General features: G+C 50.1%; 1 long non-coding RNA gene across 1 annotated transcript; it reads left to right on the forward strand.

Annotated features, from left to right (window-relative positions):
- The first annotated feature begins 2876 nt into the window (after positions 1-2876).
- LOC112407569 (uncharacterized) lies at positions 2877-52543 on the forward strand. The gene is made up of 3 exons (XR_003004797.1): positions 2877-2968; positions 40498-40579; positions 52482-52543. It is a non-coding gene; the product is annotated as an uncharacterized LOC112407569 (long non-coding RNA).
- Positions 52544-71741: the final 19198 nt, after the last annotated feature.

The following is a 71741-nucleotide window of genomic DNA, read 5'->3' on the forward strand; positions in this document are numbered from 1 at the left end:
GTGAATGGCTACACTTTCTTGTTTCTTTGCAAAAATTTCATAGTTTTTTTGTTGTTGAAAACTGGACATTTAATATACTATAGTGTGGCAACTTTGGAAATTACCCCCACCCCCCCAGCCAGGGTTTATTGTTGCTCTTGTTTGGATTGTTTGATTTAGTGACTTTTCCTAAGTATTTTTTGTGAAGACTATATTCTTTGTCATGTGTGGTCACTGAAGTCTCTGTTCCATTATGTTAGTGGTCTGTGAGTGATTTGGCAGAGATTTTCTTAAATGCCTGCAGCCACAAACAAACAAACAAAACAAACCTCTCCTGGTCTTTGCAGACTGGCTGTGCGTCGGAATACTCCTTCAATGCTTAGTGAGGCCGTTTACAGCTCTGCCATAACTGTCACTTCCTCTTCTTATGGAGCCTAAACATCAGGCAGAGGTGGAAGTGTAGGGTCATCTCAGGTTTTTATGAGCATGTGTCCAGCCCTGCATGTGTTTGTGGACTTCGAGGTTCCCTGAGATATGCAGGAGCTTTTCAGATCCCTCATTCCCCCAAATGTCTCCTTCCCCAGTCTCTTCCTTCCAAGAGTTTTTGGTGTGTCTATTGATTTCCATGACGTGCATCCCTTGCTCCAGATGGCTGCAGATACCACATGTGCCTTTAAATACTTTGGACAAATAACACCTGGGAGTTGGGTCATCCCTGGGAGAGGCCCAAGGCAGTGGAACAAAGGGAAGCCCTTGAGCCAGTCCTTCAGGGAGCCCCTAGGAAAGTGAAATATAGCCACAGGTCCTTGAAAATGAGGTCCATGTTGCTCTCTGGGGGCTTCCACCTTCACAGCCCTCACTGAGCTGGGGAGTGGGAGATGGGAGCAGGTCAGTTAAAATATCACAATGCTCTTTTACTGAAATTCAGCAAAATTACCGAAATTCTTTCTTTATTAAGAAAGAAGTTTCACGTGGGTGTTGTAAGTTTTTGATTAGATTCCAGAGTTTCCCAAAAAGTCAACCTGACTGTTTTTGCCAATTTAATCATTGCGTTAGTGGTGAGATGGGGTTTGGGATTTCCCTACTCTGCTGTTTTTGGTGGCATCTGAATTTTGACAAAGGTGCAAAAGCAATTCAATGCAGAAAAGAAAGCCTTTTTAACAAATGGTACTGGAGTAATTGAACATCTTTATGTTTGAAAAAAAGAAATCTGATCAAAACCTCATACATTACAAAAATTAACTCAAAATGGATCACTGACTTAAATGTAAAATGCACAACTCTACAATTTTTAGACAAAACCAGAAAATTTTAGGACCTAAGACTAGGCCGAGAGTGTTTAAAGTTGACACCAAAAGAATGAACCACAAAGAAAAATGGATAAATTGGACTTCATCAAAATTTAAAGTTTCCTGTTAGGAGAACAAAAATGACAGACTGAGAGAAAATATTTGCAAACCATATATCTGAAAAAGGACTTGCATCTAGAATATATAAACATCAGTTTAAAAAACAACTGCTACGACCAATCCACCTAGAAAATGGGCAAAAGACAGGAATAGTCATTTCACTAAGAGGCTAAACAGATGGCAAACAAGTTCATGAAAAGATGCCCAACATCATTAGCCATCGAGGAATGCAGATGAGACCACAGTGAGATTTCACTGCGCCCCTATCACAATGTGTAAAATAAAAAGCCGACAACACCCACTGCTGCAAGGATGCAGCGAAACAAGATCCCCCATACTGGTGGGAATGTAAAAGGTGCAGCTGCTCTGGGAAACAGTTAAAAAACTGAACATGCAACTCAGTATCCTGTGAGCCAACAATTGCACTCCTGGGCATTTATCCCAGAGAGACAAAAACTGCTATTCACGCCAGAATCTGTACACGAATGTTCACAGCCACCTCATTTATAATAACCGAGGAATGGAAACGCCTAACTGTCCTTCAGTGGGTGAAAGGTTATTCACAGTGGTGTACCATGGCATGTACCATGCCATGGAGTCGGCAACAAGAAGGGACGGACTCTGCTTTCCTGCAACAGCCTGGTTGGATCACAAAGGAACTAGGCCGAGTGAAAAAAAAGACAGCACACTCCCCCCGACAGCGTACGTAGAACTGGGGACACTGACTAGCTCTGTGGAGCTACTGATAACAGCTTCCTGGTGGTGACACTGCACTGTCGTTATGCAAGGTGTTACCTTTGGGGAAAACCCGGTGACTGGTGCGTGGGAACTCTCTGTACGTTTCCCGCCAACTGTCTGTAAATCTACAATTACTTCAAAATTAAAAAGTTAAAAAGAAGAGGTACATTTCCTCTGGCCTGGATCTTTTGTCTGGACAGCATTATGATCAGAAACCTATTGTGCCCTGAATCCGCCTCATGTCACCCCCACCTCCCAGTTCCTGGGTCATGGTCAGCCCCCCGGAATGCTCCTCCTTTGGTCCATCTTTCCAGATCGTCCTCATTCTTCAACCTCACTCAGCCCTGACCCCTCCTTTCCATGAAGCCTTCACTCACTTGCTGGAATGTGTTTCGTTTTCAAGCTTCCTCTTCTGATTAAATTGATAATTGTAGACTTTTCTAAACATTTGTTTTTTATCTTAAATATTGATGGTGTCGCAGAAGAGAACAAAAGAAATCACTAAATAGCCCCGCTTGGGCATCCCTCATTGATATTTTCTTTAAAAATTAAAATATTTGTCCAGGAACAATATTTTGAAATATCTTCGTTTACCAGCTCTCTCTTAGGGGAGCTGGCTGCTCTCACTTTTCCCCGTCCTCCATCTCTGCTACACCACGAAGCCCGCGCACCCCTGGGAGGGAGGGGGTACCCCATCCGGAAGCTGGCACCCGACAGGAAGAGGAAGCGTAAGAGCTTCCGCTGGGCAATTTGGGAGAAAAGGGAAGGTGGAGGTAGTGAGACAGCAGGGTCCATGCTTCCACACGCTGAACCACAGGAGGTCAAGGTGCACAGCCTTCCGGGTAAGTGCTGGGGTCCCGAGAAGTGGGCTTAGAGGTCCTCGGAGGAAACCGAGGTCTGGACCGGAAGCCCCGTGTGACTCTGCACCGCGTCCAACCACAGAACGTGTCAGTTTTCTTCCCAATACACAGGTGTAAAGGGAGAAAATTCACCTAGTTCAGGATAACACAGAATAAAAAGTAAAACCCCCTTCCCCCCAGTCCATCTCACCAAAGGCACCTACTGAGTTCCTGTGATTCTTTCCCAAAGAAACCTTTTACTTATTTTAAAAATATCTAAATGGAAAAAGGTAATCTACAGCACTGTCGGTGCCTCACTTGCCTTTCTTCCTAGTTAAAACATCCTGGGATTTTCCCACATTGACCCTCCCAACTCCTTTACTTCTCTCTCTCTCTCTTTTTTTTTATTTTCACGTGGGCCATTTTTAAAGTCTTCTACAGTATTGCTTCTGTTTTATGTTCTGGGTTTTTGGCGGAGAGGCATGTGGGATCTTAGCTCCCCGACCAGGGATCGAACCTTCACCCCCTGAACTGAAAGGCGAAGTCTTAACCATTGGACCACCAGGGAAGTCCCTCACCTCCTTTATCTCTAATGACTGTAGATATCCACCTCTGTCCTCTATTTATGGACACTTTGGTGGTTTTAGTGTTTTGCTGTTTCAAAAAACGTTGCAATGAATATCTTTCTTTTCTTCATGTACATTTTGGCAGTGATTTCTGAGGATATGCATAGTATAACATGGACAGTTGGATCAAAAGGCATGAAAATTAAATTATTTTAATTTTCCTTTTTTTTTTCAAAGAAAAGGTAAGTTATGTTCAAAACTAAAAAAGTCAATTTGATAGTCAAAGAGTAAAAAGTAAACCCCTTCCTGTATAGATCCTGGTCCCTCTGTCCCCTCAAAGAAGTCATTATTATTTCTCTTTCCACAACTTAAGTTTCCTTAAAACGTGGTCACGTGCTTAACACATTGTACTTGCTAAATAATTCTCAGTTGCTCAGAGACGTAGATTTTATGAAAGTAAAAAAATGAGCAAGAAAGGCACCCCTAAGGAGGGTTTTTGTCCCTAAATCTGGACCACGCGGAATACCCAGGGGCAGGTGAGGAAAGTGAGGCGAAATAACCAGCCCTGCTTCTCATAGCTGAACTGCCTGCCTCCCAGCCTCAGGGGTCCTTGGAGGCCTGCGCCCAAATAAGCTATAGATTGAGTCCTTATGCTTAAATTTCACAGGCCAGAGCACCCGAGGCCGGCCCGATCTCGGCTCTGGTTAAGAATTCCGGCCACCTAGCGGCTTGGACAGGAGCCTGGAGAATGCGCTGAAGCGTTGTGTGGGTGCCGGCGCGAGGGACGCTTTACTGCAGCAAGAAAGGACTTCTGACAGCCTGGTGTAGGGGGAATCTGGGGGGCTATCCAGAGCGCATCGACTTGAGATCACTTATCTTAGGACAGACGCCCTGCCTTGCTTTCAGCTCCTCCGTCCGTCCGTGTGTGTGTGTGTGTGTGTGTGTGTGTGTGTGTGTGAGAGAGAGAGAGAGAGAGAGAGAGAGAGTCAGTCTCTGGGGACTAGGGGGCCGGCAGGCCGGGAGAAAGAGAGATGGGGGACCCGGAATTTGTTTAGCGCATGCGTGCTGGGTGCCTCACACCCACATTTCACTTGGTTTTATTTTTATTTATTTATTTTTAATATTTACTTATTTATTTATTTGGCTGCGCCAGGTCTTAGTTGCAGCATGCTTGTCAGATCTAGTTCCCTGACCGAGGATCAAACCCGGGCCCCCTGCAGTGGGAGCACGGAGCCTTAACCACTGGACCACCAGGGAAGTCCCTCCCATTTGGTTTTTATTTGTGACCACCTCTCTGTGGGGCAGACGGGACCTCTGCGTTTAGGAACGGGAGGAGGGAGGCCCCCAGGGCAGGGATGCTGGTCAGCTTTAGCTCATCAGAGATCACCTGAGAGGTATCACTGTGCTCTGTTTAAGAAGGTGGGTAAAGGCAACCGATGTGGAGAGGTTTCCAGAAAAGCAGCTCTACCAAAGGTTTGGGTCCCGCGAGAGGGCATCTCCTGCATCCCCACGCCATCCCCACGAAGGAGTCGCTGTTTCCTCGGTACCGTCAGCTTCTCCCCGAGGGCCTGGCGCTCCCTGAACAGTCAGACTCTGGGCTACATTCTGATGCCTGTGGAGAGAGGGGCTTCTCCTAGTTTGGGGGACCCGCTGTGGGAGGTCTGGGGATGCTGAGAGCACACAGAGGTTGGGTGGTTAACCGAGGGCGTCCGGGCGGCCTGCGTTTGCTCCCTCCCTGGACGTGGGGATCCCCGGGATGAGCGGGCCCCCTCCATCAGCCCTGGCTGGGGAGGGCAGCCTGTGCCCGGAGCTGAAACAACTTCTTATTTGGAAATAAGCATGTGGTACTTTTAGAAGAGTGGAAAGACGAAAGCTCCAGGCTGGAGGGTGGCAGCCCCCAGGGGGCCGTGAGACCACGCAGGGGTTACAGTCCTGCTGCTTTTCCTTCTCTCCCCACATTGTCTGGCTCTGGGTAAAGCTGGGCTCCCTGGAGCGCGCCAGCCCGGGAAAGGGCCCGGCCTACACCACGAGGAGGGGTCCCGAGAGCGGGAGGCCGGGAGGGACTGAAGGCCGGAGGACGGCGCAAAGGTCACGGCAGATGGTGGCGGCCAGCCCTCCCTGCCCGGGTCGGCGTGCTGGTCGTCTCCTCTGCAAGCCTCTCTCGCCAAGGGCAACTACTGGTATTTATTCTGCGGGCTCTGGGAAACGGCCTTTGTTCCTCCTGGCTCTGGAAATGTGGCCTTAATCCAAAGTGATTACTCTGCTGCCCGCTCAGATTTATTCTTTGGTGATAGGCCGTCCTCGTGGCCTGGATCTCGGGCTCACGTTACCCAGCCTGTCGCAGAGGCCATCTGTCTTTCCTTTCCCGGGCAGACAATGACACGGAGGGCTCTTTGTCCTCTGCAGCTTTTGTGTGTGCGCGTGTGACACTGACCTCCGTGCTTCATTTCCACCGCAGTTAAGAGGAGCCGTAAAGAGCACAGGGGTTTTAAAAGCAGCCAGGGCAGAAGGAAATTGCCGTCCCAGGGAGGGCCCGCGGCGTCCCCGAGTCTGTCTTGCCCTTCTTGCCATTTGCAGCGGTTCTGGCCGCGGGAGTGGCCCATGCGCACGAGTCACACCTGCGCGTCGTCTGGACCAGGACGCGCCTGGCCGGCCTCCCAGGCTCTCTGCTCCGGAATCCATTGTTTCTCCTGGCAGGCTTACTGAGGATGTGTAAGGGCCTTCTCTGTTGCTGGGGCACTGAACTGGCTGGACGAGGGGTCCTCCCCTCCCGAGAGCCTCTTCCTGGCACAGGGCAGGGGTACAGGATTTGGGGGGATTGCCCTCTCCCCTCCAGCATCTCCTTTGTCTGGAAGGGACGGTGCAGCTGCTGAGAAGCTCGTCTGCGATGCTTTAAATCTTACTTCTCTGTCGGCCACGTTGCCTCCCCCTTGCTTCCGACTGCCCGCCGCCCTCCCCCGCCATCATTTCCCCTCTGCTGGCATTTATTTCAGGCAGGAGACAGGAAACGAAATGGCTCCATTCCACCGAGACGAGGCATTGATGGGCAGGCGTGCACAGCCGTGTCCCATCCATTTGGAGCAATGCGGAGAGCTCCTTGGTCTTTGTATCTCTGTCCGACACGAGGCTTTTACTGTTTAGCACTGTATGAAGAATAAAACCTCCAGCGCGCTGCGATTTAGCTGTGACTCCATTTCTAATTGCTTACAATTAGCACTTGATTTGCCAATTATCTGTGACTTTGGGGTAGTCTGTGCTAAAACGAGGGACCACTCCTGATTATGTCAGTAATGGAAAAAAGCAGGACTGCCCACGATCTCCTGATGGAAAAATCCCCAAACCGCGGCAGGTGCACCTTGCGCTGCCTTTCATCCTCCTGTTTAAGTGCAAACACGCTGCCCGTTCTAGAAATTCGCTTCCCAGAAGGAGCGGCATTGTGGAGACTTGACCCAGGAGAGGCTGGGAGCTGCCTGAGCCCCCGTCACGGCCGGCGCCCCCTCCCCACCAGCCCCAGGTTGGCCACAAGCTTGCCCCGCCCTGCTCCGTGGCCTCGTTTGCACCTTCTCTGGGGGCAAGAGGAGATCGGTTGTTTACATCTTACAGAGCGTGGAGTCGGGGTGCTGGTCTTCTCATCCATGCTCTTCCTAACGTTCCTCGTTTATAAAATGAGGGAAGGAACTGAGTTCCAGGCACCGGGGGAGTGGAGACTCAAGGGTGTGAGTGATTTGTACGCGCCCTACGCTGGCACCGCGGGGCAGGGGCCAGGTCCACATCCGTCTGGCTCCTGGTCAGTAATTCCCAACGACAATGACCTGCAGTCTCCCCAGTTACGTCGACTGAAGGGCTGCTCCCAGAAATCAAGTACATGCCTTACTTACACTCGTCCTACTGCTTAGAAGCCATGGCTGTGAACCCCTTGGAGCGGAAGGTGATTCCCCACAGCAGTAGCATCCTGTCTTGTACGTGTTGCACGAAGGAGTTGATGAATTAATTTAAGTGTGGATTGTTTTCATGGCTGGTGGTGCTGGGCTACCGACTGTGCTGGGAGAGCAGGCACACAGCCCTGGATGGTGCCCCAGGGGTTGCTGGACCGCACTGGTGGCAGCCGCCCTGGGAATGTGCAGTCCACAGGCACAGAGAGAAACCTTTTTCTGGAAGGCTATGAGTATTATCACGTGAGTGTGGTTTCTTCTCCTGCGTTGCTGGTTCCTCTGTGCTTTGATGAAAGATCGCCTTTCCCTGTGACTTGTGGTGTGGGTAAGATCTGATGTCAAGGAGAAGAAATTAAAGGGACAGAGCACTTCGGTTTGTGGAGGGTTTGCTTTCTGCCTCTGCAGAGTTGACGCCATCCGTATGGTCCGGGGAGGAAGTAGTTCTCTTGTGGTTTGACAGTAGTCACGGCTGGACGTGCCCGGCCCACAGGCACTGATCCATCTGAGGGGACGTCCCCGAGAGGATGGAGGGCCTTTCCATGCGCTGAGATGCTCTGTGAGGGAGGTGATATTTCAGACCTCTTTCTATATAATTACCTGTTATTTTCATGGATTAGATTTTGCTTTTCTTTGAGAAAACATTCATAGTAATCTAGGTCCCCCTCTGAGTTCAGCAATCATTAAAAGCACAAAATAAAGGCAGCTCCCTTCGGCAGTGTTTCCTTGGTCCTCAGGATTCAGGATTGATTCTGCGGTGGCCTGGCTCCGCTGTGGATGGCAGACAGTCTGGAGTTCATCGAAACGTCTTCAGTCAACGCCCGGCATTGCAGCTCAGTGCCCTGTGGTGCAGCACACAAGCCAGCTAGGGAAGCGTGAAAGGCGTGGGGGTTTCACCAGCCCCAGAGCCTCCCTGTAGGACGAAAATTCTGTTACACTTGAGCTGTAGTTACCATCATCAAATAATAGTGCCTTCTATCAACTTTTATGCTTTGGTGTTTCAAAACCTTCAGTTTCAAGAAGGTCATAGAATTTCTTAATAGACAAAGACCCGAGGACCTATGTGAGTGGAACCCTCAGTTTACCAGCAATATTTGAAAAGCTGTAATTTTTAGGGAAAGAATAAAAATCATCAGGCCTTCATATCCCAACTTCCTCCCTCTCTCTTTATTTCTAAATACTTTCAGGGAATGTCTTGCATTCAGTATGAATCTATTATTTATTTATGTTTGTTCGACTCCAGAAAGGATTCAAGGTGGCTTACGACGTTAGATCATATATGAAATAATGAAAATAGTAATAAGTAAATAATAGTAAATAACAAATTAATAATCACAAGAAGGAAGAATAAAAATACCTTTTAGGATTTGAGAAAGTTGCTAAAAGTGGCTGCTGAATTTTGCTCTCAACTTTTCAACAGCCAGATGAGAAGGAACAAAGAGAGAAAGAATGAGAGGCTGAGTGACAAGGAGGAAGAATGTGCGTGCGAGGAAGAGAGGACGGAAGCGCTGTCCTCGAGATGCAGGATTCTCACTGCCTGACTCGTGATTACCTGGATGGAAAAGCTGGTCTGGGATCTTTCATTGCAGGAGCGTGGCTTTTAAATGATGGACACTGGTGGGCTTCCCTGGTGGAGCAGTGGTTGAAAATCCGCCTGCCGATGCAGGGGACACAGGTTCGAGCCCTGGTCTGGGAAGATCCCACGTGCCGCGGAGCAACTGAGCCCGTGCGCCACAACTACTGAGCCTGTGCTCTGGAGCACGCGGGCCACAACTACTGAGCCCACGTGCCACAACTACTGAGCCCACGAGCCACAACTACTGAAGCCCGCGAGCCTAGAGCCCATGCTCCGCAACAAGAGGAGCCACCACAATGAGAAGCCTACGCACCGCGACAAAGAGTAGCCCCCACTCGCCGCAACTATGGAAAAGCCTGCGCGCAGCAACGAAGACCCAATGCAGCCAAAATAAATAAATAAAATAATAAAATAAGTCAATTTATTTAAAGCGTGTATTTAAATGATGGATGGACACTGGTTAATGTAAGCGAGAACGTTATCAACTGGGGTTGAAATCAGCAGGATTTGGTGAACGGACTGGACACAGGGCAAGAGAGACAGAAGCCAAATTCATCTTTCGATTGGTTTTTACGGAGGTGGGGTCCTCGCGCCCTCCGTCTGCCCTGTGGCCCTGGACACCCGCATGGCTGACGTGAGCCTGGCGCGGGGCTTCCCCCGAGCCCCTCCCTCCCTGTTCTGTCCTTGCCTCCTCTCCTGTTTCTTTCCCGAGTTGCTTCTCACTGTGTGTTCAGATGATGGTCCAGCTGGCCTACACTTTGGTTCGATATTTGCAGGAAGAGCCTCAGCTCAGCCCTCCGTGCCCGGCACAGTGCCACGGGCTTTACGCACGTCACTGCATTTCATCCTCACGATAGAGGTTTGTGCCTGTGCACAAACCGTGCAAGGCAGGGGGTGACTGGGTTCCTGTTTCCGAAGATAGTTCTAGAAACGGTGTGAATTAGGGTTTGGGGAAGGAAGAGCTGGTCCCTGTGGTTTGAAATCTGCTGAAGGAGTTCCAGCAGCATAAGGTAATGACCTAGAGCACAGATCCTGGACCATGTGCCTCAGGTTCAGTCCTGGATCTGGTGCTGCCTAGGTTTCCAAACCTCTGTGCCTCAGTGCCCTCCTCTGTGAAATGGGATAAAACAGCATCTGTACCCCAGGGTTATGTGGGAGCTCAGAGGGCCAGCTTGTGTAAGGCTGCCGGAACAGGGCCTGGCACCACCAAGCACTAGGAATGGAGAAGCTGGTGGTGGTGTCACTATTTTTCTTATTAGCTTGGTAAATCCTCCAGGACTGGCTGGAGTCGGAACCTGGAGAATGTTATCTGGAATAACACGGGTCACAGTATTTATTTATTTACTATCACTGCCAGGTGTTTTCATGCTTCCTCTGTGTTTTAGCTTTTGTGGCCCTTTGCAGCCACTTGGGGCAAAATAAGGACCTCCTTGGTCGGAATAGTCTCAGGAGATTTTGTAGTTTCTCTGGCATTTTCGTGGTTCTCAAAATTTCAGGTGCTTCAGAATCCCCTTGAGGTCTTGTTGAGCTAGAGATCGCCGGGCCTTACCCTAGAGGTTCCGAAGCAGTAGTCAGGGGTGCTGCTTGAGAACTTGCATTTCCAGTGTGGTCCTGGTAGGCTGGCCAAGGCCCCCACTTTGAGAACCCCCAGCGTGGCTCACTTCACAGGACTCGCCTGATGCCCTGGACCAAATCTAACTCAAAGAGAACTCTTCCAACGTATCAACAAAAATGTTAAAATATCTTAATAGTGCCTCTGCTGATTCTGCTTCTCTCTGTCATCTGCAAAAGCCAGAGCCAGTAGGCTCAGGTGAAGAGGTTTTCATTTTTCTCTTTTTTTTGTTTTGATTTTAAGTTTTTCTTGTCCAGAGGCTTTGTCCTGCCCATTGATATTCACAATTTAATCCAATAAATTAACCATTGTGCTTTAAAGATCCCTAGTTACTAAATATTGTACCTCACAGGTGTTTCCTCTCCAAGCTTTAGAGGCACAGAGCAAAAGTATTGAGAGCAGTGGATTGGGGTGCAACGGGACAACAGGGAGGATCCTGGGGGACGCGGCCACTCAAAACAAGGTGGCGTGCCCACGAACGGGGAAAAGAAAGACACAACAGCTTCCTGCCCCCAGAACATCACTTCCAACCCTGTTTCTTATTTTATTTTATTTTTAATTAGGACAAAATGCGTGTAACATAAAATTTACCGTATTAGGTATTTTTAAGTCTACAGTTCAGTAGTGTTAAGTATATTCACGTTGCTGTACGGCCATCTCCAGAGCTCTTTTCATCTTTAAAAGTGAAAACTCTGTACCCGTTATGTAGCAGCTCCCCACGGGCCCCTCCAGCCCCTGGAAGCCACCGTTCTACTTTCTGTTTTTGTGCATGTGGCTCCTCTAGAAGCCTCGCATGATGGAATCCTATAGTATTTGTCCTTTCGTGTCTGACTTATTTCACTGAGCCTAATGTCCTCAGGGTCCATCCATGTTGTAGCTGGTGTCAGAATCTCTTACGCTTTTAAGGCTGAATAACGTTCCACTGTGTGTACATACCACATTTGTTTACGCCTTCATCCGTCCGTAGACACTTAGATTACTTCTACTTTTTGGCTTTTGTGAAGAATGCTGCTATAAACAAGGGTGTATAGATATCTCCTTGAGACCCTACTTTTAATTCTTTGGGGTAAATACCCAGGAGTGGAATTGCTGGATCATATGGTAATTCTATGTTTAATTTTTTCAGGAGCCTCCATACTGTTTTCCACAGTGGCTGCACAAACTTACATTCCCACCAACAGTGCACAAAAGTCCCAACTTCTCCACATCCTCTCCAACGCATGTTATCTTCTGTCCTTTGATGGCAGCCATCCTGGTGGGTGTGAGGTGGTGTCTTCCTGTGTTTTTTTTTTTGCGGTACGCGGGCCTCTCACTGCTGCGGCCTCTCCCGTTGCGGAGCACAGGCTCCGGACGCGCAGGCCCAGCGGCCATGGCTCACGGGCCCAGCCGCTCCGCGGCATGTGGGATCTTCCCGGACCGGGGCACGAACCCGCGTCCCCTGCATCGGCAGGCGGACTCCCAACCACTGCGCCCCCAGGGAAGCCCTCCCTGTGGTTTGGATTTGCGTTTCCCTGGTGATCACTGACGCCGAGCATCTTTGCATGTGGCTTTTGTCCGCTTATGTACCTTCTTCGGAGGAAGGCCTAGTCAGGTCCTCTGCCTGTTCTCAAGTTAGCTTTGTTGTTGCTGTCGTCATTGTTGCTGAGTTGTAGCGACCCTTATATGGACTATAGATCAGCCCTGCCTTGAGTACTAACACCAGCCTGGTGCCTGGCAGACCTGCTTTCTGGTCTTGCCTCTATTGGTAAACAGTTCTGTTGCCTCAACTCTGGCTTCTCAACTGCCCCCAGGAATGTGACAACGTCTGAAGCCGTCTTGGTTGTCATGGCCGGGGAGTGCCCTTTGAATCCAGGGGTAGAGGTCAGGGATGCTGTCAAGCCACCTGCAGTGCACAAGGCAGCCCCTCACAACGGAGTTACCCGGCCCGGCGTGGCAAAAGTGTGGAGGTTGAGAAGCCCCTCAAGGACTCAGTTTCCTCACCTGTACAGTGGGAGGGTTGGACCATGCGCTCTGGAAGGCACGTTGCTGTTTCGATCCCTCATGTATTCGCTTCCATCCTCTGCATCAACGAGTAAAACATATCCTTACAGGTCCTCCTAAGCCAGGTCCTCCTAAGGCTCCAGTGGGTGTTTACGGTCTCAGTTTTCACTCAGCTCACACCAGCTTCTCGGCTCGGGGAGCTCTGGCTCACTTTGCAAACAGCTGGTGTGAGAACAAGAGCCACGTCCCCTTGGAGGGGCCCGAGGACCACATGGTGGGAACAGCAGAGGGCTGGGGCCACGGGGCCGGGTTCAGACTCTCACAGGCCGAGCAACTCGGGACAAGTTTGCCTCCTTCTCCCTTGTGCATTTCCAGCTGACACCCGTTGCCTTGTGGGGACTGAGACACGCGTGTGGCCGGGCCCTCAAAGTCTTCAGCAATCCCTGGACCCTCTGACTGCAGCGTCCGGTCTCCAGATGGAGATGAAACGACAGGACGTGCAGAGGGAAGGTGCTCGCTCATGTTTGCCCAGTGACTGAATGAATGAAGGCGCCTGCTCTGAGTCTTCTTGGGGCAAAAGAATCCAGTTATTCCATGGCTTCTGGAAACCTGGTAACAGTGACCACAATACACAGAAATTCTGTTCTGTTCTTCATTCCCATGCTCCCCTGCTGCCCCATACACGGAAAACAGGCCCTAAAATTTGTCACTTCCTTCGCACAGCTTTCAGCCGTCAGGGGCAGCTATCGGGCCAGGGGAGCCCAGAAGGTCTTCGTCTGCGTCGTGACCTGGCACCAACCCTCCACTGTCCTTAATAGCGGCGCTGCCCGGGGCTGTCCACATGCACAGAGCTAGGTGGTCGGGGAAAAGCTCCTTTTCGTTTAGACAGAATTCCTCAAAGATTTTCTTAAATGGTTTCTTTCCCGAGAGCGGCTGGAATGTGGTCATTCACTTAAATATTTACCACGGGGAAAATTTCCTACCAACGCAGAATCCCATTTGCTGAGGGGTCTGAGCCTCGAGGTGGCCAGCCATCTCCTTTACAGTTTGGAGTTGCCCTTAAAGCCCCTCTCAGAATAGGGAGCTCATGGGGCGTCTGTCTTAGGCAAATTGGGAGGACAAAGCCAGGTGTTGTGGAAGGAAGCCCACTACCACTTGGGCCCTCCTGCACCGTCTCCCTGGGTTCCAGCCAGTCTGCAAGGCAGGGCTCACCCTGCCCTTGACAGGTGTGAGGACTGGGGTGCCGAGGGGTGAAGTCGGCTGTCCCTGGGGCAGTGGGAGGGGGGTGAAGTCAGCTGCTCTGCTTCTGAACCTGAAGGCTGTGCTGCTGCGTGGTTCCTGTAGGACATGGCACGCTTTGCCGTACCGGCCGGACCAGGACCCGGGAGCAGCCCAGTGACCCCCCAGGCCTGCCGGGGGGCCTAGAGTCCCATCTCCCGACTCCTTAGCTGGGTGTCCTGCCACCTCCTTTCAGTTATGGGACGTTTGGGGTACCCTATGGTCAGGGAAGCTCCCTGACTGGCGAGAGCCCCGTTTTTGCCCTGGATTTATGGGGAGAGGGCCCGATCAGGGTGTTTTTCTAGTGAGATACCTAAAATTCGCTGTTGGCACCCACAGTTTCTTTTGAAATGTCAGGAGTCCCTAATAATAAAGCCCTGGGGGGGCGGGCTGGAGTCATGCCTCACCCTGCTGGCTGGGAGTTCAGCCGGATCGACCTGAATGGGACCCTGGTTTTTGGGTGAGTTCAGGTCTCGGCTCTCTTTGCTCACTGACCACCTGGGACCTCAGGCAGGTCACTCAGCAGAGTCTCAGGTTTTCCACCTGTCAAATGGGGGCAGTAATGCTTACCACCCCGCACCACCCCGCCCCAGGTTAGGAGCAGTCAGACGATGTCGCGGATAGAAAGTACTTGCCCGGAGCCTCAGACCTTCCCGATGGCTCTTCCCCCATCAGCTGGTTCTCAGGGCTGATTCCCTGGACCCCAGCGCCTGCCCCGGCTCTCGGCGTCACCTGCCCCTCCAACTCTCGGCTGCCGTCCCCGCTCTCCACTGGGGCCGACTCTGGCCAGGCCTGACCCCGTCCCTGAGATCCGCGTGGCCTTCCGGGCCCGACCTCTGGGGACTCAGTACCGCACATTTGCACGTTTAACCTGTGTGAGTCCTGGTGGGTTACGGTCGGCTGTTGAGGAGGGGCCGTGCTAGGGTTTAGGGCTGGAGGGTGGCAGCGGCATCTCTGCAGCGCGTGTGGGGCGTTTGTGGGGCTGAGCCCAGAGCTCCCTGCAAGCTGACTTCGGTTCCTTGCACGCAGATGGCTGTGTTATGGGGCCTCGCCTGCCTGTTTGTTCTCCTGTTCTCTGAACATGGGTGCTATGTGGACCTAACAGTGCGGGTCTGGGGGACACCCCCATGAGCGTGCTGTGGGGAAGGACCGGGTCTTCCAGGCAGTGGGTGGCCTGTCTTCCCACGGAAGCACCGGAGTTGAAGGATGGGGCCGTTGCCTCCAAGCCTCTCCCGACTGATGGCACAGAGATAGAGCTGTTGGTATCAGAAGGGTGTGTAGAGATCAGGTCCTTTGCACCCGAAGTACAAAACAGAAATGTCGACAAACAAGTGGTTTTTTTTTTTTTTTTTTGCGGTACGCGGGCCTCTCACTGTTGTGGCCTCTCCCGTTGAGGAGCACAGGCTCCGGACGCGCAGGCTCAGCGGCCATGGCTCACGGGCCCAGCCGCTCCGCAGCATGTGGGATCTTCCCGGACCGGGGCACGAACCCGTGTCCCCTGCATCGGCAGGCGGACTCTCAACCACTGCGCCACCAGGGAAGCCCCAAGCAAGTGGTTTTTATGAGGGTTCGCTTAGCACTGTAAGGTAGAACAGTAGAGATACAAAACATGTCTTAAAAAGTCTAATTTCTGACCTGACGGTTCCCCTTTAAATACATCATTACTTTAAAAAATTGCTTTCAGTGTTCTCAAGAAAAATTATTCCTACAGTGACAAGTGGCTTGTTTGTCTTCGGACCTAATTGTGCTTAGAGTTAAGTGATAAAAGGGTTTGGGTTAATATCAGAAAGTCTTGGGAAAATGTGCTTTTCTCTAAAGCAATTATTCTTTCCTTTTCCATCTTGCATCACCAGACGTGACCATCATAGCCTCCTTTGCTCTCTCTTCATCCCTCCTCTCTTGTGGGATGTGAATATTGCCGCCCCTTTGCCCACATGGAGCACACACACACACCCCATGAAGCCGGCGGGTGGAACCCAGGGGCGCAGGAAAGCTTTGGAGTAACGATCACCTCCCTGGAGGGCTCTTTAGGAAAAGAGAAAAGCCACCTCGCAGATGATTTCCACCCTTCTTTGCGCTGACGTGGCCCGCAGCTGGTTTGTCCTCCTGGACATGGGCCCCGTGGCCTCACACACGCCGGACTCCTATCCCTCTTCCTCCCCTGCCTCCCACTTAACCTGGGCAGTGTTTATACGTGATTTTCTTCCCTAAAAGGAAAAGTGAGAAGAATTTCCCCCAAGACATGTGGTGAGAAAGAACGCAGGACTCAGAGCCCAGGGGCAGCCGTGCCCTTCAGCTGCCGGCTCTCCTGGCCCGCTTAGGTATTTCAGCACATAAACATCCAGTGGAGGTCCTGGGAGAGGAGGCTTGTGGGTATTTGTGGAAAACAATCAAACTATCTGATATTCCTTGTCATTTCCCTCTGTGATACCACCACCACACCCCCACACACAAAAAAAACCCACTGTAACCAAAGAACAGGGAGGGTTGCTGAGCACCCAGCTCTGCAAGGACTGAGCCATCAGCCACTGCGGTCGCTGGCAGCGGGGCACCTGGAGAGGGATTCAGGGTGAAATCAGGACGAGGCCCTCTGTGCTTTGGACAACAGGCCCCTTAGGTAGCTACATGTCTATCTCAGGAAGATTTTAATTCTTGCCTCTTCCCCTACGTAGAAAAGCACTAAATCATTAACTTGAGTTATCTTCTCTCTGCGACTAGCAGTGATCTTTTACCAAGATGTGTGCTTGACTACACATTTTTTCCAGGCCGACAATCATATATAGACTGGCCTCTCCCTCTTCTTCTCGGGAGCAGTTCCCTCAGAGCTACTGAGAGGCTGTCTCCCGGGCTGTAGTCTGCAGTAGGACCCTGAATAGAACTTAAAGTCTCAGTTCTCAGGTTGTGTGTTTTCCTTTAAGCCGACAACACCCATCCACACACACGTGCGCACGTCGGGGGAGCGCCCCGGACCACCCGCCTGCGATAGGCAAGGAAGTTACAGGCCCTTGGAGCCGGTCGGGTCTGGGGAGCGATGGGTGGAGCTCCGTCCATCGTCTCCACGCTCCCGCCAGTGGCGGCGGAGGCTGGACGGGGGTGGGTTGTGGAGCTGGGGTCGCCTGGCTGTCGCCATCACCCCCGACCACAGGGCTCCTCGAGGCCGAGAAATCACCTGCCACCACTGTTCGTGCCTTCACTACCAACCCTTGTACTGGTGAGTAGTAGAGGCTCGAAAATCTTGAGAATTCATAGTTTGTTCACTGGTGGGGTGTGCATTTCCCCGCTGCCCTGCTGTGTGTCCCCCCGGCTCTGCCCTGAGCCGGGGGCAGCCTGGAAGGACTGCACCGTCTGGCCCATCCTTGATGTCCAGTGACGGAGCGCCCAGCGAGGAGAGAGGGGTGGGTGGGTGTCCTTCCAGCTCCTTCCCGGCCAGGCCGTGATGGAGGGCACGGCCCCCACCAGGCAGCGTCTCCCTGGCAACGGCCCCTCCCCTGGCCCCCAGGGCCGAGGGACCACTGTCACTAGCCCCTGGGTGCCTCCTCAGTCTTTTGTTCCCTTTTAACCTGTCCACACGTTCTAACAGTGCCTTTGGTAATCTCCTTTTAATCACCCCTTTGGAATGTGCTGGTCACTTCGTGCTGGGATCCTGACCAGCACGATTAACAGCGCTCTGGCTATGGTTTGCTTTCTTCAGAAGATGCCTGTTTCTACTCCTTTGAGAAATAGACTTAGGAGGTTAGTGAGGAAACAGTGTCCCCGCCAGGTAATGTAGCCATTTCCTTCTGGGCTTGAAGCACAGAATCTTCCGGTCCTGGGAGCCGCCCTGTCTTGTGCTGAGAAGGTGCCAGGACGGTTGGTGATATAAGTCAGGTAGCATTGCTTCCTTGCAGGGGCTGACGGTCCGGGGTGGAGTGAAGTCTGAACACGCGTGCTTCCATGGGCTGTCTGCATGCACCGCCTTCTGTGACTGTGTGCTGTGATGAGCTAACCCTGCCGTCCTCTCTCTATCGCGCACCTCTGGTAGGCAGGGTTGGGTGTTATTCATCTGTGCCCTCCAACGACTACTGAGGACCCGGCTCCCAGATTTGCACCCAGGAAATGTTTGCTGAATGAATGCTGAGTCCAGGAGATGCTGGCACTCAATTCCACTTCTTTCGGAGCTGGGGCAGACCCCACAAAGAAACGTTCGGGTGCCACTGCTGCCACGCGGTTTCCATTGTTAGATCTCTAAAACCCAGGTTTTAACGGACTGGGTATAGTCTGCCTGTTCAGCAACAGCACTGTGTAATTTCCCTCTCTGAAGCCAGTTTTCCAATATAACCTGCAATTCATAGGAGTAACAGTAAAATACTTGTCACTGCTTTTAAACGTTCCGTAGAACCTAAACCCTTAACAATAGAAGGTTGCCAAGAATGTGAAGCTTTTCCGAGTGTGTCATATTTGTCAAGCGGGGTGTTGTGATATGAAAAGACTGCCTGCTATATAAAAGGAAAACAGCTGTGTAAAATGAGCATCAAATTTCTCCTGTTGTTTCTGATCATGGGTAATATGATTTATGTTTTCATTTTAGAGACTACAAATCCATATGCGATTATCACTAACAGTAATTCACCATGTTCAAAATCAAAAAAGCCTGCCATTTCCTATCTGGCAAGCCCCGTATCTTTAATTTGGGGTTGCTGAGTGAACTGCTCTGCTGAATTGATGGTTTAACTCTAAATATCTTTGTCACTGGATGAAATGATGAGCATTTTTTAATCCGTTGCCCATTAATTAGTGGTATTTCACTCCTGTTGAGAAAAGGTGTGCCTATACATTTTCATTTAGAAAACTCATGCCAACATTATAAGAACTGAAGTTAGAATAAACAGAATTTAGAAAAGTAGAGGGAAGAGGTAAGGGAGTTGGGGTGGGGGAACCACCTTATAGCATCTTCATCATTGATACTGTCACCGTCATTGCCCTTTTCTTCATCACCACCACCATCATCACCACCACCACCACCACCACCACCACCACCGTCACGATAAAAATAATGATAAGCTAACGTTTACTGATCACTTACTCTGTGGGAGGTGCCGTGAAATGTGTTGCTTGTAATAGATTTGTTTTGCTCTAACCTTTTAAGGTAGGTAGATTCTTATCCCTATTTTATAGATGAGGGATGTGAAGTATAAATGGGGAAGATTAAGTAAATTGGCCAAAGTCTGTCACCTAGCCAGTGGTGGACCTCGGATTCAAACACAGCAGCGTGACCTCAGAGTTTGTACCCTTTGTGGTATGTGGTGCAGGTGTGCACGTGCTGGCATCTCATCTGTATCACACCTTACAATGAGGCACCTTGGCCAGGTGTGAATAGCCCCTCTGCTGCAATCACCCAGGCGCTTAGGGACATCTACTGTTTGTTTTCTTCTCTCTGTGTAACTTCCCTTCTGTGAACGATCTAGTTCTGCTCCAGCGCTGGCTTGGCCACCCCCTTCTTTCCTTTGCAGTGGGACAGAGCATCATCTTGATGTCCACAGATGCACAGATGTGGTGAGTTTTTGCCAGCCTGGACCTTTCCTCTGGCCCCTGGCCACTGCTATACGAGCATGCCGGGTTAGCCGGCTGGAGGGATGTGAGGGATGTGTGGAGGAGAGCTGAGTCCTCCGGGCTGGGCCGTCCCAGACCAGACAGGGGCAGGCGGAGGTCTCAGGAGCACAGGCAAGTCCAGCCGAGATCAGCAGAACTGCCCAGCAGACGTGTAGACAGCGAGCAGTATTAGATGGAGGTTGTTTAGAGCACTGAGTTTGGGTGGTTTGTTACACGGCACTGTCGTGGCAGTAGATAACAAATAAAACATATAACTGGAATCTTACAACACAGGAAGGGAGGTGCCTCATGAAACAGCAGGGCTGGGGGGTTGTAGGGACTGAGTGAGCGCAGCAGGGAGGGCCTCTGAGCCTCTGCTGGGCTCGCTTTGCCCTGAGCTGCCCTCCCCACCCTGGTAAAGACCCTCTTCCCCTTTCTCCCCATCATGCTTCCTCTTCAACCTGATACCCTACGTTTATTTTCTGCTCAGACAATTGTTAGAAGGGTTGAGAAAGATGCTGTGGTGGGAAAGGCGGCCCTGCCAGAGGATGGCCCGCCTCCTCCTCACCTGCACGGAGGCTGATGTTAGCACAACCAGTGATTCCCTGGGACGTGGTGGTGCTGCTGTGTAGAGGGATACCCAACAGGAGTCACGTCACTGACACACCTCCACTCGGGTTCTGAAGAGCTGGGGGAGCGCCTCGGGATTTACTTGTCTGTGCGGAGCTGTCCCTGGAGCTGGGACTCCTCCCATCACCTGCACTCCCCAAGATGTCCTCCTGCCTGGATTCTCTGTGCCCCAATCGCAGCCCGGTCTCAGCTTTACGACGGCAGGGGCCCAATGGAAAAGGGGATGCAGAGGGTTCTGATGACCAGAACGAGGGCAGAGCTAGTGAGGGACAAGCCAGAGGCAGGAGCCCAGGACCTCGCTCCCAACTGGGGCTGAATTGTCTGCACGGACCGTGGTCCTGGCAGAGTTTCCGGGGACTCCGCTTCCCTTTGCCCTCTCTGACCCTGGTTCTGTCCACCTCCATTTTTGTGGTCGTAAATTCCTAGCACGGGAGACCCTATCAGTTACAGAATCAATTACACTGGGGGTCGCAGAGGTGAAGGCAGAACAATTCCTGCTGAGAGGACCTCTGTGTGAATACTTAAAGTTTATCTTGAAAAATAGAGGCTATTCTGAAATCCTCTTTTAAACTCTGTCAGAAAGCTACCTAAGGATACCCTCACTATTTTACTCCCCGGAAACAGTCACCCTGTTGACACTTGCTGGTTTACGGGACCTACTGGAGGATGGTGTTGGTACCAGCTGTTCGTCTTCCAGCTGCTGGCTTCCTGCGGGACACGCATCTCACGGAAAATCTCAGGTGTGTGGTTTATTTGCAGCACCTAAGCTTAAGAAAAACCTGGGGTGTCAGGGTGCCCGGCTTCAGGCTGTCCTCCCATCTCCCCTCCCCCCATCTCCTAGCTCTGCTCACCTCTGCTGGGCTTCAGTCTGAAATGGGCCTCTCTAAGGGTCAGTGAAGTGGCTACTGGCTGCCAGGTACCACTCAGAGGCGAGAAGCGACGTTTCACGTTCGTCCTGCCAAAGTCCGAAGGCGGCTCTGCTTGGCCTGAGTTGGGTCACATGCCTGCAGGAAGCAAGCAGCGTCGGGTGGGCGGGGGTGGAGGTGAGGGGCAGGTCCAGCGTGGGCTGCACCTGGACAAAAAGGATGGGGCAGGGTTATCTGTGGGAGGGGCTTTCCCCATAGGAAAGAATTCTGGCTGGGCAACCACACGTGTTATTTCAAAAGGGACCATCTTTTTAAAATAAGGAATTTAGAAGGAGAAGCAGTCTGAGAAGTGGGCCCCAAATACTCGTTTTGGGTATCCACGAGAGATTGAAGTATTTTGCAAGCAGAAGGAAAGGACTCTGATTTGATTTAGAGTAAAGGATTTTCACAGTAACGAATCTTCAGAAGGTTTCGTGATAATAATCGACCATCAGTGGGTATCCGTTGAGTCCCTGGCCCTGTGTGAGCTTCCTGGTCCATCAGAGCGAGATGTGATTCCATCCCTAAAAGTTGTGTAAATAACTGTAACACAAATGAGACAACTGTGAAGAATATGATTGAGGCTGTGATTGTTGGCCAACGTCTCTGCCGTATTCTGTTGGTGCCGTGGAGTTGAGGGTGATGGGGGATGCAGGCCCGGCAGCTCCGACGATGGGCCTAGGAGAAGGTGAGCTCTGAGCCAGACATCGGAGGCACAGGGCTGGTCCGGGAAAGGTGAGCCCCTTCTGCAGGGCTGTGCTTGGCCTCTGCATCCTGTCCCTACCTGGACGGTGGTTTTCTTCCGGCGTGGTGCATGCCGTGCACTGACTAGGATTTTGTTCCGCTCGGTTTCGGCTTTGTCATAGAACGCCATGCTCCAGCATGATGCCATGCTTAGCGTGGTCTCTGGTTTTGCATCGCATACTGTCCTCACTGCCAAAGTTGCCTCTGTGAGCGCCTCTTACCGAGAGGGTCCTTGTCCAGCGACAGGGTCCTGTCTGGTGGGTAGGGGCGGAATGGGGTCCTGTCTTATGGGTCAGGCTTGGGGAAACGAGTCCTTTGTTTTCAGCATCTCGAGGTGAAGTAGCGTGACTCTTCTTCGTTGGTTGTGCTGGATCAGTCCCCTAAGCAGTGTCTTCGGCCAGTTCCATTTTGCCGGGAAACTAGACCTGATAGCCCAGAACTGTGTGTAAAGAAGGAGCTTGTCCCAGCCAGGCCTGGATTCTTGCAGACGTAGGTTACGGATAGTTGCCGGAGGGTGATGACCTCTGACAGACCTCTGACAGGTAAAGGTGACTTGCAGACATTCTGTCAGCGTTTTGAAGTAACCGAGTCTCCCTTTGACCCTCTTCCCGGAGGAAGGGAAGCGTGTGTAGGAGCAGAGACCCGGGTAACAGAAGGCGCTGAGGGGCCGGCAGGTGGGGATCAGGGGGTCTGGGCGCCGGGTTCGGCTCTGACGCTATGTGCTGGGGGCTGATTCATAAAACGATCTGGGCCTTGAAATTGCTCATCTCAAAAGTGAGGGATTCTACCGGGCCCTTTTCCCCTGAAATTCAATGTTTTCATGACATGAGCCCCACCTAAGTAGTTCAGTTCCATGTAACTACCCGCATGGCTTATTTTCTTCAGTGTTAGAATACAAGTCACTGTCGGAAGTTCTCTGAGTAAAACATATCATAACACGTATTATCTGCATTCTCTTCGTACTGTTAGTGACGTGACCACAGGCAGTCGGTGACCCTGAGGGAGGGGCCTCTGGGCAGTGGGCACTGGGCTCTCCTTACGCAGCTGTGTGGCCCAAGCTCACACCTGCCCGCTCCAGGACCCGGTTTCCTCCTCTGTACCCCGGGGTGGGGGGCCAGGCCCATGACCCTCCAAGTGCTGTCCCACTGCCCCCCCCAAGCCTCTTGTCCCCTTTGTCCTCACATGTCCAGCCAGTCCTCCTTCACTGGGGTTTGTGATCCCTCCCTGTTATCCTAAAGGAAGCACAAAATTCATGTATGTTTCTTTTTAAAAAGAAAGTGAATCAAGATTATGTTTTATTTGGATGTACATATGTGTTATGGAAATACATTCCCACTTAATTGAGGGGAAAAAAAGGAGGTAATAAATTGTATGTGTACCGTGAGCCCATCTTTGTAGAAATATACCGACTTGAATATATTTGCAGGGGAAAGTCTGGAAGGAGAGATACCGGGGCAGTGAGAGTTGGGGTTGCCTACTTGACTTTTGTGTTGGTTGTCTGTGTTTTCTACTTTTTCTATGACGATAATGGCTTATTTGGGGAAAATTGGGGGAACTGCAGCGTGTTTTGTTCATTTTGCAGCTTCCTCCTCCAGGATTATTGAGGCATAGTGAGGGGTCATAAACCAGGTTAGTAGCAATCAGTATGGAAGGGTGAGTTCCTCGTCACCCACGGATCTCCACTGGGAGTGACAATTTCTTCGAGAACCTTCCCGAGCCGAACTCATCCTCCCTGGCCTTCTCCCCTTCCCCCCGCGGGTTCTCCTCCATCGAAGAGTCTGCAGAGCGAGGTCCCCACCGCCCCGCTTCCAGCAGTGAGCAGCGCGGAGCATCTCCTCTGGGGTGGGCTCCCCTCCCCCCCTAAGGCTTTCTTCCCTACAGAAGGCTCCTCCTTTCTACGTTCTGACCAAAGCAATGAAATGGAAGGCAGTAGCTGAGTTGGCAGGCCCCCACAGTTCATCAGATGTTCTATTTGATAGAAAAATACTCCTGTCCAGGCCACTGGGACCCTCACCACTGTGAGAGATGTGAAGTCATGGACCCTCATACCCATCTGGGTTCCCCAGCACTGGCACGAAGCCTGCACACAGTAGATGCTCAGTAAACTCAGAAATACTGTTGGAACAACCCCGGAGGGGCTCTATTTTACGTGCCGTCTTCCTCTTTCTAACCTTACGTTGTGGAAAATTTCATATAGACTCAAAACAGAGAGCCCCTCTGTCACCTCCATCACCTACCTTCAACCAGTACCAGCATTCCGGGAACCTTATTCCATCCACCTCCCACTTGTTTTTCTTTTGCAAGAATATTTTCAAGGCAATCCTAGATACACCCTTTCACCTGTAAATATCAATACTTCAATATGTAACTTTAAAAGATACGGATGTTTTCAAACATGACCACATGATGGCACCTGCCCTGGCTGCCCCTTGGAGATAATTTGCTGTAATTTTGTATCTGTAGAGACAAGGGCAAGTGGGAGAGGAGGGGCCCGTTGTGAGGAAGTTGAGTTTGGGTCAGTACGTGGTCCTCACCCTGCTGCTCCGTCCCTGGGTGGTTTTGGTTGAACTCTTGAGTTCCTGGGCTCGCTACTTGATTGTTAGTGAGAGAAGAGTGACCTTGCAGGTGTCTGAGGGCTGAGGAACGGGGCAGGTGTCTGAGGGCTGAGGAATGGGGCAGGTGTCTGAGGGCTGAGGAACGGGGCAGGTGTTTTAAACCACTTTTGGGGCTTAGGTCAATGATTCTTTGATGTTCAAGGGTCGCCAGCAGGAGTGGGCGTGGGTGTGGGTTCCGGGGGAATTTCGGTTCTGTTGGATCGAAGTGCACTTGTGACAACACAGGCCGGTGTCCAGAGCAGAACCAGGGCGGGGTTTGAATCACAGGCCTCAGTTGTCCCGCAGGGAAAGGGGCTCTTGCAGTTCTGGGAGCCCCTCAGAGGAAGGGATCACAGCCTTCTTCTGTGATTTATCTTGTGTCTGCCAGCCCTGACTGAGGCATCACTATGGCAACAGGATGGGGAGCAAACAGGTTCACAGGCAAGGTGAGGCGCACCTGAGCAGCCGTGGAGGCATCTTTGGTGTTTCCAGGTCATGGAGCATCTATTGTTGAAGCAATGTTAATGCACCTTGTTCTTTCCCCTTAAGGAGTGTTACCCGCATAAAACACGATGAAATAGGGCCCCAGAGGGATGGTTCAGACTAGAAGGTGCTGTCCTGAAGCTGCAGAGCCTGTTCTGGTGCTTCTGGGAGCCTAGCAACCGTGCTGCCCAGCTGAGGCCTGCTCCATCATCAGAGGGTGGTACCCCAGACCACACACACACAGACACACAGAGACACAGAGCGCCCCACATACACACACACACACAGAGACCACACCACACACACACACACACAGACCACACAGACACACAGAGCACACCACATACACACACACAGACCACACACACACAGGCCACACCACATACACACACATAAACCACACACACACACACACACACACACCACACACACACACACCACACAGACACACAGAGACCACACACACACACACAGAGACCATACCACATACACACACACAGAGACCCAACACATGTACACACACAGACAGGCGACACCACATACACACACACACACACACAGAGAGACCACACACACACAGAGACCACACACACACAGGCCATACCACATACATACACACACACAGACCACACACACACACACACACACACACACAGGCCACACAGGCCACACCACATACACACACACAGAGGCCACACACACACACAGGCCACACCACATACACACACACAGACCACACACACACACACACAGACCACACACACACACACACCACACAGACCACACAGAGACACAGAGCACACCACATACACACACATACAGAGACCACACACACACACACACACAGAGACCATACCACATACACACACACAGAGACCCAACACATGTACACACACAGACAGGCGACACCACATACACACACACACACACACAGAGAGACCACACACACACAGAGATACATACACACAGACCATACACACACAGGCCACACCACGTACACACACACCACACCTATTTAATTCACATAATCATTTATTCAACAGATTTATTGAGCACCTGCTGTGTGGTACTGTTCTAAGCCCTGGGGATGCAGCAGTGGGAAGACATTAAAAACCCTTGCCCCATGGAACTTCCATGCTAGTTTATAGCCCGTGTCCTCATCCTGCTGGGCAGCCTGACTTTGCGGGGTGCTGGGACCCTCACACCAGAGTGGGCATGCATGCGGACAGCCCCAGGGCTGTGTCTCCAGAGCTTCGGGAGCAGCCGTTGGAGGGGAGCCAGGGTGTCCGCCTGTCCATGTCCTTCCCGCCTTGGTGGCCAGCAGGTCTGGGGACGGCTGTGTCCTGTCACCCGGGGGCTTTCCCACATGCCAGCGATGATCTTATACCTCGGGGCGCACATCTCATCATTCCCACTCGACCAGCAGCAGCTGGGCCTCCAAGAAGCTTCAGTACATCTCACTCAAGGTCACAGTGCTACCCAGAGGGTGGAGGGGACCCACGCTGATCCAGATCATCCTCTCACCCATGGGTTCCGCACCCTTGACCGCGGCAGGTCCTGTCCATCATTCGGGGGAGGAGAGGCTGCCTATCCCCTGCTGTCCCCCCAGTCAGAGCCATCTGACACCAGAGCTGGTTAGATCCACCTGCTACCCTCAGGGCAGACACACAACCGCCCTCCAAGGGTGGGTGGGGTCTGGCGGCCAGGCTCGGGAGACATAGAGGGAGGTTGGTAAAAGGTACAAACCTTCAGTTACGAGTTGAGTAACATCTGAGGATCTAACCTAGAGTGTTGTGACTATGGTGGGTAACAGTGTATAGTATAAATGAAATTTGCTAAGAGAGTGGAACCTGAATGTTCACCCCCCCCAAAGTAAAGGTAAATATGTGAGGCAGTGGAGGTATTAATGAACTCGGTGGTGGGAATCCTTTCACAAAGTATATGCACATCAAATCGTCACCCTGTACAATTTAAATAATTTGTCAGTTACACCTCAGTAAAGCTGGACAGAAACCCCACCAAAATAGTCCCTTCAGTTTCTCAAGTCCTGTTTTATGATCTGGCAGTGAATATACCTATGAAAAGAAAGTCAACAAAGAAGAGATTCTGTCTTTGCTTCTAAATCACTAATAACGGAAGATCCAGGCCTTTAACCTAGAGCCCCGGTAAGATCTGTCCCTCTTGCTGCACCCTTGACTGTGTTAGCGGCTTCGGTGCAGACAGGAGAGCGCGCGCTGTGTGTCTGGCCTGTTACCTAGAAACAGAAACAGCAAGAATCTTTACGTTCTTCTCCTGAGTAACGCTGATGCGCCCCAGACAATCACTCTTGCAGAGGCTATATCACACCGACCTTCTCCATGGGCTGAGAGCGTTAAGCCCTGACGCCTGATACCGGAAGCCATTTCCCTGCTGTGCAGGTGCTGGCCTGTACCTTCCGGGCAAATCGGGAAATTGTCATCCCATCATTTCCCGGGCGCTTCATTCTCTCACAGAAGCCTGGTTGAGAAAGGATGCAATAGACATTTAAAAATTGGATTTAGGGAGGGCTCGATTCGGTGAGTCCTCCACACATGCATTGATTCATGAGCAAAAACCACGACCAAGCCTATCTTTGTTCTGATGACTGGGCGTCTCAGTTGAAAAAGAATGTCTCGGTGAAGTAATAATAAAGCTAATTCCTTGGATTTTTAAAAATCCTCACATTGTTATGACTTAAGAAATATAATCTTCTTTTTCAAAAATCTTTCTTAGTCAAGTAAAGACTTGTCCCTTCTCTGTAGAACGAAAAGTTCTTTGTTCACAACTCAGAAACGCTTAACCTCTCTCGGAGCCTCTTGGAGGCTGACAGGAAATCACGGGGGCTCATCTGCTTTTGCAAGGATGGGGCACGGACGGTCACTCGGGCAAATCCCCACAGGAAGATGTCGGCGCACTGAGAAAAGCAACTCAGGTACCAGCAAGGGGGATTACTAGTTTGTTTTCGATTCATGTTCATTTTCATAATGTGCTTCATTTTCCCTGGGTTCGATGGGCTTTTGGCCTCTGCCGTGAGGAATAAGCTCTCTTCCCGACAGTTCAGGATGGGCCCTTTGTAGTGCTTGTCTCTGGAGAAGAGTACATTGTTTGAGAAGGTACTCGAATGCCCTGGTTCTTCCGTGTTGATCAGGACCCATCCCCGCGGTCCTTCTGAGCATAAGCCTTCCCTCTGGGCGTGTAGGGCGGCGGAGCAGGAAATCCAGATTTGTATCGTGTTTCTGCTGTTTCACCAGCTCTGTGGCCTTTGTGGTTCCTTAACTTTACTGAGCCTCAGTTTCCCATTCTGTAGAACGTGGCTCATGGTCTGCCTCGTGGGATCCTTGTGTGGAGGAATAAGGGACAGATCTCTCCGGCACCTGCCCGAGACCCTGGCTCTGGGTAGCACCGTGCTCCGAAGCTTCGGGCCTCGTGGGCAGGGGAGTAGCAGGGACCCCAGCACCCTGCCTGCTCCTGGTAGGACCTTCTTGTCCTAAAACCCAGGGCCCCACCCACGGTCTGTCTTGCAGATTCACAGCAACCCCCTCGCTTCCTGCTTCCTCCTTCACTTCGTTCCACACGAAACACCTGGGACGTCCAGGTCACCCCTCACCTGGTTTCTCAGCCCCGGGCCTTGGCACCTCCTTGATCTCATCCCCTGTCACCTGCCGACAGGCAAAGAGGTGACGTACTGTGTCAGCAGGGGAAGTTGACTTGGTTATCAATGAAGGTTACCCGCCAAGAAGGGGTGAAGGAAAAACACACGCGGGCCCTCGGGATCCACTGAGCATCTTAACCCCCCGGGGGGTAACGTGAGTCAGCAGGTACAGCAGCCGGGACCCGCGAAGGCCGGCAGCCCAGGCTCAGACCCTCGGGTGTGAAGTCCAGGCCACCCCAGCCACAAGGAGATCGGAGCAGATGGGGCGTGGCCAAGGGTGAGGGACGTAGGGAGACAGAGGTGCCCACGACACCTGGGACCTGCTGCAGCGGCTGGGACTGTCCATCCATCCTCCCGTGCGGAGCCTTCACAGCCACTGCGCGGCCACCCCTGGAAGACTTGGTCACAGAGCACTCGAAGGCCCAGGGCCGGACCCGAGGGAAGCCAGGCGCAGCCTCTGGTGGACACACGTCACGCCTGGACTCCCAGCCCCTTGGCTTCATTTCCGTTTGCCGCTGGCGTGAAAGCAGACACTTCCGGAGGTCTGTGGTGCTCATGCGGTGCTCACCCTCCCTGGAGGTCAGAGGCTGCAGCGCCCAAGCCCCTTCCTCTGGCGCCCTTCGCGGAAAGAGTTTGCTGACAGCATCTGGACGATGGGGAGCCGTGGGGGGCCTTACGTGGCCGGGCCATGGTCAGGTGCGTGTGCTGGGCCAGGAGGGGAGTGGCCTGGCTGTGCGACGTCAGAGTGTGTGTAGCGGCCTCAGGCAACTGAGCAGGAGATGCAGGAGGTGCTGGGCCGTGCGGCAGCGTGCACACGTGCTCACACTCACACACACACACACAAATCGTAACACGCACACACACAGACACGTAGGCATGCCTACACATATATACACACACTCACACACACACACACAAATCGTAACACACACACACAGACACGTAGGCATGCCTACACATATATACACACACTCACACACACACATTAATCGTAACACGCACACACGTTCATACACACATAGACATGTATACATACCTACACATACACACACACACACACACAAATCCGTAACACGCACACACACAGACACGAAGGCATGCCTACACATATATACGCACACGCACACGCACACACACAAATCGTAACACGCACACACACAGACACGAAGGCATGCCTACACATATATACGCACACGCACACGCACACACACAAATCGTAACACGCACACACACAGACACGAAGGCATGCCTACACATATATACGCACACGCACACGCACACACACAAATCGTAACACGCACACACACAGACACGAAGGCATGCCTACACATATATACGCACACGCACACGCACACACACAAATCGTAACACGCACACACACAGACACGAAGGCATGCCTACACATATATACACACACTCACACACACACACACACAAATCGTAACACGCACACACGTTCATACACACATAGACGCATACATGCCTACACACATATACACACACACGTGCACATGCATACACAACACACACACATGAACACACACACACATACATACACACGAGCACACACACACACACACACACTACAGGGCAGCAGCTGGCGGGTCTCTGCGGGCAGGGATGGTCTCTCCCGAGGCTCATTTCCTGACTGGAGGCTGTGATGGTCATTGGGGGAACTTGAAATTCAGGGGCCATTTTCCGGCCTAGTAATGAACTGTCTTTTGCTGTGCATTGCTTTTCAATGTGCGTGTTAATGCATCTGATAGACGCATCTGATTTCCACCGGGGACACCTATAGCACATAAGAACGGGCCCAATGTTAGAGGGCTGTGAGTGTCACGCGTGGTTTTGGCTGTTAAGCAGGCCTGTGGCTTCAGGAAAACACTTTCAGATCAGTGGGTGGGCGTATGGTACCCGTGGCTGCATAACCAGTAGGAATGGACATTGCGTTTCATCACAGCTGGTGGTGGATGTGGACCAAGAGACCGCAGGTCTGGGCCGGGACGCCTGAAAAGACCAGGATGGTGCTTCTGGAGGGGACTGCTGATAACGAGCCGTTTATTGATTGTTTGTCCTGTGCATCTTGTGACTGAGGAGCCTGGGAGGAAAACGATGCCTGTAAATTCCACTCACAGCCCTCCTGAGTTTTGTTTTATTTCAGTGCCGCTTGAAGGAGCAGTAGGTGTAAACTTCAGTCTGCTTTCTTCTTAGCTTTCAAACTGGTACTACTGTTGTCCCTTTTCTTTTCTTCCTCACTTGTGTACGTTCTCAACTTTTCTTATTTAGAAGTTATTTGGTACTATTTGAAATTTAATAACATTAACAAGGATCATAGGCTGCTAATTACTTTATCTCATCTTGACCAAACTCTAAGCACATTTTCACTTCTTATTCTGTACACGAAGTCTTATAAGGGCAATTACGGCTGGGGTTCCTAAACTTAAGACAAGGAAAACTCTTTATAAATATTTTGGAAGTCTTTGGTTAATTTGTAATATGGTCAAAAAATTGCCCCAGACATTATAAAATTATTAAAAAATACAATTAAAATATCCATCTTTATTTGCATGCCACGAGAGGTAGTCCACCACTGTCTGCCTCTCTCTTCTTAAACTGAATGTTTAGAAAAATAAGAGTTCTGCCCCTTTGCTTGGCCACCCATGTCAAAATTTATGAGTGAGATTGAATATCTGATTGCTGCCAGTTAATATTTTTGCACACATAATTATTTGATATGACTACTTTAAAGTTTTTGAGGCATTAACTATTTTTCTGTTAGAAAGACTGCACTGACCTCTGTGTGTGTGTGTGTGTGTGTGTGTGTGTGTGAGAGAGAGAGATCACTTTATGGGGTCTTGACCCTCCAGTTCTTGGAATCGAGGATAAAGGAACAGCTTTTGTTGTGTGGGTCTCACACCCTCTTCCAGTGTCCCCCCACCCCGTGTCTAGTTCTACTTCTTCTGTCTGGGCTGCATCTTCACCCTCTCCCCCTCCTCTGCGTTTTCTCCTTAGATCATGGCATTTGGTCCCCTGGCTGGGCGTCTGTCTACGTACTGATCCCTTTCTCCCGCCCCGACTCTCCCCCAGTAGCATCCTTACGGACTCCCCACCTGGTATCCGTGGGCATCTGGGAGCCTCGCCCACGGGTCCCCTTCACTCTTCCTCGTCTTGGTTGTCGGTACCATGATCCACCGGGTTACTTAGGGCAGAAACATGGAATCACCCTTGATCCCCCTCTTCTCTCATCTCAACTTGCCGTCTGTCCTGTGGCTCCCCCTCCAAACCTGCGCTGTCTGGGCTGTGCCCACCCTCGCCCTTGGCCAACATGAGCAGGAACCCGGCCCCCCGTAATAGCGTCCTAACCGCCCCTCTGCAGCTACATCCATTCTCCACGAGGGAACCGCAATTATCTTTATAGAGTGTAAACTACTTCCCGTCACTGCTTCTCTTAAAACCCCGTTAATAATCTTCTCTCCCACTTGGAATAAAATCCAGAATCTTTACCCAAGACCTGGCGTAGATTTTTCCTTAAAATTCACTGGGTGACTCTAGCTCTGTCCACTAGACATTACCATTGTTATTATTATTATTTTGGTATAGTTTATATATCAGTTGTTATATTGAGGTGATACAATGTGTATTTACACGTTTATCAAGAAATTATATTGGTGATATGGCCCTTACGTATTTGAATCATTCAGATGGATCCTCTTGGGATACCTTCACAGACGATATTTCCTTGAGATTTGTAATGGGGACCAGGGGCTTGTGTGAAATTCTTCTCTGCATTTTAGCTGGAAGTATAACCTGTGTGTCCTGGACCTGTTGGTCGGACTGGGGGAAGCCTCGTCCTCAGCTCCCTTTGTCTCCTGGTCCCCTGGGCTCTTGCCCCGTGGCCTCCTTCTCTTCCTTGAGCACCAGGCTCCTTCCTGCTTCAAGGCTCACCCTCCTCCCGTCCCCCCGGGCCAAGCCCCCAGCTCTTCCCAGAGAGGCTCCTTTTCACCCTTTCGGTCCCTGAGGTCAGATGCCACATCTGGGGTATATAGTACGAGGACCTGTGGCACTTAGAGGGACATATGACTCCCCTGAGATTGAGCATCTTCACTGTTTAGTCGTCAGTGGTTGTGACCTTATCAGGGGCCAGGGGATAACCTATGTCAACAATCCACAGGACAACTTGGTCCGCAGTAAATAGTGGGCACCCACCTCCTCCTCTTTACTGACCCTCTTGTCTGCTTACCGAACACTGGGCTCTCTTACGGGCTTGGTGTGAAGGTTGCCTGACCCCCAAGGCTTCCAGGCACCGTGTCATGATCAGATGATTCAAACCTCAGGAAAGAAGGGTGCCTGCCCCCCAGCACTGGAGACAGGTGGGTAAAGAAATCATCGCGGTTCTGGTCTGTTCTGGGGATAGGGGTAACGTGCTCTGGGAACATAAATGGGATGATTTTTAATATCCTATATTCTTGCAAGTTTTCATAATTAGCCATGAGACTATAGGTTGTTTAGTGACGGAGATGCAAGAGCATCAGTATTTTAAAAAACATTTAAAATCAACTGTAACGCGTGGATTGATTTTTTATTTTTATGTTGAGATCATTGCAAATCCGCATGTAGTGGTGAGAAATCGTACAGAGGGATCCTGTGGGCACCTCGCCTGGTCTCTCCCAGTGGTAACGCCCTGCACAACCACAGCACAAACATCACAGCTGGGTGGCTGACAGCGGTACAGGCAAGATACAGAACATCACAGCAAGGATCTGCTTGCTGCCGCTTACAGTAACATCTCTTCCCTCGTCTCCACTCGCTCCTTCATCTGTGCCAACCACTAACCTCTCTTTTCCATTTTCATAATTTTATTACTTACACTAATTTATGTGAGTAGAATCAGGCCTCTTAGATGGGCTTTCTTCGCTCTGCATCATCCTCGGGAAATTCATTCAGTTGCTCTTTGTAGCAAGAGTTTGTTTCTCTTTTTTGCTGACTAGTATTCCATGGTGTGGAGACACTAGTTTGTTTAACTGTTCATTCACTGAAGGACAGCTGGGTTGTTCTCCAGTTTGGGTTATTATAAATAAAGCTCCATGAGTGCTCACGGACAGGTTTTTGTGTGAACATAATTATATTAGTTTAGCGGCACCATGGTAACGAAGCACCGCAAACGGGGATGCTTAAAACAACAGAAATTCATCCTCTCACAGTTCTGGAGGGTAGAAGTCTGAAGTCACAGTGTCAGCAGGGTTGTTTCTTCTGGAGGTTCTGCTGGAGAATCCGTTCCATGTCTTCTCTGAGCTTCTGAGTTTGCCTGCGGTGCTCGGGGCTCTTGGTTTGGAGACACATCCCTCCAATATCTACTTTCGTCTTCACCGGTGTTCTCCCCTGGGCGTGTCTGTCTCTTTTCTTCTTACAAGGCCACCAGTGCTATAGGACTTCGGGCCCACCCTCATGCAGAATGACCTCATTTTAACCCAATTACGTCTTCAAAGACTCTATTTCCAATCCACCCTAATCCAGTTCGACCTCCTCATAACCAATTATGTCTGCAAGGACCTTGTTTCCAAATAAGGTTGTATTCTCAGGCACCTGGGGGCAGACCTTCAACATAGCCTTTGGAGGACACAGTTCACCCCACAACTAGGGTAGCCGCAGCGTCCAAGCTGGGACCTTGACTGCGTGGGCAACGTCTCTTTAGCAGCAGAATGCACAGAGTATTTGGGGGAAGGGTCCTGGCCGCAGGAATAGGACTTAGGGCACTATTAAAATGGTCTCAGAAAGAGTGGAAGTTCTGAACCAATGAGTGGGGTTTGGGGTAGATACCTTTGTCTCTATACAAAATTTTGTGTCCAAAATTCAAACCCTTTCTTTAGTTTACTGCCCCGTGCCCCCCTCCCCCAGAGCCAGGCATCTGAGCTTTGCACACCGGCATTCCCTGTGCGTCTTCCTGTCCAGTGGGACACTGAGTTCTCACCGTCATCTGTGATGGAGGCGAGTGGCTGTGCCTTGGAGCTGGTGGGAGCCGGGTTTGTTTATGTAGATTTTGTTTTATTTTAGTCTTTCCAATGACTGCCTTGGGGCTTTAGTTTTCTGCCAAGGGCAGGAAAGAGAAGCCTTTATTGCTTAGATGTAGGCATTTGAGATAAGACGTGAGCAAACATCACCACATAATGAGTGAGCCCTTCCTGGGCCGCTCACCTGGGTTGGGTCTGTGTTTTCACTGTGAGTCAGACTCGCGTTTCCTCTTTAATTCCACAGCTTCATTTAGTTTTTGAAAAATTCTTTCCAAATACATTATGCTATTCTGGTATATATTCCTTTCTTTTGTGATTTTTCCGAGCCTAGACTACAGCAAAGAAGAAACACTCAGCTGTGATGATGAATCCACAGGCACTTGTATCCGTATAACTCTTCTACTCTAAATACAAGTCAGCATCTTTCCAAACCACATGTGGGAAGTAGAGGGCCGGGAAAAGGACACGATCATCAGTCAAATCAACAAGCTTAATTAAATGTATAAATGTGCTGGAGTTGAAGTGTTTAAGGTGACCGAGGAACCCTGGTGGAAACACGTGTTCGTTCTCTCTCAGAGCATTGGGAGACGGAGCTCCAAGGCCAAGAGCGGGTGTGGCCTGCCCTGCAGGGGCCGCGTGGAGGGACCCCCGGCAGCCCGATGCCCCGTGACCCCAGACCCACATTCTCCCCAAATCCTCGAGCCCCAGTGGAGCTTCCCCCTGGGAAGGAGAGTAGCCCCTCGCGTCCCCCCGGGGCCAGGCCTCCTGGAGGTGCTCCCTCCACCCCCAGCCCTACCCCCTTTGCTCCCACGCCCCCGGGAGACGTTTTTCCCCATGTTCCCTGGATCCCCTCCCCTCCCTCTGCTACACCACTGTTGATACGGTTGGAAAACCCCAGATAGTGGACCACTCAGCAACGACAGGACGCGCCACTGCCAAGGTGGCCCTGGTCCCGAGAGTCACCGTGTCCAAAGTGGAGGTGACAGGGCCAGTGGGCAGGGCCGGCCGAGCTAATAACAGCAAAAATGTCGGAGGTGCCTAGTGGCAAAAGACATGAGCTGTTCTGGGCGTGGACGCAGCATTTCGACAGGTGTGTCAGAGTCACCGCCATGATGTCTCCTGGTTCAGCATCTCCTGCTTTGCCCGTCAGCTCTCAGCCTCCTTCCTCCGTTGATTACCCCCGGAATCATTTCTCTTTCCTTACCTCCCTCATCCTTTCCTGTGGCCTTAAAATTCACCAGGTATCCCGATGGGGGAGCACAACCCAGCTCCTCTGGGCCCGTCTCCATCTTCAAGGCCACTCTCCTCCCGTCCCTTTCAACCTGGTGTTTCTTTTTAAAACCTTTTTTTTTAAATTAAAAAATATTTAACTTTTATATCGGAGTATATTTGATTAGCAATGTAGTGTTAGTTTCAGGTGTACAGCAAAGTGATTCAGTTATACATGTACATATATATACATATATGTGTCTATTCTTTTTCAAATTCTTTTAGGTTTGAGAATTCATTTGGGTTACTACAGAGTATTGAGCAGACTTCCCTGTGCTATACAGTAGGTCCTTGTTGGTTAACATTTTTGTTTTTTTTTAAAACTCATTTATTTTATTTTTGGCTGTGTTGGGTCTTCGTTGCTGCGCACAGGCTTTCTCTAGTTGCGGCCAGCGGGGGCTACTCTTCTTTGCAGTGTGCGGGCTTCTCATTGCCGTGGCCTCTCTTGTTGCGGAGCACGGGCTCTAGGCTCACGGTCTCAGTAGTTGTGGCTCGCGGGCTCTAGCGCGCAGGCTCAGCGGCTGTTGCCCACGGGCTCAGTTGCTCCGCGGCATGTGGGATCTTCTTGGACCAGGGCTCGAACCCGTGTCCCCTGCGTTGGCAGGCAGATTCTTAACCACTGCGGCAGCAGGGAAGCCCTGGTTATCTATTTTAAATATAGCAGTGTGTACGTGTCAATCCAAACTCCCAATTTATCCGTACCACCCACCCTTCCCACCGGTAACCATAAGTTCGTTCTCTAAGTCCATGAGTTTGTTTCTGTTTGTAAATAATTTCGTTTGTGTCATATTTTTTTAAGATTCCACATACAGGCATATAAGCATGTATCTGGAGAAAAACATGGTTTGAAAGGACACACGCACTCCAGGGCTCAGTGCAACACTGTTGGCGGCAGCCAGGACCTGGAAGCGCCGCGGGCGCGGGCGGAGGAGTGGGAATGAGGATGAGGCACGCATGCGCAGTGGAGCGCTACTCCGCCGTAAAGGAGACGCAGACGCCCTTGGTCGCCGCCTGGCTGGGCCCGGGGCTGTCCTGCTGAGCGACGTGGGTCAGATATAGAAGGACCCAGCCACCTGATGTCACGTGTTTGCGGAGCCCAGTGTCCCTAAACGCTCTTTTCTCCAGTGACCTTCGCACTCGCGCCTCCCAGTGACTCCTGCACCTGTGCAGTGTGGCTCCTGGCCCCTTCTACGGACGGCACCGTCCCTGCGCTCCCTGCGGACCCGGGGCTCTTGGGAGCCCCCCGTCCCGCGTCCCTCTCACGCGTGTTTGCTGGGGTCCAGACGGCACCCTGCCACGGGTCTCCTTGTGCCGCATAGGAAGTGGTTCTGGGCATCTTTATCCACGTCCCGAAGCCCGTGGTGAGGCCACCAGGCCTAACCCCGCCCCTAGAATGGACCTAAGTAGGAGCCAGGCCTCCCCCATCACCACGGGGTTGTCAGTAGGGGGAATGAGGCTTTATCCCACGATGGAAGGAGATGTACCGAGGCTTGGGAGGTTAGAGGGAAAAGAGAAAATTTGGGGGGGCGGTGGTCTTCAGAGAATGCGGGGAGACCCTGCATCCGATCTCGAGCAGATCCTCTGGAGGGGGCGGCGCACCGGAGAGACCACGGCGGTCGCCAGGCTTTCCTGTCCTCACTCGGTCTTTGAAGCTGCAGAGATGGCCCTGGAGTCACCGGGGCCGCGGTGGGGTCGCCCCAGGGAAGGCCTGGGAGGAAGGGCAGTGCAGGGCCAAATAGCCTGGCCCAGCCCAGTGCCACGAGTCGTGATGTAGTGACCCAGGAAGAGGAAGTGAAAGGCTCAAAACAGAGCTTAAACAGTTAAACTGAAGACAAGAAAAGTGAAATTCTGTCATTCTGTGTTGGGGGGCTGGCCTGTGAGGAAGGTGCTCCGACCGCAAACCCACTGTCCAGATGCAGCCTGTCCACCACCTGGGCCCAAATCATCACGCCTGTTCCTTCCAGCGCCGTCCCTTCCCAGATGCCGGGTCCTCGCCGTCACCCGTACGTGGCACAGCGCCCTCCGTGCCCATGTGAAACCTGGGAGGTATGCAGCGGGGGCGTGGTCCCAGCGTTACAGGACCTCTTGCCCCTTCGACCCAAGACTGATCTAAAAATGAAGTCCGTTAACTTAAAAAGCATACGTATGGCTGCCGCCACACCCTTCCTGACCTGACCTCCGCACTCTCCCCGGAGCAGCCGCCCTCTCCTGGGGGGCGCGTGGTCCGTGAGCCCAGTGTCCACCGGCCTGCACTCAGAGCTCCCTATTCTTTTTCTTCCTTCCTTCGGTCCAGTCTGCAGCCTGGCCTCCCAGCCCAGCTCCCCACTTCTGAGCCATGCTGAGAAGTCCTCTGGTCTCACTTGTGTAAGGAACAAGCACGTCTGCCCAGGGGAGAGGTCGAAGCCCCCAGCTCCATGCTCTTCAGGCGGGCTGGTCCACACTGAAGGGGAATCGGCCTCTCCAAGTCTCCATCTTGCCTTCCATGTCAGTGTCCTGGGGCCAGCGCGACAGAGTACCACACACTGGGTGGCTCAAAACAGCAGAGGTTTACTCTCTCACAATTTTGGAGGCCGGGAGTCTGAGACCCTGGGTCTGGCAGGGCTGCACTTCCCACGGAGGCTGCAGATGGGGCTCCACTTCTCAGCTCCATCTTCAAGGCCAGCATCTTCACACCTCCCCCTGCTCTGTCTTTACATCACCTTCTCTGTGTGTCAGATGGCCCTCTGCCTCTCCCAGAGGGACACCTGTGATTCCCTTCAATGCTCACCTACCTGGGCAACCCAGGCTGCTCTCCCATCTTGAGATCCTTATCTTAACCACACCTGCAAAAACCCTTTTTCCGTGTAAGGCCACATTCACAGCACCGGGGATTAGGACCTACTATTCCGCGGGCACACTCAGCCTGCTGCACCCTCTCACAGGTCTGACGTGGGCGCTCTGAGGTTGGGGTGTCGAGTGGGGATTGGCAGGGCTAGGAAAAGTCGCTCTGGGCTGTGTGGACTGGATGTGATTCTGCTTTGGTGCCTTCAGCCTTTGGGAGATTCTCAGTGTGTGTGTGTGTGTGTGTGTGTGTGTGTGTGTGTGTGTGTGTGTGTGTGTGTGTGTGTGTGTGTGTGTGTGTGTGTGTGTGTGTGTGTGCATTTTAAGTGTTCTTAGTTCCTTGTCTTGCCCACTGGGAACATCTAACAGGAGAGGCAGGGAGGCCCAGGATTTAAGAGGGCTGGCTCGTAGGCAGGTCAGGTGATGGCTCTGTGCAGCGCTTGTTCATTTTTAAGACATAAATAATAATAGTAACACACCTGCTATTTGCTGTGGTACCTGCTGCAGGCCTTCTGATGGGCACTGCCTCACCTTTCAGGCCACTGCATCCAACATCACACCTGCAGCCCCTGCGGACCTGGAGCCTCCCCTGACCATCCGACCGTAAGACCACTGGGCAGCCTCCCTTAAGAATTATTATGAAATGTGCTTTACGTACAGAAGTGCATATAACTTACACGTACAGTTTAAAGAATAAACTGTACCCGCCACGAATTTACCTGAACGTTGAAGGACTCGATTTACCCTGCATCCCTCTACCTCAGGGGACAGGTAATCCATCTTCTAAGTTTTGTGTTACACAGTTCCTGCCTTTTCTTCGAAGGGTAACAGTCTTCAAATTTTCGGTTGTTTAGTTTTGCTGAACTTGATCCACGAATAGAATGCATGATTCTGAGCGAGTGCGTCGTGGACTTGCTTTTTTCCGCTGAACATTTTGCTGCTGAGATTCATGGGTGTTGTTGACCAGAGCTGCGCTGGACTGTTTGGGGTGTCAGGTTGTTACTGGGGGACCCCGCTTCTGTGCGTGCGGCAGGGGCTGGGGAGTGAGGAGGGGTGAGTGGGAGCTCGGGGGCGTCGGGGAGTGACTCCTGCGGGAAGGTGGTCCGTGTGAGGCCCACTGGGGTTGCCACCTGGTGCTCACTGTGGTGGGCTCCTGCCCTCCTGCAGAGGCCAGGACTCGGGGCCCCGTCTTCAGTGTCGGCTGGAACGTGGACCAGCTTGGAGTTTTCTCAGGCCCTTTAGGAGGCCCAGGCTCATCACCGGGAAGCGGCCTTGAGCTGTTAGGGGCTAGGTTAGCGTTTGTCCAGGTCTTTATAGGCCCAGGTTGAGGGCTAGTCGAGAAGCCAGCTTAGAGGGGCCTGGCTGGGATTTAGTCAAGAGACTCTGTCGATACATGTCAATACGTATTTACATTTATATCGTCTTTTTATGGTTTTCAGTGAGGCTGCATAATTTGCTCCATGAGAGCCTTGAAATTTTTATTACATTCCTTACTAGGGATCTTTCTTCCTTTTGCTATTTAAATAGCATCTTTTCGTTTCCTAATTTTTGAAAAGTTAAAGCCTACAGGAAAGCTACCAGAACAACACAGCAGACACTGACATGCCTTCACCCCAGGTTCAGCGGCTGTTAGCATCTTGTCACGTCTGCCCCTTCTCTTTCTCCCAGCTTTCTCTCCCTCTCTCTCCCTTCCCCGCCCCATACATATGTACATTTTGCCAACATCATAGCACTTCACTTCGGCTTACGTTAGCTAGGAACAAAAACGTAAACACAACGTAATTCTCACACTTGGGAAGTTTAACCTTAATGCTATCATCCAATACGTAATCTGTTTTCAAGGGCTGCCGGTTTTCCAGTCATGACACTCATTGTAGTTTCTCTGTCTGGTCTGATTTAGGAGCTGATCAAGGACTACACTCGGCGCTGAGCTGCTCCCGAGACGCTGAGCCGCCGGCTGGACAGCAGACTCACGCTGCCCGGTGAGTGCCCAGGTGACCCGTGGCCCCCGTCCGTCACACAGGCTGCCACCTGGTGTCAGTTTGTCTCACTACTGGCGTGGGGGGCTTTGCCCACTTGGTTCAGGTGCCAGCTGCTAGTTTCCTCCATTATAAAGGCATCTTTCCCTGTTGGAATTAACGAGTAATCTGGGAGTGATTCTCTGAGGCTTCGTGAAATCCTGTTCCCCCACAGTCTTGCACCTGGTGGTTTTAGCTTCCACTGCTGAATCTGTGCTGGAAGCAGAGCAGTGATTTTCTGTTCGATCGTTTCTTTCTTTTCTTGTTATCAGCATTCTCCTACCCTGAAGACCCTCTTCCCTACTCTTACATAACTTTAGTATCGGAATAGATTAATGAATCCTTTTTACTTCCAAAAATTACAGTCCACTGTGTCATTATTCATTTTGTCGTTCAAATGATTCCAAATTCAGCCCATGGGACCCTCTGCAAGCGGGCTTCTGGGTCCTTTTTTGTGTCCCAATCGGTGTCCGAGAAATAAGTGGTATCTTTTAAAAATCGCATTTTCTGTGCGTTGCTTGTGTAACTGATTTTGCTGCATTGACCTCGTGTCCAGCACCTTGCTGAACTCTTCAACTAGTTCTGAAATGGTGTCTGGAAATTATTTTGATTTTGTGTATTGACAGCCATACCTCTCTGCATGATGACAGTTCAATTTCCTTCTTTCCAATTATCTGTTTTATTTCTTTTGTTATTCAGCCGGCTAGGACCTCCTGTACAAGGATAGTTCTGTATAGAAAGACACGTGCAAGCACTAAAGTCCTCTAACTTTGAAGTTTCGGCGTGAACTGTGATGTTTGCTCCGGGTTATTAGTGGCTATCCTTTCCCTCCACTAAGGAAGGTCTCTTTTTTTAATCACGGGGTTTTCAAAAAAGTCTCTAATGGGTTTGGAATTGTACCAAACAATTTGTTTGTGCATTTGTTAAGACGGTTATACATTTTTTCTCCTTTACTGTATTAATGTGGTAAATTACAGTAATATTGTTGAACGGGAACCATCCCTGCATTATTGGTATAAACCTTATTTGGCATTTTCAGTATATTCTACACTTAGTTTAGCAATATTTTGTTTAACCTTTTGGTGTTTGTACATGAGACTGGCTTCTATTTCTCCTGTGCCATATTTCTCTCTTTTTCATGATCTCGTTGTCTGAACCCACTTATATTTCAGTACTGTGTGTAGCGTGTATGTTCTGGTTGTGGGTGGATGGAGAAGTGAGCGTGTATAACCTGAGCCTCTTTCTCGCGGGCGTCGAGGGGAGAGTCTGAGACACTCGTGCGGTTCCTTCCGTGGGTGCATCTCCGTGCAGGTGTCCAGGACTTTGTAAGACCAGCCACCATAACCCTGAGCGCCCGTCCAGGGACAGGTGCAGACCTCATAGAGCCAGGCTGGGGGAGAAGTCGCGGGAAACGGGCTGCCGCCCGGGGGTCTCCTCACCAGGGACCTCCCGGCCCTGGCCCCAGAGGGCTCGGTCACATCCAGGTGCCCTTGTGTGCCTGCCAGTAGGGCCTCTGCTCCCTGCCCCGAGGGCCTCGAATCCCGGATTCAGACGCGAGGTGAGGGAGGCAGGGAGGGGTCCGAGGACCCCGCGGCGGGGAGAAAGGCCGGGTGGGCAGGGCCTTTTCAGGCTTGGGTTCTGTTCGCCTCCTCCTCAGGGGTCCACAAAGGAGGCACATCTGGCGTCTGAGAATTAACCTCTTGTCCAAGACCCTCATTAGAGTGGTCTGCAATTCTCACCTTAGTGCCTCTCTACCAAGTATCTCCTTATTGTACCCCAAGAGCTTCTGCTTTCTCAACGGGAGCTGTAGGACTGGGCTCTTGGGTGCTGACCAGGGGGATGCAAGCCTCGCTGCTCTGGACGGGGGTCTCCCCCCGCAGCAGGAGGGTGCGCGTGTGACCGTGAGTGCAGGGGATGGAGAGCACGCACGCGAGTATGAATGCATGTGTGGGAGCACAGGAGTGTGTGCACGCTTGTGAGCATGCGTGCGTGCGTGTGTCTGTGCGCCTGCCTGTGCACATGTGTACGTGTGTGCGTGCAGCAGTGGCCGGCCCCACCCTGCGTGTCTCCCCCGCGCCGCCCCTCTCCCCAGCATCCCCTCTGCAATCCGGCCTGTCGCTGTCCTGGAACGCGCCCTGCTTCCCCGCTTCCCTGCCTTTCTGCATTGCTCTTTGTGTCTGCGAAGTCTCTCCTCTCTGCGCTGCTCTCAGAGCTGAAATCCCCCTCTGTCTTCAAGATGCAGATGAAATGCCTTGTTCCCCCCCGATGGATCCCAGCTGGGGATAAACATCTCTTCCTCTTTTAAGATTTAGCCCGTCTGCCTTGAATTATACATGTGCTGCGGAGGGCCCCTTCGGGACCAGGATTATGACTGATTTACCTTCACATTTCTCCCAGTCGCCCCCTCCACCCCAGTACCTAAGGCAGCGTCTGGCATGTTGAAGGTGCTCAAAGATTATTTATTAAAGCGGATCTTAACTGCTCCTCCTTATTTGTGTGTTTAGTGAAATTGTTCAGTTCAGGGGTAAGGGATGGAAGCTTTGGAGAGAAATGGGAGCTTTCTGCCTTACGCCCCGAGGCTAGAGAAGTCCCAGCCGCTTTCATCCCACCTCTCTTCCCCACCTTGCTCTGGCGTCTCCCCACTCTGCTTCCACCTCAGCTGTGCGGTCCCAGCCCCCATCAGCTCGGAGCGCACGCACATGGGATCCTGCACAGATGTGCCAGGGTTTTATGTGAAGCTTCAGAGCAGCGCTCCCAGATCGGGGCGGTGAAATGCCATTAGCTGCATTCTCATGCCTGTCACACCTTCCAGCAGAATTAGTGGAGGAGCTTGAGAAATGATTCCTAAACCCTGCCATGCCTCGAATTATCCCAAGGGGTGCTGGAAGTTTTCAAAGCAAAGTTAATTGCAATTCCTGGTAATCACACACATATTTAATGCCACACCACACTGAGTCTAAGGTGCATGTTACAAAAATAGAAGTGTCAGAAGTCTGGGAAGACTGGGGTGCAGAGCGATGGAATTAGTCTCCTCTGAGAAAAGGAAGAAGCCCCCAGAATAATCCGGCTTGACACTCCTGAGAGTCCGAGAAACCCCTGTGTGGTGAAGAGGAAGCCAGGGTCCAGGAGACCCTTGGGTGCCAGCGGGCGCCTGCTGCAGCCCTTCTGAGCCGTGGTCCCCTCGGATCTCAGGTGGGCTGGTCTGAAATCCCAAGGTTTCGATGTGTATGTTATGATTATTGTATTCAGCCAAATTTACACTTATTTGGTGCCTATGGTATGCAAGATTTCCGGAAAAACTGATCATACGGACCATTTGTATGACATCTAAACGTGTAGAAGCAGCTTCTGTGTTTGGCCACTTCTCCTTTCCTGCAGCCTCACCTTTCTCGTCTGACTGCCCTTGACCTCCAGGCATCCGACGCTCGCTCGCCCCATAAAACCCTCTATCTGGAGTGGCGGAGGCATTGTTTCCCTCTAAGTGCTCTGCCGTCTTTACTTCCTTGTAGCCACCCTCTGAGGCACATGGGCCTCTGTCGTCCCCCATTCAGCGGGGTCACAGGGCTCGCGCGACGTCCTCCGCTGGTCTGGGGACTGCTTTGTCCCCACCCTCCAACTGAATGAGGGTGTCCACGCCTTTCCGAGGCTCGTTACTGTTTACTTGTGTGATGTAAACCAGCCCAAACCTGGAGGCTCCAGGCGCTGCTTCCTCCACATCCCATCCCTGCCTCTGCTGGACGGTGTCCTTTCCGCTCTGCACGTTCTCGGTTCCCACCCGTCCCCGGGCCTGGACGTGTCCCACCTTCCTGCACCCCCAGCACCGACTTTCCCTTTCATGCTTCATCATCGCGTGTCCTCTGCTTCCTGCTTTAGACGTGGCGTCTTCGTTCAAGGTAAGGTGACCCATCTAAGTTGCCGTCCAGTTGGGACTCTTTAGGGAGGTCACGGGAGCACTACTGGTGATTCCTCCAGAGCAACAGAGGCAAACAGTGCCTCACCAACCACACTATGGGGACGCGCCCTATTTAAGGGGGAGGGCACGTCCGGGTCAGCTCTGTGTATGGGGACGTGCTCTATTTAAGGGAAGGGCATGTCGGGGTCAGCTCTGTTTTCCCCACAGGACTTAGAACACGGCTTGGAATATTGGGGATGGTACGCCCATTATAGGTATACTTGTCAAATGGGTGGAAGAAGGAGCGCGTTGCCAGAACCAGGAGTTACGTGTGCTTGCATCGTGCCCGTCAGCAGCCGTAAGGATGAGATGATGTCGCTGCAATTACTGTCGTAACTGTTAGAGAAACGGAACAGCGTGCACCGCAGGGGGTGGCATTTTCCGTAGCAAGGGGACTTCCATCTCAGTGCCTTGGGCCACGGGAACTGGAATTCACTGACCTCTAGACATCTGCTGGGCAAATCAGCAGATTGTCAGAGTCCTAGCACTGGGGGTGGGGGACCAGAGAAGCCTCCCAGTCAAAGACCCCATTCTCTGATAAGGAAACTGTAGCCCAGACAGAGGATGGAGCTCTCAGACCTCCTGGATCCTGAGCCGGCACATTTCCTGTTCAAACTGTCTAATAAAATGATAAATGTAGCTGTGCTCTGATGTTACGGATTGTGTTGATGGGGTGTAATAGAGAATCACGGCAGTGCCCTTCAGTTTGGGCGAATAACTGGAAGAGATGTGGATTAGGAAACATGTTTGCACTTCGCATGTAAGGAAGACAGAGGAGCACTTCTTGAGGCGTAATTTGTACCATTAACAGCGTAAATTATGACAGGTAGTTTCTGAATCCCGGGACTCTTGACCATGATCAAGTTTCCCAGAGAACGTGGTGCATGCACGTGTGTGTGTTTGTCTCTGGGGGCCAGTGTGTGTGCTCATACGTTGCCTACCTAAAGAACTGACATTATTATGAACTCTCATGTGTCTTACCAGTGTACAGCGTTTGGGTTCTGAGTGAGCTGTCTTCCATTTTTGATCCAAATAGCCACACCCTTGACCAGCCTCCTTCTGGCTAGGCTGCCCAGATGTGCTTTAAATCCCCTCTTTTAGCCCAGCGGGGGCCTGGGCAGGAGCCGGCAGTCACTGCTGGATTAGTTGTTAAGTGGCACAGATCAAGCTGACCTCTTCCTGCAGATTCCTATGCCAAGGAGAACTGATCTGCAGGGCAGTATTCTCAGCAGAAAGACCTTGGATGCAAGTGGTCCAGGCTCTTCCCTCTGAGCGCCATCTTTACTCACCGGGTCAGGTGCGCATGGTGGCCGGGTGACCGCCTTTGTCCTCTACGTCACTCACCGCTAACCACGTCGGAGTCCAGATAATTCTTAGCATACTTCCTAAGAATGCTCTCCAATTGGGTAATCACGTCCTCCAAGTGTCTGATCTACTTAGGGTCCTGTAAGAGGGTTGGCAGGGAAAGAGTCAAAGGTAATGGGTTATGGTTTCTCTCCCCATGAGAATCTTACCAGAGGAATCGGAGACAGAAAATGCACACTTTTTGTTAAACTCTGAAGGTAACACAGGGAAACTTGAGTGGAAGATGAAGGAGGGAAGCTAAATCTTAGAATTCCCGTGCCAGTACCAAATGACATACATAGAAGTGAAAAACAAACATTGCAAAAGTATTAACTGGCAGTGATCGAACGGCGTCTCACTCATAAACTTTGAAATGGGTGATGGCCAAGCAAAGGAGCATCACTCTGACAGCCCCGCGCCGGCTCCCTAGCCCGAACCTGCCCCAAAGCAGAGCAAGGGAAGAGGACGGCTCAGTGAAATACTAGAATTTTACTACACACCCAGTGTGAAGGAAAGCCCGTTGCGGGGGTGAGCATGCAGCTTGCTCCAGCAACAGATAACACGTGTGCAGAGGCACTGGGGAGCCAGAGAGAGGACGGCGGGTACGTCTCACGTGTCTTCCCATATTCTGAGTTCCAAGCAGGATAGATGAAGACGGACGTATTTAGGGACATTGTTACAATATTAAGGACAAAGAGAATCTTACAACCTGAGGGGGAGGGGACGCCAAATCACCTACAAAGGAATAACGATAAAAATGAAAGCTGTTCCCTCATTATCAGCAACAGATGGTAGAACACGATGCGGGGATGTCTTCAAAGGGTTGAGAGCAGGTGACGCTGTGGCCCCCTGGCATCCCAGGGGAGTCGTTCCAGGACCCCCCAGAGATCCCAGAATCTGAGGGTGCTCAGGTCTCTTGTATAAAACGGCACAGTACGGCTCACCCTCCACAGCCTGGGTTCCGTCCACACCTGCGGATTCACCACCAGCTGCAGATTGACCTGAGGTTGGTTGAATCCAGGGGCCAACCGTACTTCACTTAGAACGTGATTAGCATTCACAGCGCGGGCAACGTGACAGCATCTTCAGACACACAAAAGGGACCTGGTAAAAGAGCTACTAAAGGATGTACTTCAGCAAGAAGACAACCAAACCTAGGTGGAAAGAATTGGCAGGAAGCAGCAATAGTGAGTAAAGAAATAAGCAAGTCACATTGGTATGGAAATGTAATAGATAATTTTCATAAATTTAATGCATGATGGACTGAAACTACTGGACAATAATAACATGGAATTTGCGAGAGGGAATTTACAGGAAAATAATGAGTTCATAAGTGTCTCTTGTTTGGAGGGAGTACGTGGAGACTGACCAACTTTGTATTTCGTTAGAAAAATGCAAAAGGTATGCAAGTTAGAAAATATAAAGGTAATCACTAAAATAGTAGAATGTAATATAGGACTTCCAAGTAGAAGAAAATAAGGATTGAAAGAAAATGATTCATCTAAGAGAAGGCAGAAAAGGAGAAGTCAAACGAAAAATTCGAAAACAGTAAATGGGAAATACAGAATAAGGTGGTAATAGAAATATATCAGTAATCACAATACCTGAAACCATAAAATTCACATATGTTTTGTCTGAAAGACAGAGACTTGATACAGAAAAATCTGCTATATGCAATCTTGAGACATGCTTAAAGCTTAATTATTAAATAAAATACAAGGTTGAGAATCATGGGAAAATGTATACAGAAAAATATTAACTGAAGCAAAATTAATATAACTAATATGGAATGAAATACATTTTTGGGGAAGATGATGGGTAAAGTGGATCATAAAAGAAACAATCTATCAGTAACTGACCACAGTTACAAACTTGTATGCACCTAACTTAATTTTTTTATTAATTTATTTTTTTGCGCTACACGGGCCTCTCACTGTTGTGGCCTCCCCCGTTGCGGAGCACAGGCTACGGACGCGCAGGCTCAGCGGCCACGGCTCACGGGCCCAGCCGCTCTGGGGCATGTGGGACCTTCCCGGACCGGAGCACGAACCCATGTCCCCTGCATCGGCAGGTGGACTCTCAACCACTGCGCCACCAGAGAAGCCCCTACACCTAACTTTATAGTCTTGCAAAACATATGACAATATTCAGCAGAACTACATGTAGAAATTGAAAAATCCCTAATCAGAATGGGAGTTATTACAAGTGTTTCTCAGAAACTGTTAGATGAAGTTGATAAAAGTAAAATTATAGATTATTTAAATAATACAATTAACCTTGATTGTATACACACACGTCAGCAACAAATAGGGGATGTACATGTTCATTGATAAATAAAAGATTAAAAAATATTTATAACTGGCCCAAAAAAGAATTCTCAATAAACCCAAGGAGTTTATATAATAAAAACCATCTTTGCTGATAATTGTACAATAAAATTATTGATTAAAAATGAAAAACTACCTATGCCCCCTCTAAAACCATATATTTGGAAAAATCAAACTTATATTTGTTAAAAAGTCATAGTAGTCATGATACGATCCCATTTACATAACACTGTGTGTGTGTGCATGTGTGTGTACAAGGACACAGGGAGGACGATTATCAACGAGTAGTAGATGGTCAGTTCAGAGTGGTGAAATTGAGTTTTTTTAAAAAAACTTCCTTCATTAGTCTTTACTTAGTCATTGTTTCCATAGAATGTGGTTTATTTGTAGAATTTTTATTGTGACAATAATTCTAGGTTTTTATGTTTTAAAAATAAAATTGAAATGTGAAATGTTTTGTTTTGAACAATGAATGCACTATGCAGCCGAGTAGCTACGGGACGCTCAGAGCCTTAAACGTACACACTGAACCACGATTACGTAATAAACAAGTGTTCAGCTGAAGAAAGTAGAAAATGAATAGTTGAATAATTTCCAAATAAAGTGTAAGGGAGAAACCGACAAGTATAAAGGCGAAACGAAAATACAAAATTAAGGATCACTAGAGATGGCTTAAAAATTAGTTCTTCCAAAAATCAAAATGAAAATATTAATTCAAACAAAAAGAGAAAAAAGTGCATACAAACCGACATTAGAAACACACAAACGCATATAGCACATAACTACAAATTCCGTGGAGGTCACAGAGGAAAGGGAGAGCGTGGGCACCTCTGTCTTGCCTAGCCCCGTGTGCCTGGTTGTCGACACTGTGGGTTGGAGAGGAAGCACAGTGCCCCCGGGCTCACGAGAAGTGCTCAGGAACCCAGCGGGGTACGGAGGGCAATGACTTATTTGCCCGTTTGTCTGGGCCACGAGCATCTTAACGCATCTCTGGGCTCCCGTGAGCCTCTCGTGACATTTAGGTGGTACTATTACACACGTTACCTGAGAAACGTTTGCTGATGCTGGCATCGCCCTAGTTTATGTTTGACTCTGAATACTTGATCAGAGCCAAGCTCAGGGTGGGCTCACGGCCCCTTTCTTCATCATCCCTATTTACAAATCAAATAAGTTGAGATTCCCTGGTCTCCAAATTCCAGCTCAGTGTCTTCCGAGCAGGAGTGGGTGAGCACAGCTGAGTGAGGACACCCTGAAGCGAGAAGGAGGAAGAATCCAGATACCTAAGCAGGCGCAGCTCCGAATATCCTGGCCGGCAATCTAATCGCTCCTTGTGAATTGGTCCCAAGAGCGACCGGCACATGAATATTTCAAGGATTTCATTCTCCTATTGATCGGTGGCCTGTCAGTATTCAACCGGTTCATTTAATTTGATGCAAAAACGTAAGGAATTGGGAGAAAATCAGTATCTGTGCAGGGAGTCGGGCAGAGCGTGTTCACGATTCGAGAGAAAAAACGTCATCACGTACCGGCAGGGAGAGAAGCGCGAGGGCCGTGAGCCTCTCCCGCCCTTAGATCTGTGGGGGGCACGTCCCCACCCCGGGGTAAGGTTTTGAGAGAGGAGAACTTTTATTCCTTTGCTGAAAATGATGGAATGAGTTGTTTATGCACAAAAAATTCTGAATTAAGAAAAAGGGCTGATCATACTCAGGCCATTGTGAGTGGCCAATTTTTAACAGCGTGTTTTCCAAATATAACTAGCTCTTAAAAAAAAAAAAAGGCTTTTATCATAGCGCCTCCCCCGCGGCCCAAAGCTCTATGCTTGAGCAGAGGGTAAATACTTTGGGCTCTGGAGAGTTGAAACTCCAAAGGAAGCTTGCAAATTTATACAACAGGCAGGTGATCTTACCGTTTCTTTGATTCTTCTTTGATCTCTGCTATTTATTTTTCAGTTACTTTCTAGATTATTTTTTAAAGTTTGACAGCATCAATAGTAATAAAAATTCTATTTGACTGAAAGTTGCATGATTCCCAAACGTTTCCCCCCTTCCCTTATTTCAAACAAGAGATGGCTTGTATGACATCAGTCCCCAGGTAAAGTTTTAGCAAAGAATCTACTACGTTCCTTTGAAGGAAAGAACTGTCTCTTGACAAAATGGTACCAAATCCCCATTTAAAGAAATAAAAACATGTGTGCACGAATAACAACTCTTATGTGCAGATAGAAACATTGCTTATAAATGCAAAAGCCTGATGCTCTGAACTATGCCTTGAGAGAGGTAACTGGTTAAATATGTGTTTTTTCCCATAAAGGTGAGACAGTCTAGCTCTGGGAGGTAAGCTAACATCTAGGAAGACAGTTTCTAAGGCGAAATGATGAGCATCTCAGGTGGACAGAATTCTAAGCTGGCCCCAAGATCCCTGCCTTATGCAGGTGTACAGACCTGCATAATCTCCTCCCCGTAAGCATGGGAGCACCTGGGACTACGGTGGGATTGTCACTTCCCGGATTAGGTTATGTCATAAGACAGAGGTGATAGGATACTCACTGCCATGACACCTTTACATTGTGTGAGACTCCAGCATCACAGAGTCTCCTGCTGGCCTTGAAGAATGGGCCAGGTGTGAACTGCCCACGCAGGGGCCATGAACCAGCACCCAAGAGTGACGAAGCTGAGAGTGGACTCCAGTTGACAGCCAAGGGAACGAGGGACCTTGTCAGACAGCCACAAGGGGATGGAGTCTGTCAACAGCCAGAGGGACCTGGAGGTGGTACTTCCCTAGCTGAGCCTTCAGATGAGGGCACAGCCAGTGGACATCTTGATTCCAGCCTCAGCAGACCCTGAGCAGAGGGCCATTAGGATGGCTGAACTCCTGACCCGTGGAAACTGTGAGATAGAAAATAGATGTTGGTGTGGGCTGTGATGCTCGTGCTATATGTTACACAGCAACAGAAAGCAAATACACAATCCAACTGCTCAAAAATAAGAGGTCTACTGGACTTTAGAAAAATGTAGCTTTAATGTACTACATTAACCCTATTCTATTAAGGCTCACCATTAAACACATCTTAGGTGTAGTCAATGGGAAGAACCTAGTGCCTCGTGACCTGGACCACCCCCCCACACACTTAATTTTTTTAAATTTTTATTGAAATATAGTTGATTTACAATGTTGTGTTTCAGGTGTACAGCAAAGTGATTCAGTTATCCATATATATGTGTATTCTTTTTTAGATTCTTTTCCCTTATAGGTTATTACAAGGATATTGAGTATAGTTGCCTACTGTGCTGGAGAGTAGGTCCTTGGGCCCCCTACTTACCTTACTCAGTCTTCTACTTACAGGAACCCAGAGAAGTAGCTGTCTTGTTCTGCCTGCTCCCACCAGGACAAAGTCAGGCTTGGTTTTAGCCCTTCCCCTCCGTGTTCATCTGCCCGGGGGTGCGCAGGAGGTGGCAGAGCCCTGGTCTTCCCTACACCTGCAGCCCCGGCCTGTCCTGGGGCCCTGGGGCTTCCTCCTCTGCGTTCGTGGTTCTGCTGAGTTGCCTCAGCATCGCGGGTCCTTTAGGAAAGGCACTGACCGAGGCCGTCAGGTTCCTTGCGTTGATGGTCCGGCCCTCGCTCATACTGGCACACCTGTGAGGTGAGGCTGCTCCGAGAAGCCCTGCCAAGAAGTCTGGAAGAACAGGACGGACGGGGCTGGGGAGGCTCTGACTGCCGCAGCCTCGGCCTGGCCTCCGCTTGTGAGGAGCCTTTGCCGGGAAGAAAACTCCCTTGGTTTCTCTCGGATGAGATGGGAGCAATGATCATTGCCCACTGAGGGGAACGGTGACCATTTGGCATTTATTGTCATTAAATTGTCAAAACAATTTTGCACCTTCCATCAAGAATTGTTGGTGGTTTTTAGAAAGGGGAGGCCACCTGGAGGACAGGGCTTGAGGCCAGGTGGCCGACTTTCTAATCAGCCTTCTTCTCCCTCCCTCGCGACCCAGTCACTTGGTCACCTTGGAGGGAAGGGCGGTTACCCTTCCAGCCGCGGGCTCTGTCCTGGGGCTTTCTCCACAGCGACATCTGTGGGGGGCAGCTGGTGCCCACCTCTGCAGTGATCTCGCCTTCAGCTAAGGGATTCCAAGGCTCTGGCTGCACCGAGAGCCCCAGCTGCTCCCCATCAGTGGATGCCCACCGGCCCCCCCCCCGCTTCCCCACGGAGGCCCTTCCCCAGTAAACTCCAAGCCTTGTCTTCCAGCTCCCGAGACAGGTTCTCGAACAGACCCCTCTGAACGTCAGCAGTCCTCGTCTGAAAACAGGGATCACGATGGCCGTGCAGCCGTGAGAAACCACTGATCTTCACAGAGGAAGGTGCTTTCTGCTGGGCTGGGCGTGTAATGGGATCCAGTGAATACGCGTCTCCTTTCTCTGAGGGCTAGAATCCGAGCCCTCTGTGCTTGTTGAATAGATACATAAAGTGCCTTGGCCGTTCCCTCTGATTTTAAGGAGAAAATAGAAAACCACCTTCTTGGGGGCGTCTCCGCTCACCAGCGTTACCGAGGCTCTGAAGAATTGTTAACCGTGGAGTGGAAATACTCAGACCGGATTAAAAAAACACCTTGCAAGACAAATTCTGACACTGTTAATGTCTTTGTAACACATGGTAGTTATTAATTGCCGCTGCTGATACATTCGGGGAAGCAGTGACCGCTTCCTTGGAGGCGTCTTGCAAACACCAGTGAGGAGGCATCCCATCCCTGGGCACCGGGGGGCTCTGCTCCACGGCTTCCCTGTGGCTCGCTGCCCACGGGCTGGAGGCCGCTCAGTGGCTCTTCTCCTTGGTTTTCCTTTATTTGAGATCAGGTTAAGGCCAGGGGACAGAGTGCGGGTCCTTGCTGCTGTCTAAAGGGAATTTCACTGTTCTCCTCTTCGTAGGAATGAAAAATAACGTCCGATTCCGGCGGTGGCTGGCGAGCAGGGTGCACACCGTGCAGGCCTCCCCGCACACCTGCACCTGGAGCCCCGCTGAGCCGCGGGCGCCAGCGGGGCCACGAGCTCCTATCAGCCAGCAGTCACGGCTGGTGGAGCGCTGAACTCCACCACCACCTCTACAATTAAAACAAAATCTGCCGAAAAACGAGAAGAAGTGAGGTTGCCGCTATTCTAAGGTCACGTGCGAGTCGGCAGTTTCACTCCCTGTTGTCCCATCGTAGAGGAAATGACTGACAGACCTCAGTGTGTACACAAGGAAAACATGGGTTCTGAGTTTGGAGCCGGCCGGGCTCTGGAGGTGCCGTGGAGGCTGGCTGGCCCTGTGAGCCGAGGAGACCCCGCCTCTGGAGAGTCCCTGGGACGGACCGCGCTGTACGGCAGAGAGACGGGCATGGGCTGGCAGGGCGAGCCGGGGTCCTGCGCGGGCACGAGGCCCTGTGACAGGACGGCCCTGGTCACTGCTGAGTTTCTGCCCTCTCTTCCACGCTGGGGTGCCAGATGATTGGAAATCTGCTAGGTACTTTATTTGATTTGATTATTAGTTTTTAATTGAAGTGTAGTTGATTTACAGTGTTGTGCTGGTTTCAGGTGTGCAGCACCGTGATTCAGTTATACATACATCTATTCTTTTTCAGATTCTTTTCCCTATGGGTTACTAAATATTGAGTAGACTTCCCTGTGCTCTACAGTAGGTCCTTGTTGGTTATCTATTCTATGCGTAGTGATGTGTATCTTTTAATCTCAAACTCCTAATTTATCCCTCCTGCCCTTTCCCCTTTGGTAGCCCTAAGTTTGTTTCCTATGTCAGGTACTTTATTTTCAATGTGTTGTAGTAAATTGCAGTGGAATAAATACATCGATTGATTCTAACCTCATGTATTTGGCACGTGTGGCTGTCAACCTCAATTTGCAGGTGTACGAGGAACGCACAAAGCAGTGTCTCACGAGGGCGTCCAGGTGGGCAAAGACTGTGTCTCGTTCCCTGTGTGTGAGGTGCCAACACGAGGCCTGGCGATGCTGAGAGCTAAGGAGCTGTGCTGATGCCCCAGTGCTGGGGAGTTAGAAGTTAAGTTCTAACCCTGGCTACACCTCTTCCTCATTTTATGAAATCGGAAACGTTACTTAATCTCCCTCTCTGAGTTTCTTTCTCTGTAAAATGCGTAATTTTACAGAGAATAAGAATAATTCATACTCCATGGATTTACTGTGAAAGGATAAATGAGTTGAGGCTTGCCAAGCACTTAGGGTGATTTCTGTTATTTTTATTGTAACAACAGGAAACCAGGATATCGAGGCTTAGACGTCCCAGGTCCTGCTTGTGAAATTTGTCTTTGGTCGGACCAACGGTCGGGTACAGGGTTCGTGGGGCTCTGCTTTATCTTAAACAGAGCGTTGGGGCCTTTTGCCGCCATCTGTGAATTGCTTTTCTTTCAGTATGAACTGAAATAGGAAAAGCAAAGTCGAATGAAGGTGAACAACTCATTTGTGAAACACCCAGCGCAGGAGCTGTTGGCCGGCCGGACCTGAGCGGTCCCCAGGCGGGAGAGGGGGCGCCTTAGCATCTGAGAGACCTGGGACCAGGCAGCTAGCCCTCCTGGCTTCCTCTTGTACGAAGGGAGGGTCTGGTGGTCTTGAGGGTTAAGTGAGATGATTATGTAAGGTGGTGGATGCCTGTCAGGGAATGCCCTCTCCTCTCTTCATAGGTCTGAGCTTGACACCCGCAAACCATTTGGACTGTTTTGACGAGCTTGGTTAATAGCGACAAATAAACACAGAAACGGGAACCGCAACAGAGTCAGCCCCAGATGAAGCCAGCGGGGGCCTGACCTCAAAGCTTTGATGCTCGGGGGTCCCAGCCCAGGGGGCCGCCCGGTTTGCGGAGGTCCCAGCCTGAGGCTGAGCTGGGATTCAGGTGCGTGGGGCAGGTGCCCTCTCTCCCAGCTCCCACGGAGAGGTTTCCTGGGCTTTTTGGCTAAAGGAGGATGAGGGAAGGGGTTCTGTACTGCCTGAGTATAGGAGGCGCTGGGGTCCATCTCTGCGGGTGGTGCCTGGGGCCGGTATGGACGCTTCCTGGTAGGACGGCTGAGGTGAGGCTGTGGAGCTGTGTCCTAGGGGACTCGGGGTCACGGGAAAAGCCGTGTGGGGCGCAGGGGTGCTGGAGAAGCTCGTGCTTGTGGCTGTGGTCTGCTGAGAACCAGCAGACAGGTGCTGCCCGGCCCTTGGTCTCTGCAGGGGAGGTCCTGGAGTCCTGGGGAAGCCGGGACCTGACATGACGGCTACGAGGCTGTGGGACTCCACGTGAATGTGACCTTGGGCTGGGGAGCCTGGAGAGCCTTGCGCTAAAGCTCCCTTCTTTTTGGAAGTATTAACTCGATTAAGAATTTTAAAGTAATGGTAGTGAGGAAGACAGTGGAGGCGTGTGCAGGGGGTTTAACTGAAAAATTCGCTGACCCTCACAGCCTCCTGCAAACTAACAATATCGGTGGGGACAGCCCCCCTTTCTGAATCCTCATGGAAACACAATTTCCATATAAACCCACATAACTCACATAAAAACACAGTTCACACACAAAACCCATATACATATGTATTTTTTCTTAGAAAAATGGGATATCATTAACATACTCCAGCTTTTTTCCTTTGTGATTTGGACTGCGCTGTATCCAGTAGGTACAGAGGGAAATACAGAATGAGGATTTTGGTCTCGGCTGCTGTATTTTTCGCTAGAGCTGCTCTAACAAAGAACCACACACCGTGTGCTTCAGCGACAGAAGTGTGCTCCCTCCCAGTTCTGGATCCAGCAGTCCCACCTCAGGGTGTCTCAGGGCCCCCTGTTCCAGACCTCTCTCCCAGCTCCTGGGGGTCCCTGGGCCTAGGGCAGCCGTACTCCAAACTTCACATGGCCTCTCCCCGTGTGTCTGTCTCTGTGTCCACATTTCCCCCAACCTTTTTGTTTTTGATACGGAGTTTATTTAAAAGCATGCTAACCTGTGACATAGGCATTTGGAATAAAAGACTGGAAAATGAGCTGAACGGGTCTGAGAAAGCATCGGGCTCAGCATCACTATTGCAGGGAAGCTGAGGCTGTGAGGTGAAGTTCGCCGCCTGCGTCACATGTTAGCTGGCAGTGGGTCTACAATGAGAATTTAGATTCCCTTCTTCCTACTCCAGTGCCTCTGCTTATGACAGATACTCAGCCTCCACGGTTTAGAATCCTAGGTCCCTCTTCTCCAACTTCTACGGAGAGGGCAAGATGTGGAGAGGAAGGGCAAAGGAGGATCCACGCCTGCATCCTTTGACACGGGCCTCTGTAGAATCTTGAATTCATCATTGCTTCCCATTTCCACCGCCATGCAGTAGCGCTGGCCCAACGCCTGCCCAGAACTTCAAAGCTGGTGTCCACATCTCCCCTTTTATAAGGACACCAGTCACACTGGACTGGGATCACCCTACTACTCTGTAACGTCGTCGTAACTAATTACGTCTGCAAAGACCGTGTTTCCAAATAGGGTCACGTTCCGTTAGGAGCCACGTGCGAATTTGCAGGGACCCGCTGGAAGCCGGAGCCGCCGCTGAATGTCCCTTCCTGGTGCCTGTGGCAGGAGCTGAAGGCTGCCCTCACCCCCTCCCCACGGGCACCTCCCAGCTCATCGTTCTCCACGCTGGTCCTCTCTAGCCTGGGGCGTGAAATCTGATCCCTGGGGGCCGGGGACTACGCCATTTTCAATCCCCTTGTTGGCAGCTGGTTCGGGAACAGGCCTGTGACACAGCTCTGACCACTGAAATTCGATGTTCTGTGTTCTGGCCTTTGGGCATTGTTTAGGGGGGCTGGGGTCCTTGTCACTCCAGTCTCCTTGTTGCCATGAGCAGAGAAGCCTGAGGGGGAAGACGGGTTTGCTGGGGCACCGGGGTTCAGTGATGGGAAGCCCCCGACCCCCGCGGTCCTGCCCCCAGCACCCTGCCGCCTCTTGTTCTGGAGACAAAACATTTCTATCTTTGAGCTGTTTTGCGTTGCTTGGACTTTTGCAGCCTGAAATATATTAATTAATAGCGTGTTAATTAAACATACTAATTATACTAATAGAGTGTGGATGTGGTACTTGTTCAGCATTCAGGGCGTTTCTTCTCACAAGCCATTTCACACTTGGCGTTATGCACACGTCTGTGTATCTCTGCATCTAAATACAGATGTACATACACGTACCTGTGTATAAACGGATCGTCCTGCTGGGGGCTTTCAGTGGGTGAAATGGCTGGATCACAGGGCACCTGCCGTGTTAAGTGAGATGGGTGTTTCAGGACAGCTTCCCAAGGCCAATCTCTAGTCGGCAAATCTGATTGTGTTCGTTTGCCTGCATCCTCACCAGTACTGGAATTCTTCCAGTTTTGAAGCAGTTTGGTTCATCTGACGATAAGTGTGTATGTCTCTCCTTTCTCTTCTTCTGGGGAAGGCGAGTGTCCTTTCACACGGTCACACGGAGCCGTCCTAGTTCCTCTTTCCTGAATCTCCTGTTCAGATCTTTGCCCGTTTTTCTTTCAGTTGGATTCCACGCTTTCTCCTTGTTTTCCCATTTTTCCACTGTCATAGCTGTGTCTTAGAATACATGTTTGTATAAAATAGAAAAATTACCATTCAAGTAGGAAGTTACTCTTTAGCAACAGTTTGGAATTCTCTCATGTGAACTGAAGTTCACCTACATCTAACCCATTTGGGATGTGGGCCAGCTTGCTATTTAATAAAATCAAAATTAAAATATTGACTTTGGTTCATTCGACTTTATTTCTGTAGTAAATGGATATTGGAAAGATATTGGAGATACTGGAAAAAGATATAAAGATATTGGAAAATTGGAGGATATTTTTAAGGTAATTTGTTTGAAGTAACAGTGTTTGTAATTGTAAACACAGCTGTAGATTTTCTTCGCTGTCAACAATTTTATCTAGTGAAGACTTCATTTTGGTTTTCTGGTGTGACACGGTGTTCACGCCCGTAATTAGATTTCTCAAAACTGCCACTCCTTCCTGAATCTTTGTGCTTTTTAAGGGAATACCTGCTCAGAGACATTTGAGCAACAATTGTGAAACAGTTCCAATTAATCTGTTGTGATCGATTTAAACGAACCCTCGCCTCTATGTCTGGTGCTTGTTTGTCTAAAAAGCCTGCTGGCCACCTGGTTGGCCGGGCCCGGTCACTTGGAGCATGAGAGCCAGTCTGCTGTGCTGGGTCTTTGGCCGGCTTTTCATATTTTGGAGGAAAATAAATCAGAGTGTTCTTCTTGGCAGGTGATGATTTTCCCACATTTCCTTCTCAACGTGCAGAAAGAAAAGGATTGTTAAGTCGAAACCATTGGGAATTGAGTTCCTTTTGTCATTCTTTTCTTCAAGAGTGCACCTTGTCCTCTGACAGAAAATTGTTCATTAATCCCCACGGAATGACCAATTTTCCAATGCAGTCACTCAAGTGCACTGGAGCTATAAAAATTTTCTAAAGACCCTGGCTGCCACTAATTGCTTGCTGTGGCTTTTATGAGGCCACGTCTCCCCGCCGAGGACACCTGGTCCCCGCTGACTCTCAGCCCCCGTCTGTCTGCTTTCTCGCCATGCCGGGAACAATGCCTTTGAAGCTCCATGAAGCTGAGGTGGAATTTTCTGGGCACAAAATGGCCACGACCTGGTCACTCAGGCCTGGGGTGAAGATGTCGGGTTGGCATGGGCGATGGGGGGAGGCAGTGAAAACCAAGGCAGTTTTGGGGAACAGGGTGTGCATTTAGCTGTGTTAACCCTTTGAATGTCGGAGAGGCAAGGGGAGCCTGAGAAAGGGCGGCGTAGACACAAACCTATGAAGGAAAGTGGAATTCATTTGAGAATCAGGAAAGAAAAGGGATCGGCTGATCCAAGGGGCAAGATCACTTGGGGTGGACGTGGGCTCCTGGAGACCCTCCCCTCTCCCCTGTTGGCCATGAGTTGAGGGTGGTCTCAGGAGAGTGGGCGGCTTCAGAGGGAAAATGATGAAGTTCCCTATTTCTGGGAAATGGATTAAGGCCCAGTGGCATGCACTATGGCAGCCTCAACTATCACAATGCCAGAAATTCTCTAAGCACCTGAGTTTTTTAATAAATAAAATTAATTTATTCAAATTTATATTCATATTTAACATTGTATTTATTTTCTGTTATCACAAATTTAGCAGCTTGAAACAACACACTTTTTTTTTGCGGTACGCGGGCCTCTCACTGCCGTGGCCTCTCCCGTCGTGGAGCACAGGCTCCGGACGCGCAGGCTCAGCGGCCGTGGCTCACGGGCCCAGCCGCTCCGTGGCACGTGGGATCTTCCCAGATCGGGGCACGAACCCGTGTCCCCTGCATCGGAAGGCGGACTCTCAACCACTGCGCCACCAGGGAAACCCTGATTACCTATTTTATATAGAGTAGTGTGTACTTTTCTTTTTTTTTAACAATTAAAAAAATTTTTTTTCCCAGCTGCACCACACAACTTATAGGATTTTAGTTCCCCGACCAGGGATTGAACGTGGGCCCTCGGCAGTGAGAGCTTGGAGTCCCAACCACTGGACCTCCAGGGAATTCCCAGTAGCGTGTATTTGTTAATCCCAAACTTCTAATTTATCCCTCCCCCCCAGCACATGCTTTTTGGCAAAGCAAATGTTTGCTCGCCCAGTACTGTGGCTCTCGTGGAATGGATCACAGGGTTCCAGGCTCAGGATGGGAGCTCTGCTCCACACCCCTGGACACTTTATTCCTGTGTTCTGGACTCATCGCCTTTTCTGTAAATAAGAAAATTCTATCCACCTTGCAGGATTGTTGTGAAACTAAATAACAATACATAGGAAAGCATTTGTAAACTGAAAAGCTGCAAACAAATGTGAGGAATCCGCTTGTCTGGCCCTGACCACGGCCTTGGCGTGAGAGGTATTCCAACATGCCCTGCCTCTTCCTTTTTTTTTTTTTTAATAAATTTATTCATTTATTTTTGGCTGCATTGAGTCTTTGTTGCTGCACACGGGCTTTCTCTAGTTGTGGCGAGCGGGGGCTACCCTTCGTTGCGGTGCACGGGCTTCTCACTGTGGTGGCTTCTCTTGTGGAGCACGGGCTCTAGGCACGTGGGCTTCAATAGTTGTGGCACGTGGGCTCAGTAGTTGTGGCTCACGAGCTCTCGAGGGCAGGCTCAGTAGTTGTGGCGTGTGGACTTAGTTGCTCTGCGGCATGTGGGATCTTCCCAGACCAGGGCTCGAACCCGTGACCCCTGCATTGGCAGGTGGATTCTTAACCACTGCGCCACCAGAGAAGTCCCGCCCTGCCTTTTCTTTAACTGAATGTTTAGTAAAAATAATACATACACACAGTCTGAAAAAGCAAACAGCAGCACGAGAACAATGGCACTGGTCCCAAACCCCTTTCCACAGTTCTGCTCCCCAGAATAGACAACTTCCAACGCTGTGGGAGACTTCCTAATTTTCCTGAATGGTGTGCTTGTGTTGCCGTAGCTAGTTCATCAAGTTTAGACCTTGTTTATGCACCTCTTTCTCTTATGTGTGAGGACTTCGCTCTGGTTTACCTCGCCTTCCCAGCTCCCTCACTTCCAATATTATTATGTCACTATTTTTAGTTAAATCAGTGTTTATATCATTAAACTGGGTAAATATTGCTCTCTGTAGAACCAAGACGTGCACTATGATTACATCATTTTTTCTACTCGTAATCTTTCAAATGAATATCCTCACTTTCTGCAGATGCTTTATCGTATAATTTATCATATTTAACTGTATAAGTATTGCACTCTGTAGAACCAAGTAATGTACCATGATCATATTCTTTCTGTTATAGAGTTTTGTTTTTCCTTGATTTAACAATTACATAATTTCCCCCTTGTTTAATTTTCTAAACAAATATCCCCTTCTTCTTTCCAGATGAGCCAGTGTAAAATTCCCAAGGCCTCTGCCCGCTCCGGCCCTTTCCCGGAGCCTTCTGTCTTTGGTACCACTTCTTGTTACCCTCCGACTTCTCTTCCCTGCCCTCCCGGACTGGATCTGTTTCCCTGAGCTCTTCCTTGATTTATACCCTTGTCTTACTGGATCACACTCTCCAGCGGCTTGCAGAGAAATGGTCCGTTGAAGGTCAACCTTTTACCTTTTTCTACATCTCAATGTACTGTGATTAGCACGCACCCTGGGTTGGTAGCTTGGGTCTGTAGAGAATTTCCTTAGAATTTTTAATTAAGTGCTTGCCTTTAAAAAGTATGAACTATTTTTGAGTCTTTTAATCCAAAATTGTTGTTAAGAAATCCCGTCTCATTCTTATTCTCATTCTTTTGGCTGTGACAACAATGAGATGAGAAACAGGGTCTCCCATTTTCTCTGAAATTCCTAAGATTTTTTTCTTTATTTCTGATGTTCTGGTAATTAATTAATCAATTAATCAATGAATTAATTTTATTGTAGACTTTCCAATCCTTGTGGTGGACACTCAGCTGGACCATTCTCTCTCATGATTTATATTTTTTCAATATGTGAGATTTTCTAGAATTAATTTTTCCATAATAACTTCCACTTGATTTCTCTATCACCTTTTTTGGGAAATCCCTTGGTTCTGTATTTAATCTCTTCAATTAACTGCTTGCGCCTCTAATGTGTTTTCACATAATTGCATCTTTCTGTCTTACTTTCTGAGAGATTTCTTCAATTTTATCTTTCAATCATTTATTAAAATTTTGAATTTTGCTATCACTTTTTAATTTCTAGGATTTTTTTCTGTTCTCAAGTGTTCCTAACCTTGTTTTGTAATACTGAAGGCAGTAATTAAGATGTTTTTGAAGTTTTGTTCTGTTCTCTACATTGCGTCTCCTTCCTTATGCTTTTTCTTTTTCTGTCTTTTGTGTTAGAGAAAAGTGTTGTGTTGTGTTTTCTTAACGTCTAGTAGGCCGTGTATTTATCTATCCATCTACCACCTCTTTCTCTGTCTATCATCTACGTATCTATCGTGTATGTACATACATACCTATGTATCTGTGTACCTATGTCTGTCTGTCTGTCTGTCCATCCACCCATCCGTCCATCCATCTATTTACCCACTTACTGATGTCCCGGAGCTCTGGGTGTGTGTGGTGGGGGGATGGTCATCCCATCATGGAAGGCTGAATGTTCTTGGGCCGGTCATTTCGTCAGGGGACCGCTCCACATCCGGAGGTGGTGACTTTCTCTTCCCCCGAGCACGCTGCCTTTCTCCAGAGGACTGTGTGATGATCTGCCCGGGGGTGTGTGGGGGAGGTCCGGATGCCTAGCTCTTCCGGGTACAGACTGCCATCTCTCCAGCGCCAGCCCTGCACCCTGCACCCCTGCCCTGTACATCCTAGACCCACTTTTTGCCATGCATTCCCATTCCAAGGCTGCAGAAAGTGAGAACCTGGGCTCCTAGCCAATGGTCAGTATCCAACTGCTGCCCTGGGGCCAGGTGGTGGGTCTGGCTCTCACCTGGGTTTGGTGCTTGCTGTCCTGTGGGAGTCTCGCGCATCTCCCAGCCCCTGCAGGCGGAGCTGGGCCCTCGCCAGCGTCCTCTGCAGGTGCTTTGTTGTGTGGCTCTGCCCCCCACCCCGCGCTGGCCCACTCCTCACGCTGCCTGCCTGTCAAATGTCAGCTGAAATTGCTTGTCCCCTTTCCCATTTGCCTCTGAGGAGTTACACCTCTTGATTCCTTTAACATTTTGGAGGTGAGGTCACAGGAGGGAGAAGATATAAATTTATGTTCTTAGCCCTTTACATTTCATAGGAGTCCAAATGCCTTCTTTCTGCAGAGAGGTTGTGAAATGATGGGGTTCATGGGAAGAGCTTATGGGAAATTGAGGACAGAACACCTTCAGGGATGAGGTTTGGAGCCTTAAGCTTTTATCTCCAACAGAGAAGTAAATCCTACCCTTAATCGGATACATATACGCATTAACGTCGGCCCACAGATCCAGGCAAGGAGAAGCCAGCCGACCCCCAAAGAAATAAAATCAGGGTTAGAAGCTGGAATGATTTCTCAGGGTTTGAGCTGAGTCACGTGACAGACACGGTGCTTCTCTTCAGTTCTGAGTCTCGTGCTGGCAGTCAAGGCGATTCTTCTCTCGGTGGTTGGTGAATGGGCACGAAGAGAGCTGGGGAGTCGTGTGGGACTTAGATGTTAAGATGCTGGATTTCTGAAGGAATGAAATCAGAGGGAGCCCCGTTGCAGAGTGAGCTTTGGCCATAGTTGGGGCTGCTGGTGAGACGCGGAGGGATGGATGACCCCGTGGCCGCCAGACAGCAGGCGGGTCTCAGGCACTTTTATTTTTACTTAAATCAATTGGCTATTATTTTCATTACAAAATAACAGGACCACAATACAGAAATATATAAAGCTAGAAGGGAGGAGAAAACCCTCGCCTTATCCTCCTGGTCCTAACGTACCCTGTGAGCATCTGCTTGCAGTCGTCCAGATGGTTCCCTGCCCCTGTGGTCCCCCGGCTGTCCCCCCCAGTGTGGGTATCCTGCCCTGACCCCTGCCTCCAGGATAGCTTCTGTGTCTGCCTGGGCAGGGGAGATGCCCGCAGAGCCGGGTCAGGGTGCTTTCTTATTCTTGCACATAATGTTGGTGGAGGGATGCCGAGCTCCCTTTGGTTTATCACAGAGGGTTCTGTGAACTGGGTGTTTTTGGAGTCACGTGGGAAAGAATGTGAGGGCAGGGCAGGTGGAAGGGAGGTTGGGATGGGTCTGATTCGGGGGAGGAGCCTGCCGCTGGAGTTAAGGTCGTCCGACTGCACGTAGAGCCGACTTGCCCATGAAGGGACAGTGGTGGGCCTGGGCGATGGGAAGGCTTCCTGGTCATCCCCTCAGAAGGCTCAGACTGTTGTCACCATTATGTGAGTTCCTGTTCAACCGCCTGGTCTGAGATCCTGGAGGTGTTCTGACGGGCTGGAAGTCCACTTCAAGTCTGCCTGGAAGGGTGCACGTTCAGGTTTTCCTGACGCCCAGGTACCTCCTCTGATGTCAGAGTGTGGCCGAAGTCCCAGTGAGCTAGGGAAGATTTTCCTTTGGCTACAGGGCCTCTGGTGGCTAACTCACCATCGGGACAGGTCACTGCCATCGAGGCCCAAGCGGCCCCGCCTCGTCTGGGAGGAATATGTGCATCTTTGGAACAGAGGGCAGCCGGCCCTGTTCCAGTGGTTTGGTCAGGTGCCATGATTCAGCCCTTTGATTGGGCACTTCGCCTGCAAAGCTCGGCCAGGGGCCATGAATGAAGAGTTTACAAGGGTGGAAGAGTTTGAGAAGGAATGAGACAGGATCAGATCATTCCTCAGGGAAATTGTTTGAAGAAAAGGCATATATAGGACACCGAGAAATAGGGATTTGGAATTCCTCTCCCTCGTCCCGCAGGTCGGGGCAGCTGGGGGTTTATGCTGGCTGACGATCCGGCCCATGTGCCTGGAGGGACGGACCCTTCCTGCCCATGCCAGGACCTCCTCCTTGCCCCCCCCTGCCCCCAGCCCTACCGCTATGGCCTCATTCTGCCCACCCACCCCATGCGCTGGAGGATGGAGCCGGCTTCCAAGCGGTGTCCTGGCCTGAACCTCTGCTCCCGTCCTACTGACCCCCTCCCCATGCTGGCCTGGATGACCTTCCCATAGGGACCGTCCTCTCCTGCCACATGGCATGTCTCTGGAGTAGACGGCTGGGGAGCCTGGGAGGCAGAGAGGAAGCCTCACGCGTTCTCACCTTGTGTTGGCTGTTCTCCCGCCCGGTCTACTCCAGACTAATCCGAAGGCAGGTGTAGCCAATGCCAGATGCACACGTATGGTGGGAGCTGCCTCGTTTTCTTCCTGAACCATCGTTCCAAACACTAATGAAGTTTAAGGAGCCCCTTAGTGAAGGATTTGGTTAAGAGTCCAAGTAAGGCGCTGGGCAGGCTCCGCCCAGCAAAGCAACGTTTGGTGAACTTGATCAAAACCAGTTTAAGTCTCTGGGCATTGCCCTGAGGGCCTAGAGCCAATGGAGAAACATTCATTCCGGGAAAGCTGGTAAATCTTGGTGGGAACCCTGAGGGTTCGTGGCATCTGAGCCTCAGTCTGTCCCCCTGCCCGCCCCCAGCCTCTGCGCTCTCCCAGGCGGGCAGGGCAGGGGCCGGCACCCTCTCCAGTTTCACGTCTGGGCCTCTCCCTCTGGGAGGAGCGGGCTGCGTCCTCACCTCCACTGCCCTGTGCTTCAGAAGCTCTATTAAGCGTGGCTTAAGCACGGTTTCCTTGTTCATTGGATTGCAAAGAATATGACTGTCCAAAAGCATGGTTTCTTAGGATACGGATGAGTTAAGCCCATTTCAGATGAATGCTGGGCACTTCACAGGGCATTGCAGAGGAGGTTAAGAGTCACTGATTGGTGGTGTTTGGTGAAAGAACCAGCAAGGTCCTGACAGCCTGTATTTGCCCACTGGACGTATATGCACATCCTCCTAAGTAGCCATTTAACGACAGTCTGGGAAACGTCAGCGTTTTAATTAACTCCAGCCGGAGAAGGCCGTGCTGCAGTTCTAAATCCCTTTGATTGATGCGGCTGCAATTAGGGCCCGGCTCCGTCTCTGCACAGCGACGTGTGAGAGGGTCGAGGAGGAGACGTCGCTGGGCCTCTGCAGAGCCGGGCTTCCTCCTGCTGCTGGAGAGTCTGTGCATGTCCTTAGTCAGATGCTCGCGAACGAAGAAAGATGCCGAGGTGTCTTATCCCAACCTTCTCCCACCCCGGATCAGGGAATGCATTCTTTTTGTTAGAATAAAAAGGAATTGCACATTGTCCTTGGATTTTGTAGACGCTGCTTTGTTAAGAGGTTTTGAGGATTTGAAGTCTATTATGCTAAATCCAGTCGATGTTTTTCTCATACTTACGAAATATATTGACAGGAGTGTCCTTATTTATAATTACCTTAAAAATAAACCGGTAAAAGCTATGTCTAACGTCTCCTGATTAAGGTGACAGGAAGACCACAACCCAGATTTCTGGAGACTTTATGTAGCTGCTGATACACGAGATAAAATTCTTCCCTTGAGAAGTGAGTTCAGCAAAGCAGAATTCTTTGATCACCTAGTCTGAACTACAGCAGTGTTAGGGAGCTGCACAGACAAATACGACACCGCCCTGGACCTTCAGGGGCCATGGATACATGCAGGTAAAGGAACCATTGTGCTCAAACCATGGAGACATCTGATAGTGTGGGAAAGGGGGGGGGTGTCCATTCTGATTGGGAAACCGGAGATTCCAAGAGGAGTGACCATTGAGTCGCTCTCTGATGCATGGCAAGAATTTCCATCGGGGAAGAACTGAGGCAAGGGGCGTCCAGGCCGAGCAAAGTCAGGGCTGAAACACGGCATGTTTGGGTGACAGTAGTGTGGCCTGAGAAGGCGTGGGGTGGGTAGTAGGCTGCAGAGGTGGGAGGGGATCACGTTACACCTGGCCTGCAATGCCAATGTGGCTTTGGAACTTTATTGTAGTTTTTGCTGCTAGTGGTGAGAACCACTGCAGGGGTTCAGTAGAAGTGGTTTATATGACGTGAGCTGATCTATAGACAAGCTTGTCCCCACTGTAGAGCAGGGAGAGGGGAGGCGGTAGGACCAGCCGAGAGAGTCACAGCTGCCCTCACAGGTGGTTAGGAGAGTCTAGCTTGGGTCATCATCCTTATTTCCCCAGGTCAGAGTGAGTGTGGCTCCTGGGAAGTGACCAGCTGGGCTGAGATACAGGGTGAGAGACGATTCTTAGACAATCCAGTCTTAATATGGAGACCAGCCCCTCCTCCAAGCTCCTAAACTCAACTAAGGATAAAGACGTAGCCCTGGTCCTTAGAATGCAGAGCTCCAGTTCCTAGGAAGGGAAGACAGCAGTGACGGGGAAGACGACGGGAACAGTGCCAGTTCTGAAGGCAAGTGGGATTCTTGGCCCCTGCACACCCGGGAGTTTCCTCGTGCTGGTCCTCCTGGGGTCTGGACAGGGTCCTTCCGCTGAGGGGCAGCCTCAAGGCCATCCTCTTGTAATTTGCTAAGATGCAGAGCGGAGAGTGATGCTGTGGCCATGGGTGCCGAGACATTTACTCAGACGTTATTCTGGGTGTGTCTGCAAGTGTTTCTGGACGAGGCTGACATTGATCAGTGGGCTGAATAGAGCAGATGGCCCTCCCCAGCGTGCGGGCCTCGTCCAGTCCATTGAGAGCCTGGGTAGAACCGAAAGGAGGAAGAAGGGAGAATCTGTCCTCTCTGCCTGACTGCACCGACTGGGACATTGGTTTCCTCCTTTCTCTGGGCTCAGGCTTGGACTGGAACTTACACCATCGGCCCTCCTGGTTCTTAGACCTTTGGATTTGGGCTGGAACTTGTACCATTGGGTCTCCTGGGTCACCAGCTTGCCAACGGCAGAACTTGGACTTCTCAACCTCCATAATCACTTAGTCAATTCCGTACAGTAAGTAAGTCTCTGTGTATATTTACATCTCCTGTTGGTTCTGTTCCTCTGGAGAACCCAGACTAATACAGAAGTGTTAATTTCCTGTTTAAAATTTCTAATGACTTTACTATTTTTATATAAATAATAACACACATTATAAAAACAATCGAGTAACATAGATGAGAACAGAAATTAGAGCCAAAAACATCGCTTAATATCCTAAAATATTATTCTAAGGCTAAGAAAAATATTATGAAACATTGAATAAGAGAATGGAATTCTTCTATTTTTAACTCTGCATTTTAATTTTAGATATCATCAACTTCTGGCTATGAAAGATGAGAGGATTATAGCACTTTCACAATTCTTGCCAAGTTCCCTCCTTTTCCCTCTGATTTTTGTGTTTATAATGTTATCACTTAACATTGTTAAGGTTTCTACCATTTGCAGAATCTCCACAGTTGTTTAATATTATATTAAGAGAGGTGATAAGATCAGCAATATAAATAAGTAGGCTTTTATGAGCTTTCTAAAAATTGTGAAGAAGGAATTTCATCTTTATTTTCAGAGAAATTTTTTTTTGTTTGTATTTTACTTTTTTTAAAAAAATTATTTATTTATTTATGTGGCTGTGCTGGATCTTTAGTTGCGGCATGCGGGATCTGGTTCCCTGACCGGGGATCAAACCTGGGCCCCCTGAGTTGGGAGTGCAGTCTTAACCACTGGAAGTCCCTGTATTTTACTTTTAATTTGAAAGAGTTTACTTCTTATGACTGAGTTTCAGGGGCAAGATACACCTATCTGCTAATAAACTTCATTTCATATTTGATTTGTGAATATAGGTCTCTATTATCTGATTATTCTTATATTATATATATATATATGTGTGTGTATGTTTCCTTTGAAATCCTTTCCTATGTGCTTCGTATGTTTTCCTCAGATAATTTTGTAGGATCACTAACTTTTCCATTTTACTCTGATCATTTCTTGGGGTGCAGGTTGCCCATAGTATCATAAGTACATCCACTCAAATTTTGGAGCCTTTCTAGCTAATGGGGGAGAAATAACATAAGCAAATGCTAACTTTGGCCATCATTGACCCGTAATAAGACTGCTGTTTTTACTGGACTTTATCAAAGGTCACAGATGGAATTTTACTTGTTAATTTTAACAAAGATACTAAAATCTGTGATAAAATACTTGTTAAGGACGTAATACGATTTAAGCGGATTATTTCTAAATCTCATAACAACCTTGCAGTCTAGGTCTTGTTGTGCCAGTTAGGAAAGTGTCCAGCTGCATGTGACGCCCCGGTGACAGCAGCGTAAAGAAACCAGGTGGCCTTTCTCAGAGGAAGACAGAGGTGGGTGCTGCATGGGGCTACAGCTGCCTGGCCATGTCCTCCTGGGGCCAGGGTTTTCCCATCTTTATGTTTTCTTTATTCTCACACTTGTGGCCTCCTGGTCTCCTCAGCCAGCTTGGCTGTGTTCGAGATGTCAGTACGTTATCTATAGCTTTTTATGAAGGCTAAGTGATTCAGACAAGCAATCTGAGGTTCAGAGAGATGAAATACCTTTCCCTGAATCACAGAGCTAGAAGGTTCTAGGGCTTAACGTTGATACCAGATTTGTCGGATTTCCGAGTGCATATGCTCTTTGCTCCACCTGCCTGACCCCGAGGAGCACGTGGGGGGCCTTGGGCTCCAATTCCACGTGAAGAGCAGAGGCTGGAGGATGCTTGGGAAGGACTTCAAGGTTCGCCCATGCCCGGCGGGCATTTTTCCTCTTCTGCCGTCTTCTCACGTGCTCTTGGGTTATTTAAGGATGGGAGGAGTTAGTGAAAAGTAAAGACTCTTCTGCGGTTGAGATTTGCTCGGAGAGGATGACCAGCCTGTGGGGTGGAGTGGGGGCTTGGAGTGGGCGGCCCGGTGGACCACGCACCCCAGGACTCTGGGCTTCTCCGAGGGCAGCATCGCAGACGGGGTGGGGGGGGGCGTGGTCACAGTCTTCCTCAGGGGAGAGTCGGAGCTCTGTGTCCTGACACTCAGCTGTGCTACGAGTCGGGGTGTGGCCTGGAGTCGGGTTGGCTGCGATCGCAGCGCGCGTCTCCAGCTCCCCGGGTTCCCGGCCTGCGCCGAGCAGCCGCACGCCCCGTATCCCCTTGCCCGTGCCACGCGGAGCATTCGTCAGGGTTCTCCAGAGAAACGGAACCAGAGGGGTGTGCTTCTGTGTGCCCTGTGTATCCGGAGAGGAGATTTCCTGTAAGGAACTGGCTCACAAGACGGAGGCCGAGAAGCCTCACGATTGGCTGCTCTCGAGCCGCAGACCCAGGAGCGCCGATGCTGTAAATCCTAACCCGGGGTAGGGGGAGGACGAGCCTCCGCTCAAGCAGTCAGACAGACAGAGAATTCAACCTTCTTCCAACTCTGTGTTCGATTCATGCCCTCAATGGGCTGCATGTCGCCACCCACGTTAGTGAGGGTGGATCTTTACTCAGTCTGCAGAGTCAAATGCTAATGTTTTCCAGAAAGACCCTCACAGAACACCCCAAAATAGTGTTAAACCAGATATCTGGGCTCCCTGTGGCCCAGTCAAGTTGGCAAAAAATTAACCATCACACATGGATTGGGCCTCTGGGTACATTGCTAGTGGGTTATTTTCAGCCCTGATCGGTCAGTCACCATTCACATTATAGCACATTTTAAACTCAATTTTCCCATTCAAAAAACGGATACAAATAATTGTTTAAAGTCCTTTAAAATTACTCTATTTTTGAACGTTTCCAGTGTATAGATTCTCAGGACATTAATCCTCTGCTGTCAATTACGTCGACACAAGAAACAACACAAAGCAAGATGACAAGAAAATGTAAAAGTAAGCCAGCATGGGGTAAACCTGAGGACAGTGCCCACTCCCAGGATGAAAGGGACCAGGCAGGTGCGGAGTTTTGGAGAAGGCGCTGGCAATCCACACGGGCTCCTTGCCTCCAGCCGGTTGGTGCCATAAGGAAAGGACAGTGCCAGGTGTTCTAATTTTTCAAGACACAGAAACATTTTCTTTTTGTCGAATAACTATTTTTTTTAAATGTTGGGTCCCTTAGAAAACGTCATGTGGTTTGAGAAACCACCTCTGTGCGTGGGACACAGCTCAAGGGCTCCGGCTGGACACCTCTGTTCTAGGGCAGAAAGGATGGAATTCAGGTCTCTTGAGTATTGGGCTTCACTTAATTTCATGCTTATTTTTGTGCCTTAGGCAAGTGACTCTACCTCTGTGATTTCACTTTTCTCAGACAGAAGATGAAGCTACTTATTGCATTAGACTGATCTATAGAAGATCTATAAAGATCTTCACTATTCCATCGTGTTCCAAGGCAACTAAAACCCAGCACGTCCCGAACTGAACCCACCACTTCTCCTCGAACCCACTCGTCTTTCTGTCTCCTCCTCCTTGAAGAATGCCACCCCCATCCACTCGGGCACCAAGGCCTCCCTCAATGCCAGCATCATCTAAGTGCAGAATATTATCTTCCTTCACTTCCAAAATAAACCAGGAGTCTTGTTAATTCCAGATGCTCGAAATCTCTTGAATCCACCCTTTTCTCTCTAAATCCACCGACATTCCTTCAGTTAAAGGCTTCATTATTTATTTATGGGTTGTTTATACTGCCTTCCAATCAGCAACCTCACCTCTGCTTTCCAGCCCATCCATCATCCTGCTGCCAGAGTGATCCTTCCAACTTACACGTTGGACCAAACCGTTTCAAAATTCTGATCACAGAATCCTTCTCGAGGCAAAGTTGTATTCCTAGCACCTAACATAGTTATTCATGATGTTCAAGGACATGTGATGGATGAGTGAATAAAATAATTCTTTGCTAAATCTCATATTTTATGTACAAAAAATATAACCCACCTCTGGACATTGATTCAATTGTTGGCTGAAGACATTGATGGCATTTAGGGTTGGATCAGAGAATATTTTGAATTTCTTATTACATTTTTTTTAAGCTAAGCATTCAGGCCAAATTTGTGTGGTTAAATGTTCAACCCTTGAAAAATAAAAGTTTTGTCACTGCACACAAT

Source organism: Neophocaena asiaeorientalis, unplaced genomic scaffold (genome assembly GCF_003031525.2).
Source record: "Neophocaena asiaeorientalis asiaeorientalis breed wild unplaced genomic scaffold, Neophocaena_asiaeorientalis_V1.1 scaffold703, whole genome shotgun sequence".
NCBI classification, from domain to species: Eukaryota; Metazoa; Chordata; class Mammalia; order Artiodactyla; family Phocoenidae; genus Neophocaena; species Neophocaena asiaeorientalis.